This window comes from Argiope bruennichi, chromosome 3 (genome assembly GCF_947563725.1).
Source record: "Argiope bruennichi chromosome 3, qqArgBrue1.1, whole genome shotgun sequence".
Taxonomy (NCBI): domain Eukaryota; kingdom Metazoa; phylum Arthropoda; class Arachnida; order Araneae; family Araneidae; genus Argiope; species Argiope bruennichi.
This window is the reverse complement of record NC_079153.1, coordinates 70,500,241-70,572,329: the sequence shown is the minus strand read 5'-3', so window position 1 is coordinate 70,572,329 and position 72,089 is coordinate 70,500,241. Positions and strand designations below refer to the sequence as shown.

Below are 72,089 nucleotides of genomic sequence, written 5' to 3'. Positions count from 1 at the left end.
GAAATTAGAAGTTGCATAGCACATTAGCTATATTTTTAACCTTACTATGATTTAGTGAATTGGAATCCATCAGGAAATTCATTTAACGCAATTAACAGAGCAAATGTGAGGTTATTAAAATAACGCGCCTTGGGGGTTAAAATTGCGTTGTTCAGATAACAATGAACAGGTAAGTAGAGTATCGTGTCATATTATATTATATTAGTCAATCAACAATATTATACAATATTGAGAATATTATTTTATATCTTACAAAACTGTACAATATACGTGTGCTACTGGGATAAATTTCTCGGCGAATCAGTTGCTAACAAAAAGTGGCTAATGGAGAAGGAAATTTTCAAAACACTTCTAGGGATGCTAGTTTCGTCATATATATTTACAGCAGCGTTTCTCAACCTTTCAGTATTCGTGGTCCAGTTTTCAATCATAATTTTCATCGTCCCCCCCCCCTCTTACAATAAAATGTATACAACAATAATGTATATTGAGTATTTTGGATTCTGTTTTTAAATTATTTTTAATTTACTGCCAAAACAAGAGTAAAAGTGAGCCAACGTTGGCAAGAAACCACATCTTGCATTTTGGACAAGCGGGCGGTGAACAGATGAAGCGAATGAAAGAAGAGAAAATTTAAATATTATATTTGAAATAAAAGCCAAACAGGGAGATAACATTAAAAGAATATGAAAGTAGAAAAAATCGTCAATGAAAGTTAACCTAGACGGAGTGAGCTAAATTTAGAAACTGGGAATACATTTTTTCGAATAATAAAAGAAATAAAACAGAAGCATGAGGAAAAAAAAGTGAAAAAAATAAGAATGTTTGTGGAAAGGAATCCACACGACCGATGTCGTCTCGAGCATGAGTGGAGCAAATGTTTTCTCATAAAAAGAAGGAAAATATTCGATAACGCTAGTTTCAATTCCAGGCAGTCTCATTCGAGTCGATCCTTTTATCGCTATCGAATCTATCGTGAATTTGTATGTTATATATGTTTTCGTGTTAATTGAAATTCACCATATAAAATATTCACGTCGGCAGATTTATGCAGACTCATGAATAAATTTTTAAGCGGAAGTAAGCAAACATTTGACGATAGTCAAGCATCAACAAGTACACAGACGAGCGTGGTTCAGAAAATAAAATCGAGGAAATATTCTCAAAAATACTTAAATTTTGGTTCACCAGTACTGAATTAAATGAAGAAGAAAGGCCCCTGTGTATCATTTGCACAAAAATGTTGGCCGCAGACAGCATAAAACCTAATAAACTTAAACGACATTCGGAAACGCTTCATAGTGAGTACGTCAACAAACCCAGAGAATTCTTCGAATTAAAATTAAAATCATATTACAAGCAAAAATCATTTTTTAAAAAGACTTTGTCTGTGAATAAAAAAAGCTTTAATTGCATCTTACAAAGTTCATATAAAATAGCCAGATGTAAAAACCCTCACACCATTGGTGAAGAGCCTATTTTTCCAGCAGCAATTGAGATTATAGAAACTATGTTTGGAGACAATTTTTCAAAATAATTGCAGTCCATACCTCTTTTAAATGATACTGTTGCCCGTCGAATTGGCTATATAGCTGAAGATGTACAGTGTCAGCTTTTCTCGAAGTTGCGTGACAAATTCTTTTCAATACAGCTCGACGAAGCAACAGATAGTAATAAAGATGCTCATTTAATTGCCTATGTTCGAATTTGTGATAATATGTCAGTAGTAGAAGAACTACTTTTCTGCAAACCAATAGAACTCAAAACAACAGCGCTCGCATTATTTGCTATTTTAAATGATTTTATGAACTAGGGAAACATAGAATGGAAAAATTGCGTCTGAATAAGCACCGATGGTGCTCGTTCAATGTCCGAAAGATTCCATGATATACAAGAACATTTAAAACAAAAATCGCCTCAGTGCTCACGTTGCATGATCCACTGAGAAACTTTGGCTTCGAAAGAAATGAGTCCTGGTTTGAATATTGTGGTAACTACGGTTGTAACCATAGTAAATTACATAAAAATGAGATCCCTGAAATCGAGAATCTTTTCCGCACTTTGTAAAGACATGGGTTCAGTACATTCAGCGTTACTATTTTATTGCGAGGCAAGATGGTCATTACGTGGGAAATTTTTGCAACGTGTTTATGAATTAAGAGAAGAAATCGCCATTTCCTAGAAGAAGAAAACAGACAGGAGGCTGAGAATTTTCGTGATAGTTTATTTGTGATGAAATTGAGGTACTTGGTCGACATATTCTAGAAATTAAATAACTTGAATCTTCAACTCCAAGGAGCAAATACACATATGTTGGATACGAGGGACAAAGTTAATGCTTTTTGTAGAAGGAATTGTGGAGCAGAAATTTAAAGCAAAAAACCTAACAATGTTTGTAAATGTGGATGATTGTACTAAAACTTACAAGGCTGAAGAAGAACATGTAAAAGTTGTTTTTGTAACCATTGAAAATCATTTAGGCATGCTGGTAAAGAATTTTAAAAAGTATTTTCATGCTGACGACAAACTGATAGCGAGTGGATTAGGGATCCATTTCACATGACTCCAGAAGGACTCTCAATTGATGAGGAAGAAAAATTCATAGACTTCATGACAAGTGAAGAAACTAAAAGACAATTTAATAATAAATCACTATTTGAATTTTGGGCAGGAGTAAGGATGATTTTTCTGCACTAAAAACAAGGACATTTCACATTCTATTACCATTCAACATCCTACCTTTGTGAAACTGGATTTTCTGCTGTGGCTTCTTTGAAGACAAAATCTAGAAACAGAACTGAGAGTGGCTATTTCTAATATTAAACCTTCCTTCGAAAAACTTTGCTCTGTAGACAGGCCCAAGGAAGTCACTAATAATTATTAAATTTGTTTTTAATTTAGTATGTTTTGATTAAGTAAGTTGTTTTACTTCAATAAGTTATTAAATATGTCGAAATGTATTTAGTTTTCTATGTGTATTTGTGCTATCCTTTCAGTTAGTTAATAAATTTTTTTAATTAATATTTTCTTTTGGATATTCTCGCGCGCCCCACAGGTTGAGAATCACTGATTTACAGCATTAAGATCTAGATATCATTTTATTCAATTTTTTTACAAATGCTTTTCAAATTTTATGATAATACCTTAAATAACATTTTTGAGACAAATAATTTTAAAATGTGTTCTCTTCTTTGGAAAATATATTGCAGCAAACATAATATAATAGAAGCTTAAGACATTACTTAGCAACACAACTCGTTTTTAAGACTTTTTTTTTATTTTTCCATGCTATATCGTTATATTCTAGAGTATAAAAAATGTTATTTACTTTAACAAATACTTCTAAACACTTTAACATCACTATAATCCTCGAAACATTTATAATCGTTTCGAGGGCTGCAGTCGAGGGTCATTCGTAAATAAATAAAACAGTACCGTTCAAGATAATTATTAAAAAAATAAATAATAATAATAAAAAATATCATAAGTATCTTTTGTTTTTAATAAAATTACAAAACTCTTTCAAAAAAAGTATAGAGTTAAGCAAAAAAAAAAAAAAAAAAAAAAAATAAAAAAAATAAAAAAAAAATACAAAATAAGAGAAATGGAGCGATTAAAACTGCCATGCAACGTTTTCTTCTAGAGTTTCAAGAATTGATTGATTTATTCATTTCAAATGGCTATTTAAAATTGTACAAAGATAGAGGGGGATGGTTAGAGAAAATTTCAGACTTTATCCCTATTAAAAACAGCATTTTCGTTAGACGAATACGATGTAATATGCGACCAGAAGATTGGCAAGAGTGAGAAAATCAATTCATGCTTATATGATATGCGTCAACTGCCCTAAACCAGTTTAATTTTGGAAATGCATTTCGAATTTTGTTGGAGGATGACAGCTCAGCTTAGTATAAAACAGTATGCAATTAGACAACGTGGACAGTTACAATTACTAGCATAAGATACTCCTCTCTTTCTACGATATTCTGAGAGCCATACAGTATCATGTTATGATATCTGCAAGTCATTTGTAGATATTTTGCGATAGTCAGAACATCGAACAACATCGCTGAGATGTCATAAAATTGGTGCGCATTTTGTGCTAATAGGGATATATCGATATGATAATGATGTAATATGGATTGACTGACTTCTTGTTTAGAATATATCTTCGAACTATTTTGAGAACTTATTTCACGATTTTGAACCTTCCTTAAATAACGAGGACGATATCTGAGCCACTTCTCCAAACCATAACATTATATCTAAGGGAAGAATTTTGATCCAAAGTGAATTTAGCGTGTTTCGTATGCCATTAGTATAATATTTAACCTACCGTTAATCTAGAAATGACTTGTTCCATAGGCTAAATTGGACATAAAATAGGAACGATTATTGAGTATTTTAATGTTAAATATTCAATTTAAGTTAAATCATACAAGATTTCACATTGTCATCGATTGTGAAATTTTCAAACTATTTTCTTTCAATAAAGAATTTTTAACACTTATTTAATTACTTTAAAATACTGATTTTCCCTAGAATTTTAAATGAATTCCAAAATTTTTTTATTGTATGATATACTATCAATGATTTATTATCCGTAAACTGTTTTTAAGAAAAAAGAAGAAGGTGCAAATACGTATGCAAAAAACTGCATTGAGAATTTAGATTTTAATGCATAAGTTAGAAAATAGAAGGCTGAACTTTTTTTTCTATTTAATTCAGAAAAAATGTAGATAATTACTGAAAAATCACTTTAACAACAGCTGCCTAGAATAGGCAGTGAATAAAAATAGGGAACAATGAACTGTTAATGAAATCAATATCGTCAAAGATTATTATTGGATAATAGAAATTTTCATATCAAATAAAAATAATAATTTTAAAAAAAATTATTTCAGTATTAATTTTTCATAAATATTAATAAAAAATTTAAAAAATATTTTAAAGTATATTTTTAATGACACTTTTCATGTTTTAATAATTGGATTAATACTTAGATTTGTTTTGGCAATATTACGTACATTGTTTGCGTGCATGATATAACTAGAATATAATTTAGAGTAAATTTTAAAAATAAAATTAATATAACTTAAAACATTATCATGCTATGATGGTTCGGATTAGAGATTTGAGCTCCACACCCCACTTTTAATTCTTTTCTATTTGCTTTAATATTATTCCCTCAAATTATTAACAAAACAAATTGTATATCTATATCAGATATGTAATTATTAAGTTTGAATCCTTTTAAATTTATTGCCATGTCTCCGTTCTTGCTAATATTTGACGCGAAAATTTTTATTTAAAATGTAAACATAGATATTTTCTTCTATCTTTTTATTCATAATTATTTTTAAGAGTGAAACAAATTGCAGTGCGATTTTATTAATCTATTTTTATTGTGCCCTATTTCATTATCAACACACTTGGAAACATTTTACTATCAGTTCAAAATTGTTCTTAATGGCTTGTAGCGTTATCAACAGCTTGTTGCGCAATTAGCGCAAACGATTCCTTGTAGGGAAAAAAGTGTTATTGTTAATGCATTATTAATAATACTAATGAATTCTAAATAATCGATTGAAATGAGGAGCTATTCCTAACTAGATAGTGAATAAATATTGAGGACATGATGGGTTTCGTTAAAATATAATGATTTATATATTACCGGCAAAGTATGGAACCCGGCTTTCTATAGAAGGCCTAGGCATTTTTAAAATGACTAAAACTAGCCGACAATGTATGAAACGATTCGTATTTCACACATTTCCTAGGTATTCTATAGAATGCCAAATGAGAAACCGGCGAAGTATGAAATAGTACATCTCCGATTCGTTTCGAATATCAGGTACCAAGGCACGTGACTTTTAATACTCACCTCAGGCTTAGAATTTATCAGTTGCAGTTAGCGATTTGTTCGAGAGTATCAAAATGCGCAATTGTACTTAAATTTGTTCATAAAAAAATTAGCTTTTTTCTGTGCTGCATGATGCACTGCAAGTTGTAGTAATGAAGAAGGAGTCATGGTCCATAAACATGAAACAACGATTCGACGGTGAACTGTCCAAATTTATAGTTAAAGCTGCAAACAGCAGTTTTTTCTTAACCAAAACTACTTACCAGAAGTTAATAAATGATTTAAAAACAGCTAAAATGCCCTAAGAAGGGACTATTAGTTGATAAATCGATATGATGTGACGATTGTGGAAAACAAAAGTAAACTCATTTATCCAGTTAAAGAAGGCGTCAGTACTATACAGTATTAAGTCACGGGCTCTGGGTTATTTCATGTACTTCATGGAACTCATTTAGCTATTGAGGATGTGATAGAAGGTTTGAGAGAAGCTTGTAAAATAAGAAAATCTGAATAAAGTTTTTAATGGAACTCTCATTATTTTTTCAGAATAATATTTATATTTTTGAGGAATGCACGTCATTTATATAATAGCCTTATGAGGACTTTTTTCATACTTTTCCTAAACAGCATTTGTTATTCTATAGAATGCCTAGGTATTATATACAATGCCTAAGGAAATTATTTAATAATTTTTATATTTCATACTTAGCTGGGAACATATACATTATTACAACTAGGAGAGGGATCTCGTCATATCTTTCTCGTTTACTCTCTAATAAAAGTGTTATACATTTCCAATATAAAACTGCAGTTCTTGGTTAATTAATACTTTCATATGTGATTCAAAAAGTAAAAATTCATGCTTGAAAGACCTAACAAAAACTGATCCTTCTAAATCTTCGTCACCGCAATGAACATGTACGCTCTGTTTTGATGAAATGAAATGTGATGGCAGAATTTCATGCGACCAGGAAAAGGACCGGATCATGGTTCCTCATTCAAATGTTCAAGTGGTAAAATGAATTAAACCGTGGCATTAATTGTAGAATGTTTTAAGAAAAAAATCTGACTTAAAACATTTTGTTGTTGCTAAAAGAGCTTTTAAAAAAATTCATTAATTCCATAACGTAATATGTTGAGAAAGAAGCGTTCTGCCGCATGACGTTATCAATGTATTTGCTCCCTCTGAGCTTAGCCTTACTGCTCTTAAGTAACTTTGAGACAGACTTCTTCTGGAAGGATTTGACAGAAATCTACAAATTTGGTAAAAAGACAGTATATCAAATTTTATCTCTCTGGAGAAAGCATTTTTGAGTTATCTTTGTCACAGGCAGGTTGATAGACAGACAGACATGATGCTCAAAATGTATTTTTTCGAACTAAGTGAGATGTAAAATGAAAACCAGTCAAAATCTCCAATTAGATTTTTTTTCAACAATAAAATATGCACACAAATATGTTTCTTCCTTACTAGTACTGTTAAATATTATCGTTAAATATTTAATGTACTTCCCTATGGTTTACTAGCATTTTTACATCACTAATGAAGAAGCATTTATAGTAATTGCAAGCAGACGTTTTTTTTTTTTTTTTTAACTGCCCAATGATGCCATTGAACTCGGCTTCATTAAGCAAGCTTCTTCTTTAATGAAAGAATCTTGAGTGTAAAGTTATGCATACGAGATTTAATTTAAATTGAATTCAACCAATAATTTCGGTTCCGGTCACTTAGGCGATTAATTGTATTATAAGTGAAGGAATATTCATTTTGACAATAAAAAAGTAACATGCTTATATCTTTATTTTAACTAAATTCTTTAAGTATTCACCTTCCTTTATGAATTTCACACGTGACATAATTTTTAAAATATTCCGTTTGATATTAGCAATGACTTATTATGAACTTCTTCGAGGCTTCAAAAATGCTGAGTATTCTAAGTAAACAATTTCTTCATTTCTGAAAGCCGGAACTGCGTACTAGAGTGGGTTTATTCCATAAAATTGAATATGTGATAAATTATAAGCGTTTGATAAAAATTGATTGTTCAAATTTCAGAGTATCATTTTTTATAGTTTTCACGGTGCAACGGTAAAAGACAAATACGGAAATCAAAAGAACTTAAATCGTTCATTGACTCCGTGGAGGAAGACATATTGTTCCTAGTTTTGAAACAACATAGTTGGCAACCCAGATTAATGACTGGGCGTTGTAAATAGATTTCTTCCTTTTCCTTGCGTGGATCTATGCTACTTTATACGGTTATATATATTTTGACGTTAGTGCTATTCTAAGGAAAATTAAAAAGCGGGATGTTAATGAGCAAATAATGGTCTGAAAAACTTAATTCATCCCTTAATTTAACTCAAACAATTGTTAGATACTATAAAAAATGTTATAATATATTTTAATCTTTCATTTTCTTAAATATTATTCAGTCAATGTAATCTACAGATGATAAATATAAAATGCTTTCGGATAACAAAGAAACTTAATTTTTAAAACATTGAATTGTTATATAAACAGGATTTAAATATTCATTAAAATTAAACGTATTTGATTTAATTTATATCTTATAACTTTAAACGAGCAATTCTTGTGTACATACAAAAATTTATTTCGTGCATCTCGGAAACAGTTCTAACAATTTGCATCAAATTTTATACTTAAATAAGGTTTTGCTTTTCAAGTGTATCTCTGTAGGTGTATTCCCTAAGTGAAAAAGAAAACGCGAATCTACGCACACGCACACATTTTTTTAATAACTATCTATTAGAGCCTTTTACTGTCTTATCTCATACTAACAATGTCATATAAAGACGTCTAAGTAAATTTTTGTAATATTTACATTGTTTCCAGAGAATGAAAACCTTCTGGCACGTCAAAATTTTGTGAGATAGATCTATTTTCGAATTTATTGTCGTGGACTTAAGATTGTCATTTTTTTTTTTTTTTTTGCATGGTATGTTGCATGTAGCATTTTCCAGATTTAAGTGACCAACTGTGTTAAAAGAACTTCTTCCAAATGAAAATCTCCGACATACCCACAGCATAGTATGAATGAAGTATTAGCTTAAGACCAGATTTCATCACGGTAAAACTGAGTGTAAGTTTAAAAATATATGAATGATAGATAAACTGTAAAATGAATACTGTGATGAAGCAGAGTGTTTCGAATAACATGCTAAACTAAGTGCATTCAAGATTTTTTTTTATTCAAATAATCAGTTCATAAGTAGGGTAAGATTGAAAAATATTCATATGCAATCAGTACATAATTTGTATTTAAATATTTTCTCGAAACCCCACTCTACAATTTAAAGAAAAAACACGCCTGTCGAGCAAAATTTGGTCTCCCAGAAACTTTTTTGAGAATGAGAGTTAGTACAGAGCATCTAAAGCTGTCTCGACCATCATAAAGTAATTTCACAAAATCTCAATTAAACTTTGAAAGACAAGAAATGTCTTGTGTTTATGCCGGTGCTTAGGAAATAATCAAGGTTGAAATATTTTTCAGCCTTGTTTATTAACGAATTAGAAAACCTGACTGACTGTTTTAGCAAAACAAATTAATAAAAATTTAAATGAAATCTACGATCGCAAATTTCAAGTTATCATGTGAGAACATTATTATTTTTAATTCATTATTTGTCTTAATTAACTTAAGTCATTAACCAGTTTAAATCGGTTTGAAACAATCACGATATATATATATATATATATATATATATATAGAGAGAGAGAGAGAGAGAGAGAGACTGATAGAGAAGTCTAGTGATTGCTTCAATCCGATTTAAACTGGTTAATGACTGGTTTTATATATATATATATATATATATATATATATATATATATATATATATATATATATATATATATATATATATATATATATATATATATATATATATATATATATATATATATTTCATTTATATATTTTTTTCAAACTTTTCATTAAAACGAAGTTTTGGAGCTCGACCGATTTTGAGATGAAATAATAGCTATGATGTCATAGTTCTGCGACAACCTTTTAAAAGCACATCTGCTTTCAAAGAAGCATGCATAATAATGATGCAATACTGGTAAAAGCAGGTAAAAAATATATGGGATTAAAAGATGATAAAAATTGTCATTTATGCTTTATTCATTGCCTACGCGATTTCGAGCTTCAAAACTCCCTAACCAAAACACCATCATGTTCTCACATGATAAAAATTAATTAATTGTTACGTGCTACCATTTATTTCTTAATAGCTCACTTATATATTTTTCGTTCATGCGCTTATGTTTTAAACTTTGTCGAGTGATGCCACGCGTCGCGTTATAAATATCAAGAGCATTTCGGCATTTCAGAAGGTTTTCAACACATTTATCCAAATCTGAACCATCACTATTTATTTTCTCATAAAAACTTAATAATTTTTTAAAAGTTTTACGAAAAAAAAAAAAAAAAAAACTAAAGATTTTAGAAAATTTAGAAAGAATTTTTAAACAACGCCACAGCATTACGTTGACTCATTTTAATTAAATTATTTTACTTGTTAAGAATTTCAGTTTTGTTTGTAGCACTCAAATCAATTCTTCTTTCATCCATTCTACCTTTTGTAATTCAATTACGCGTAACAATGATTCATGGCTCTTCAGCTTTCAACCCATCCCTGGCAGTGCAGTTCCCCTTTTAATGAAGAACGCTTTAGTTCAAACAAAAGAATATGTACTCCATTCCGAATGATTCCAAGATGTTTCTTTACCAATGTAGGGAGAAATTTTCTGAATGGTAATTATTAACCGCAGTTGAAAATCATAGTTCGGTCAATTCCCTTTTTCAAAAGTAATAACATTAAACGGCATTATGATCTCATTAAACGAAGTTCGAAACAGTGAAGAGACTTGGTATTTTTAATTACGTTTTATTATATTCCGAGTGGCAGGCATGATTATATACAAGAAAACGCAGCGCGGCACACACAGAAGTAAGAAAAGGGAAAAAAAGGGCCAAACAGATGATCACTAGCCTTATATAACATTGGATTTCTGGCCAGGCGCCAATTCAATACACGTGTGATCTTTGACACCTTTTGAAGGGTAAAAGTATCACTTTCATTTAATACGTAGTACTGATGGAGCATTATTTTTACAAAGGGATTAATTAAACCGAAAGTGGAATAGGATCAAAAAATAAGAGAATATTTTAGAATGAAGTTACTATGGGCTAAATTAAGGTAAAGTTTTGGAAATTAATTTGGATTGAATTAAGAGTTTAAAATATCATTACACACACACACACACACACACACACACACACACGCATGCACACACACACACACACACACACACACAGATATATATATATATATATATATATATAAAGCTATATATAAACACTAAACTCGAAATCAAAACAAATTCACTGAATGTTAATGTCCTTCCATGAGTAAACCTTCAGAATATCCGTTTTATTTTTTAATTTTAGTTATTATTTTTTTTTCTTCAGTTACTTCAAAGATGTTAAAAAAAAAAGAGAAGAAAACACTTCAGTCGACCTTTTAAATATTTCCTCATCGAAACCTGCCAAACTACTAAATGTTGACAGTGAAAAAAAAAGTCCCACAGCTATGTGTTCTATTTAGTGATTTGAATCGGAGACGAAGATTTTCAGGGTCAAGCTTATGTACAGAGTCTTATGTATGTAAAGTAGGTTAAAGCTTTATTGTCCCTTGTTCTTGTCTTATTAGTTCAGTTCCGTAATCATTACAAGGTACACAAAGGAGTTTTTCCGTCTTAGCATGGACACCTACGTCTCCTTTACAAGTACTTTGAATTCTCAAACATATTTTTTTCTTTTTTACACTTTTATAAAAATTGTTTTTGTTGCATATTAAGTCATGAATGAATTTAAATTGCAATAGAATCGGTTAAAAAAATCAAATCCTTTTTTAAAGAAAAAAATAATGAGAAAATTTCAAGAAAACATTTCTCGAAATGAGAACGGATATTTAAGAAGTAATTTTTTTTTTACCATTTCGAAAGTGTTGTAAGAAAATTCGAAAAGTAATTTTAATATTTTTATTTATTTCAGGGAGTTAACAGTTTTAAAGATTCGACATAGTTAATGAGATTTTTCATCTGTTAGTTGAAAAAACGTTATTTATAGTTTTTTTTCCTAAAGCGGTGGTATGAGGCGATTGAATTTTGTCAACAAGCAATTTTCTTTTAATTTCTGGTTTTTAAAAATTAATTTGGAATTTCGCCAAAATACTAGAAATAATAATTGTAGCCAATCGATAACATATAAATATTTAAATCCGTAATGACTGTAGAATCGATACTTTGAAAAATTTAAATCAGCAATTAAAATCTTTTTAAGAGCTCTTTATTTGAGTTATTTTCTTCAGGGTAATTAAGTTGTACTACTTAAATTGCCATGATTTAATTTAATATCATGTGGTCTTTCTCTATATTTAGTGTGCGACTCCATTAAAAACATCGTGCATTATTTATTAATAAATATTTTAAATTGCAAATTGACTTATCTACTATTCGAAACAAAATTTAATGGTTATTTACTGACAAACTATTAAAATCCTATTATTTTTCTAGATTTCAAAATTTCCAAGGTTGAAAACTCGAGGCTTGGGGACTGAATTCTTTCACTGTACCATTTTTTAATATTTAGCTATATTTAACGTGTATTATTTCTATAAGAATTTTAAAATATTAAAATGACAGACTACCTGTATCATCCAATTAGTGTATAAACTTTATCATATTGTAATGGTTTCACTATAAAATATTGATATTTTTATAAATACTTAATAATTCTGTCATATTTCAAATTTAATTTGTTTGGATTTCTAGAAAGTGCACCAACATTTGGATTTTAAAATGCTATCTTTAAAAGTGCAAAATGATAGTGAAATGTTATAAAAATTATATTTAAGTAGTTTTTATTTTGTGTTATTAAGTTTAATGTCTTTTGATCTGTTACATAAATAAACATAATATCGATTAAATAAGAATTATTTCCGAAAAAAACCACAAGTTTGAAACAATGGAATAGATTTTTCTCAAGAACTGGATATTGATTATCAGAATGCCATTACATTTTAATGTAAATTTCAGTAATGTTCGTTTACAGTCACGACTGTTCTTCTCTTTTTGACTGGGTGATAGATTTACGGCGTAAATACTTACATCATCTAGAATATTTATTAAATCTGTTGTTAAAATATTCCAATATTTTTTTTTTAATGTACGATCTATTAAATGACTTTCTTAAATCCAAATAGAAATGTATTGTAATGTTTTTGTATCGATAAAATAGTCTTTAAATCTTTCAATGGTCTTGAAATAAATTATCTTTTTTATCTACAGTTTAAAAAATAACTTCCTCTTAATAAAATTGTGCATCTTTTTCCATATTTTTGGATCAATAAAATAGGAATTATTTCAGAAAAAAATTCACATAGTTGCGACATTGGAATGGAGTTTCCTCCAGAAATGGACATTAATCTCCAGAATGCCTTTAATTTTTATGTAAAATTCTGTAAATTTGGTTTCTAGTTACAATGGACTGTTTTTCTGCTTTGTGATTGGGACGTGATAAATTTACGGCGTAAATATTTACATCATCTAGAGCATTAGTTCTGTTGTTAAAATATTTCAATAATTTTTTTATCTATAATCTATCAAAGGATTTCTTTTCATCCAAATAGAAATGTGTGAATAAAATTTTGCATTTTTTCCATACTTTTGTTTCTTTTATTCGATGATGAAGTTATTTTTTTTCAAAAATATGTATATAAAAAAAGAAAGGATACATTTATTTCTTGGATTACTCGTACAAAATACTGAGGTAACAGCGTTAACAAAAAGGAAAACAGTATTGAATTAAATTAAAAGTCAAAAATTACAAAAAAAAGTCGGAGGAGCTCGATGCTCGTCCGGAACATTCACAGAATGCTTTTCCAAACACAAGTTACAAAAAAAAAAATTACAAAAAAAAAATACAAAAAAAGTAATACAAGTGTCACTGACTAAAAACAATTCCATCGTAAAACAAAAATAAAACGCAATCAAAGTTACAGAACTAAAGCAAATGTGTCATAACAAATCCAACAACTTTTACAACTTAATCCATTGAAAAAATTCACTTCAAGATGCATTATTGTGGAGTTTGAACTGAAGGTGATTAATTTCAACAGATAAAGTTCAATGCTTGATAACTATATTATCATTCACAAGTTCAAACATTTAAAAAAAAATTGACTTCAGTATAAATATCTCATTAATCCGAACATTGTTATTCTGAAATCACATACAACTGTAAGAAGTGGAAGCCTTGTGTCCCAGAAGCAAAAATATCTGTATCTGAAAACGAAATTTCATAATATTTAATCTCAGCTATTTAAATACAAAAATTCATGTTTTCATTCCCCCGCTTCATTATCTTTTCCTCGTTATTGATTTGGCACCATAATAGAGATTTCTTTATAAGTACACCATAACTACCGGACAAATTACCATTTTAGAACCACTTAAACAAATTAGTATATTCCTATCAACGCCCACACCATACCTTTATAATTTTGAAGTCAGTTTATCTTATTAAGTAAATTCTTTCAGGAAGACTACTACTTACTGCAATGATTCCCATGACAAGATGCCGGGAAAATAATTTCTTCAGTTCCTTAGCGATCATGGTCCCTAGAACTCAAAACCACATTTCGTTTAAAGGTTTATGCGTTTTAACGTTTTGCTCAGATTGAACAGGATAACTAGAATAATTTTATAATTTTTTTTAATAATTTGGATTTTAACTGGTTAGGAATATGTTGTTAGAAATGTAAAAATCTCGGACGAATTCATAAATGCTCCATCTACATCAAAGAGGGTGTAAATGGTGGGAGGGGGTGAAATTTTCATTTCACTATAACTTTCTTAATACTGAAGATAGAAAAATTAATCCCAATTAGTGCCTCATTAAGACGGAGAACTTTTGTATTTAAAATTTTTAGATAAATGCAATACCTTAAAAGTTAGGGGCCGAAAAATATTTTCAAGACCGAATTTTGACTGTTTCTAACATAAACAATTTATGTTGCCAAAGAGTCATTTAGATGCAAAGGAATCTTGAAAGCAATTTCTTTTTATTCGCTGAACTTATCCTTGAAAAATTAAACTAAGATCTTTTTTCTTGTTGTAATTGCAATATCTATTGTCTACTTTCAAATCCACAATTGATATAAATTATAAGAAGATGCACCAAAGATTTGGTCAAATCGAACCACGAATATGAAGTCAACGTTGAAAAATAATTGAAATATATGTAATCACACACATTCCAAAAATTTTCAATCGTTGCTTTCTTATTATATTCTTGTATTAATGTGACAAATAAAATTTTTAGAATTTGAATATTTATATCATACCCTAGTAACACACGTATGTTGTACAATATTGTATAATATTTAAAAAATTTCACAATATCGTATAATATTGAAAAATATAATATAATATCGCACAATATTGTATAATATTTAAAAAATTTCACAATATCGTATAATATTGAAAAATATAATACAATATCGCACAATATTGTACAATATTGTTTCACAAGCTGTGCTACTTGGGTATCTTACACATTAGTAGTCAATAATGGAGAAAAGGATACCATATAATCTGAATCCAAATTAGCTCGGATTAATGAGATATTTGTTATTCCTCATTCAACAAAAGCACAGTCAATAGTCTCTAACTCATGCTGGCATTCGGCAAAAAAAAGTATAAAAATAAACATAAAACTGCACAGATTGGAATGATTATGGATGTTCATCCATATTACGAAATCACATCAGTTGCATTTAACTTTGGATTGTCCGTTAGTGACAGCATCTCCGTTTGTGTAGCCGTTCTGGTGTCCATTCTCGTTTTCTACTTTTTTTGGTGCACTGCTGGATTTTTCGCACACTTCTGTTTGCTTCTTCTGTGGTGAAAATGAAGTTTTGTAGAAGTTATAGAACATGACGAAAAACAAAGCGGCTGCCACGACATTGATGTACACGCTGGTTTTGGCAGCAGAACATCCTGTTAGCGGCATTACAACGGAGACGAAGAAGATGATCAATATGAATTGGACCTACAAAATATATTTTTTCATTAGTTTAGCTTATAAGAAAATGCGGAACACCAATAAATATAAGTACTTATTGGTTTTAACAGCAACCAAAATGCACCAAGAAAAATTTCGCCAAATTATAAAAATATGATCAAGTGCATATATATATATATATATATATATATATATATATATATATATATATATATATATATATATATATATATATATATATATATATATATATATATATATGTACATAAATATAGATCAAATCACGTGCGAATATATATAGTTTTGTTACATACTAATGTTATATAGTTTGACGATTGAAATCGCCAAGTTGGCGATATAATTTCTTGGTGATTTATTGTCACCGTTACAACGGACAAGTACCTAAACATATACTTTTGCTACTTTATTACGTCAAGAATCTTTCTGAAATCGTTTCTAACCCAAAATTTTTAATTGCTATATGGTACAACTGAAGTAATCTGATTTTAATAATGAACAGATGTCACCATTTGAACTTATATTGCATTTACATATTCTTTGTTGGCATTATAATCTGGATGCTAATTAAGAGTTGATTGAATAATTTTAATTATTTAATCTAAGTAAAATAAAAAAAAATTAAACATTACTTGTTTTTAAATTTCTTTTTTTTTTCAATATTTTATTTTGTTTGGAAATAATAATTTAGGCTGTTGATTTAACCGATAACACTTAAGCAAGACTGTAAAAAGTATTTGAGAAAATTAACTTAAACACAATTTTAAAATAAAAATGATTCTTATAAAAGCACATCACATTTACATCATAATCTTTCTAAATGAATAGCATGGAAATAATACAATATTTCAAGTTAAAAATTAATTTGAATGAATTATAAATAATTATAAATAAAAAATGGTATTTATACAAATGAAATTATCATACGCTCTCCAGATAAATATATGGTCAGAAATCCTATCTATATTTGTTAGCAATTCTTATCAGCCAAAATAATTAAAAATATTCGAAAAAGGATAATATTGGGGCGTGGCTTTATTATGACAATATGACTCATAATTACCTTGAATAATGAGACAGAAAAATAACGATTATCAAATGTATTTCTTTATACAAATTATAAAAGAATAAATATCTGGAAACATTTTCTTGATTGTGAATTTTTTTATATAAAATATAGCTATGATTAACTTTTAAGTAATTTAGTGGTTTTTTTTGTTAAATGATTGAGAAATTCAAAAGATTTTTTTTGTTATGAATATATTTATCAAAAATAAGTATGTAAGAGTTGTTAACTTAATGCATTTAAGAGAAATGGACTTCACTTGACTAGAGTAATATTCAAATAATATGATAGAATCAATCGAATAAATAAATTTAAAAACAGAAATTTCTATAAAGCAATGCATGCGCTAAATAAAACATAAAGCAATCTTATTTCTTGGTTTTTCTTTTTCTGAAACTGGATTTATGCATTTTCAAAATAAAATTTTTTAAAAAATACAAGAATTAAACAAATAGCACATTGATCATTAAACCAGATTTATAGTATATTTTTAGTGGCATTTACGAAATAAATAACTGTATCAGCAAAATAAAATAACTATCCATTTTTGTAATTGTACTCACATTTCTCATTCAAAGGTACATTTAAATCACGTATTACTATTGAAAGTGTCTGTATTATGATTATATTTGGCCTTTATTTCTTCTAAATTATTGTAGAAGCAAAAATCAAATGGAAAAATTCAATTTCTTTCAAATTCAATGACAAAACAGTAAAATTTGCATATACATTTTTTTTCAAATATTTGATTTCTTGGATGGATAAATTTCTGAATTTGCTAGCCAAAGTAAATGGATCATTGAATCATCTATGAAATTCTTTGATGTACAAAGTAGGCCAAAAATAATGACAAACGAATTTTTAAAGATTAAAGCAATATAATAAAACAGGTTGAAACTGGCCATTGAAATGTTAGCTTTTGTTCTTTGATTTTTAAGGAACAACAAATACTTCCTGTAAATTGTTGATGTTAGGAGAATTTTAATCAATTAAAAAATCTAAAGCTTACCATTTGAGCGATTGTAAGATATCTCTTCCACCAGAGGTACTTTCTGACATTTGGACCCATAGCAGCCAAGCCATAATAACTGTACATAACGATGTGAATAACTGAATTTATAATGATGGGGAATGCTTGGAAACCACCTGCAAAGAAAATATTTCAAGGTAAAATATTATACGATTGCTTGAATATAGACTTCTTTCTTCCTAATATTAAATACAATTCATAGGTGGGTATATAACTATAATTTCATAATCATTGATTCTAGACTCGGGACAGCAAAAGGTCGTCTTTCCAAAATAGACACTTTTTCATCAACCATTATAATAACTATCTTAATCGACTTATACTCAATGCTAAAATATCAGACAATCGCTTCAAAAAAGTTTTGTTTGGCGAATGTAAGGTTTTGTCTTGAATACTGTCTTGTCGTCGATTTGAATCATGATATTTATCTTTATAACTTCTGAAAATTTGGTAGATGTCCCTTCTTTGTTTGATGGATTCATTTTAGGCATTTGAAACTAAACTTCACACGATAGACAATTTTTTAACTAAGAAATAAGTATTTTAATTATCTAGAGATAAAATCAATTGATATTAAAAGAAATGATAAAACAATAATTTATTTTAACATCAAGGAAATCTTTGTAAAATTACACATATGAACTATAACATTAATCAGTCTCTTGTGATTGATCGACATTTGAAATATAAATAGTGTAAAAAGAGAGCAAAAAGAAGACGATCTTTGCATTTATTTTAACCGGCGAACGCGAATTCATTGTTAAGTGTAGCAATCAAGGTAAAATTTTAGCCTTTACAGGCTGTTTGAACGCAAACGAAATCCATCTTCTATTCTTTTAAATAAGAATAGTTTTAATTAATTTAAAATGCATCTTTTAGAGAAATATATGGAATTAAAAGTATTACAATAAGTATTATTTGTCATCTAGTCGATTTTTGTATTTTTTTTCTCCTGTTAATCAACAAATTAATCGAAAATTTTTATAATTCAAATAAAACTAATATTAAAAATGTAAGAATAGTCATAAAGCGTCTTGAAAGATTTTCATTTGACTTTTACCAAATGAAAAAATTTTTTAATAATAAAGTAGAAAATCCGAAAAGATTTCAGTCACTTACTTCGTTCTGTTCTGAAAAAAATCCATCCGCAAAGTGGAAGAACGGCATGATGAATGACATGAAGATTTGTAATTAGATTATCTTTTTTTCTCAATAAGAAAAAGATCTGAAAAACAAAATATTGGTAAATTACATTAATTTTAGAATTAGGAAATGCATATCTATATCAGGATTATATATAAAATATCACGTTTGGTTTAACTGAATGCTAGTGGTGAACTCAGTTTAACAACTTGTCATTGGCGAACATGATCAGTACATTGACGTCTTTAACGAATTTTTTGGCGATTAATCATTGGTAGGCAAGCAATGCACAATTACTCAGTTTAAAAGAAAATTAGCCAACATTGGCATAATTTTACTTAATATTAACAAATTATACTTAATACATTTTGTTTGAATGAGGGGGATTAAGGGAGTTTTAGCTACAAAGGATGTCATCCCAAAACTAAATACATAAAATTAGTGTGCTTTTAATCGCCAAGTACTGAAAAATGGCGTTAATCTTTACAAAACTTAATATATATCCGACATCTTAAATGGCTACAAGAGGCAAAAGAAATATTAACAATGGGCTTGTGGAGTTGCAATAAAAATTTTCAGGATTACATTTGTCGAAATATCATTCCAAATTAATTTAACTTTGTTGAACAGACATAAAAGTCGGGTCCAAATGATTTCCTTAAATATATGAGGCATGTATAAAATAAAATAATTAACTTTGAAAGATATCTGCCTGCAGCTATTGTTATATCTTACCGTATCAAGGAACTCGATGTATTTTAACATGTAGATTACCCAGCCACATGATGCCATCTGAAAAGAAAATAATTTAAATGAAGAAATATTTTTCACTATTTTGTTTTTATTTAACAGGAAAATATTTGTTTGATAAATTTAAAGTGGACAGAATGTATTAAATTAAAATAAAATTATTACAGAAAAATTGAACTGCAAAAAAATAATTTTTGTAATTCATATTTGGGGTAGTTGAAAATTTTATAGTATTATAAAAAAGGATTTCATCTAAGAACGCAAAAATAATATTTAAAACCAAATTAAAGCATAATTGCATCTTATCTTTTAACGAAACATAAATTAAAAATAGAACATTCATTTATTTTTTAGAAAATGATAAGAAAATTTATTTATTCAGTTTCTCATTTCTAAGAAAATATTAAATCTTTGTAGAATATTAGATAATGACGTTTTTGTTTCAATTTTTAATTTCATAAATTAAATAATATCATGAAGTAAGAAAGAATCAAGGAAATATGATAAAACAAACATTCTCAAACAAAAAACAGGAAACACATAAAACAAAAACACATATGATAAAACAAACAAAATAATTTTTGTTTCAATTTTTAATTTCATGAATTAAATAATATCATGAAGTAAGAAAGAATCAAGGAAATATGATAAAACAAACATTCTCAAACAAAAAACAGGAAACACATAAAACAAAAACACATATGATAAAACAAACAAAATAATTTTTTAATATGAGCTCATTTTCATGTTTTCTGTTCATGATTTAGACGATTGCTGTTTTTAAGACGGGTGATTCTCTACTTAAATTGATAAATTTGTTATCTGAAACTTAAATTAGGCTTTCATCATTATGGAAACCTGTTTGCAATGAATAAAAAACTAATTCCTAAATCGGCGAAAAACAGTAATCATACTGTATGTCTTTTTTCTTGGTTAAGTAAACTTTCTGAATATTTGTAAACAAACTAATACAGCCATCAAAGCTTATTAACCAAAACAAGTATTTAATTCCTTAAACAGTGTTAATTCTACAAATCCAGGTTACTTCCTTTAACGTTGTTAATAATCTCGTATATTTTCCTTATTACTATTTTCTTTTAACTGTCAGAAACGTACATTTGAGATTAATGTTTCTAAAACTACTATCATAAGAACTATATGTGCAAAAAAAAAAAAAAAAAAAAAAAAGATTTGCTTTGTGTTTGCATTTTTACTTTACCACTTCCTTTACAAATACGATAGCATTATTGATACCAGTATAATTATCTAATTTTCTTTTAAATGAATGTTCTGTGTATTTCTAAAATCAAAACTTATATTTCATTTATGAACATTTCTTTTTTTTTTTGGAGGGTAGATTAATATTTAAAAATATATATTAAGTAGTTATAATATTCATATTTTTAATATAAAAACAATTCTTTCAATATGATCTAAAATAATAATATAATGAAATTTTACAAAAAAAAAATTATATTTATTAAATTAATATTATTGAGGGGACATAAATATCTGCAGCAATTTTAATTAACTATTTTTTATTTGATTTTTATAATAAAGAACTATTAATTTGAACAATTGTTATAATATGTAAAAAATAATTAAGAAAATATACATATTTAAAATAAATGGGCATTTATACTTACAATATATGTTATATCGTTTTTTCTGACCATCGTGTTTTTGCACAAGTCCATTGGATCAGTTTTAGTCATTCCGTAAAGTACCTAAAAATATGATTTTATGAATAATATACAATACAAATAAATATAATATAATACACGGCATAAAAATATTTAGTGCAAAATGTCATTCAGTAATTCTATTTTTATAAATCTATCAAACTTTCCAATACTTTCTAATAACACATTCTGTAAAATATTAAATAAACTTTACTTATCTTTCCAAAAGTTATAAAATATTTGCAGTCTATAAAAATAAACTGTAAAAAGAATTGTTTATTAGAACAGAGAGGTAAAATCGATTCATAATTGATATTTTAAAAATTTTCTGTTGTCTAAAGAAGCAAATTAAAAAATCGTCCAATTTAAAACGTTTCTTCTTTCTACTTTTTATATGTCATTCAATAAAACGATTTTTTTCGTTAATTGCTCATAATAATTTCTCATTATCTTCATCAACATATTATTATCTAAATCTATCAATAATCCATCTTAATCTAAATCTATAAAAATTCAATGTTATTTATTTTCATTTGCAATTTTATTTTTATGCTGTATTTATTTGTTATTCTGAATTTCCGATATAATACCTCAAACAATAGCATGATATTGGGCTTATGTAACACAGGGAAATCAAGTGCTAAAATATAATTTTCAATACTCGGTAAATAGGTCAACTATAGAATTGTTATTACTTCTTATGCTTTTGACTGTCTTAAAATTCTAGATAGAACAAAACTTATATACTCCAACATTTTATTTTATTAATGTCTTGAATCTACTATAAATCTTCGCACTGTTGATCAAAAGGATACAAACGCTTCTGATATTTGCAATATTTTTATTTATTGTGTTATATTGATGCTTGTAATATAATCCTACATCAAATATTCGAAACTGAAGTAGTTTTTCCTGTTTTCCTTTTAATCCTTTACTTAATATATTTAACATTGATTTGTATTTTCATTGGAGGCATTCGCCTATGTTAGCACTATTAAATGAAATATAATTTTTTTAAAAAAATTATTAGTTCTTTCTAAATTGATAAAATATCTTGTAAGTTTTACTAAAATTGTTATATTACTATAAACTTTTTTTACAAATAGCCCAATAAATATATATGAAAGTGCCAGAGCTAAATTTGTTCATTTAAAAAATATGTATATTAAAGTTAAAAATTTTAGGCTTACATCAAAGCCTATAATGTAGGCATTACAATATATTTTCAAAACTTCATAAAACATACTTTTAATTATTCTGAATTAGACAAAAAAAAAGATTTTTATTAGGACGGTAGTTTTTCTATGCAACACTCTAACAAACAGAAATCAAATACTAACGCATTTTTTTAATAAAATATTTTGTAAATGATATAAGAGTAAAGTGCCCACGTACTCTTTTATACCGGCTCATATTTATGTAATTATACAGATAATATCTGTAGTTTGTCATATGGCTGCGGCGACAAATTCTTATTTATTCTAATTGTGTTGTAATCCTAATATGTAAACAAATTGATTCATAGAAAATTAACAAATTCTTACTATAGAGACACATGTAAAGTAGGTTGCTACTAAGAAGAGATTGTAGACAATCATCGTATTTCTGAGTTCGAAAGGTTTCCTGTCTCTCATGAAGGAGGGTCCTATAATCTTGATGGTCATGAGGTACATGCCACAGAGAAATATCGGCCAAAAGTTGCTTTTCACCAAAAACCATTCTCTCACTACGGGATCTGAAATATGAACAAGAATAAGCCACATCAGTTTTAGATGTAAAAGAACATATTCATAGAACGAAAACTTCATTAGCGTTTTTCTTTTAACAGGCATATTTCTTTATTTCTCTTAAATTTTCTAGTCAGTGATGAAGGACTTACTGATTTTTTTTAAAAATATCAACAGCAGAAAAATAATGGTATTAAAGCTACAAATTAATCTTTTAATACATCTAAGCCATTTCAATGAAAATTTCGAAGAAGGCAACTACAATAATAATAAGTGTTTGTATTTTGTATACTTTATCATTTTTTATTTACTGATTGTTAAAACATAGAAAATAATAATAAAAAAAAACAATTGCCATGAAAGTCAAAAAAAAAAAAAAATAATAATTATTTAACATTCGTGAAAAATTTTGTGAAAGTTTAAATCGCTGCTACTAATTTTTGGGTAGAGTTTAGTGTCTGTATTTTATATGTTTAAAAATGTATGCTGAGTGTAAGCAAAACCAAAAAAAAAAAAAAAACCCAAAAAAAACCTTATGTTTGTTATAAATTATTCTACGTATTCTAATACTCATCAAATTGATCTGGCTAATTAATTGTTGATTGATAAAATGTATATTATAATATAATGTATATAATATAATGTATATATAATATAATGTATATTATAATATAATGTATATAATATAATGTATATTATAATATAATGTATATTATAGTATAATATATGTAATAAATGTATATTATATATATAGTGCATGGTTGAATAGAGAAGACACTTTTAAAAATTTTAAAACTTCGTTTCATTCCATCCTGTGAGGCATAATTTATGTACAAGAAGATATGATGAAACTCGTTCACAAGCGATACAAGGACAGAAGAGAAAATTTTTTCCCTTCGATTACTTTACTATGAGATTTTGATAGGGATTTCTTTGATACGTGTCGATTTAGGCAAGGGAATTTAGATATCTTTAAAAGAATGTTGCAAAGCATTAAAAATATTTATCCCTACACTCGGAGCATGGGAACTTTCTTATTAAAACACCTTACAAAGCTCGTGTAGCATTAATTAATTAATTTAAAAAAGTGGAATTGGGTCAGGAAATAAGAGAACATTTTAAAATGAAGTTAACATGGGATTAAATTAAGATAATAATTAGGAAACTAATTAAATTTAAATTAGTTTAAGAGATATCATTACACACACACGCACGCACACACACACACACACACACACACACACACTCACATATATATATATACAGGGTGTTTATAAAGTCCCGGACCCATTTTGATGTTTAATAACTCGTAAAATAATAAAGATATAAACAAACTTATGGCATTTATTGATGAAATAACTCATATATTTTCCTTTTCAGGTTTGAATATTTTTACTTCTGTAAATATCGTTTGCACATGTGGTTAATTTCAGATAATTTCATTTTCCAGTCTAAATATCTGTACTTTTCTAAATATTGTCTGCTTATTAATTGCATTTTTTTCTCTTTTGTTTTTGGCAACTATTGCAATATTATGTTTACTTTGGATGTGTTTGTTCTATGTAGTACTTTTGTATGTGATGTTTTATTCGAGCGGATATTAAGGAGAATGCATACACCACAAGAGAAAACACAGATTTTATGGTGGTTCATAGAAATGAAATCGATAGTGCAAGCACAGAGAAATTTCAGAAGAATTTACCAAAAAGATCCTCCATCCAAAAACAGTATCTTGCGGTGGAAAAAGAATTTTCTAGAAATTGAAAGTATCGAAGATAAGAAACGTTCCAGACGTTCTTGCACAAGTGATTTTGATGTTGAGCGTGTCAAAGAGACATTTTTACACAATCCTAGAATATCTGTGAGATCAGCGGCAACAGAATTGGATATGCCAATTTCGACGGTGTATAAGGTTATTAAGAAAAAATTAAGACTGCATGCATACAAAGTTCAAACTGTTCAAGTTTTGGAACCGAACGATAGGCCTAGGAGGATGGCCTTTGCAACAGATATGCTAAGGAGGATAGAAGATGTTGCTGATTTTCTGAAGAGCATAATGTTCTCCGATGAAGCATCCTTTCATGTTTCTGGCATTGTCAATCGCCATAATGTGCGCAAATGGCTCTGTGGATGCCGACATGCTTGTCGCTACCTGGCGTGAAATTGACTATCGACTTGATATTCTCCGTGCGACGAAGTGGGCACACGTGGAAGTTCATTGACAAGGGTCATGAAACTTTTTGAGTCTATTTAACCATTTATGTTATTAATTTAAATCTATCTTTATTATTTTATGAGTTATTAAACATCAAAATGGGTCCGGGACTTTATAAACACCCTGTATATTAACGTCAAAAATATCATCACATAAGACCACACGCAATGGTCAACAATTATATAATAAGCGCAATCAGGTTGATGATGTCTACGGTCAACCTCCATAATCGTAAATATGATACTAAATAATTATGTCAGATGTCTACGGTCATATTTTAAGCCATTGAGCAGATTTGATTTTTTTTATTTATAAATTATCGCTTATTTTTTGTAATAGAAATTACAAACCAAAAGCCCTTCAGGAAGAGGCATAATAATTTTTTTATTTATATATATATTGTGGATGGTTTTTCAACATTTGAATACGTAATGCATTTTCAAAAGTCGAATCTTACTTCCGCGTTCCAAGCAGTTGCAAGTCTAAAAGGATAATTACGTACTTAGCAGTACAGTTGTTTGCTAGATAAGGAAATAAAATAACAAAAAAAAAGTAAAATCAGCTTTAAATATGTTTTCAAAGTTCCTTCAATAAAATTTTTGGAATCATTTTGCTGAAGAGAGTTAATTATACTTTGGTGGAAACATAGCCTTATTCGTGTTTACCTTCAAATCGTTAAAGAAAATTTCTCGTTACTTTAAAATATTATGAATTTCTTAAATCAAACGTCTATTTTCCCAAAAGCAAATTTGAATTCTGAAATGTACATTTATTGAATTAAGCAATAAATGTACATTTCATAATACAAAACTTTTTTTAATAAATACGCTTTTGAATTTGAAATGTTATATATCCCGCTTATTTTGATTAAAAAACATTCTGCGTGATTTAGTGAAGTTAAAATGCACAGTATATTTTTTGAAAAAGTTTTTAGTATAGTTTAAGTTTAAATTTTTGATTATTTAACAAGACAATAATAATTTATAAAAGAAAATTAAAATTATAAGGGGCATAAATTATTCTTTTTCTCAATCGCATGATAATATTTTTTCCTTAGTTCCATACAAAAGATAGATTACTATATTAAATGCGTGTATAATGTCTTATCGAAGAATGTCCTGTTATTGCTTTCTTATTATCTGTGGTGAAAGAGTTTTAAATAAAGACTGTATAAATAAAAGGAATATTTTTCAAAATATATTCATTTTACTTTTAAATGGCAAATTTGAAAAGCATCAGAAAGATTATCCAGTGTTAAATGGGAAATAATTTCTTGAATACATCTATAACCTTCATTAAAGCATCATATAAAATTTTCTCTAGTTTATAATTTTTTACCTTGAGCTATTTTCAAAGGCTTTTTACATAACATTGCAAAATAAATTTTACGATTTTAAAATAATGAACACAGTGAAAAAGTGTTCAATTTTGGCTCAAAGAATTGGCATTGTTTTAGAAGTTAGAAGTTTAGTATAATTTTATATCAAAAATTTTAATTACTATCACTATTATTAGTTAATGACTGCTATTAAATTATTATTAAAAATAACTATTAACTGATTGATTTTGACCTTCTTTTCAAAGAACATTTATATTTCAGTCCTTTTCAGCAGAATTATTTCTTCGGTTTAGAATTTCATTGGCTGCTGGCAACTGTCTTTCACCTTTCGTTTAATTTCATGTCACTTTCGACATTTCAACCTTGAAATATCATGTTGATAACACTATCTGTCTATCAGATGACTATCATTTATAAATATCTCCGAAATGATTTCTCTAACAATTGGAAAATTCCCAAACCTGTTAGACCTACATTTGCCCAGCAGCAACCAATAAATCAAGAAGCCAATTAAAAAGAAATGCATTCTTTCAATTTCGTACTGCGATAAAATATACAAGCCATTGTGCATTGTTCTAAACCCTCTAATAAATTTTTCTTCGTTACAGATGTAATAACTGATGAATAAAGTAAATTCGCAAGAATAGCTTAGAATTTCTTTCGCTCATAAAAGGACATCAATATCTGAAGATGGTTCTTACTTCTTTCTGCAATTTAAAACGTGAAACATCTGAGACTTAAATAGTTGATAAGGCAGAAAGGGATCACTACGGTGATTGTCAAACATTTCTTGTGCAACGTTGCCGTTTGAGGTGCTACTTGACTGGACTGAGCTCAACTTATTAGTGGGAACATTGATTTGTTGAACCAGATTTTCGAATTAGCCGAACTAATTAACAGCAAACCTCAATCATCGGAATTAATTTGAATTTCTACTCAACATTCTATAGATTGAGTTTTTATGCATCGATTTTCGAATCTTATGTGTTCTATATAAATAATAATTGTAAAGCGAAAACTAAGATTGCCAAAATTAAGCGTCAACTATTCGAATCATTAGCTGTTGCCATTTTATAAATAATTGACCTACTTATATTTCAGAATTTCAATGAAAACTCGACAGTTCCGATCGAATTATTCTACCATGCATGGCAATACAAGGAAAAATTAGTCATGTTTTATATCAGATGTTAACGAATTCTACAGATATAGTTTATAATTCTGAATTCGCGTGTCGTCTGGCTCAAACGAATGACAACCACAACGATTTCTAGAAATAAACATCCCAGCTCGATATAAATATTTATACATTTAGAAAATTTTCATTTATTAAATTTTAGATGCACTTCTTTTAGATTTCATATCCAGTGTAGAGGCAATAGTTAAATATTTACCGAAACAAAACTTTGATTTAAGTTTATATAATGGTATTATTGTTGGTTGTATTTCCAAGCATAAATTTTGCGCAATTTAGAATTTCAAATAAATTTATGTGTTAGAAATAGGAATCATTGAAAATTTTTAACATTCCAAAGTTACAACCTTTTAGATTAATTAATGTATTAGATTAATTAATGTATTAGAACCTTTAGATTAATTAATTTGACAATAATTATTCTTTCCAATACCTTCATCTTCTTTATCGGTGACAACCATTTTCATATATTTAATTTTAATATTGCCTTGACGAGCTAATAATATTTCTAAATAATACATGAAAAAATATATTCTTTCATTGCAAAAATTCCATATTTTTAATTAGTAAATAAAAACACAAAAAAAAATCATATCTTCACGTTAAGTTTTTAAGAATAAAATATGTCACTTTTTAAAAATAAATTCCAAGAATGATATAAAAATTGTGAACGAAACAAGGTTTAATAAGGAATAAAAATGATTTTGTATGCAGTAATTCGTGTGATTCGTAAGATATTATGAGTACGATAATTATTATTTTCATGGATTTTCTATATTTTTTTATTAAAAAAATATTTTTTAATATCTTTATTTATTGAGAAATAACTCACCTCCAGTGTTCAAATAGTCTTCAAGACCATCGAACATCCCCATGATGTTGAAGGGTTTTCTTTCTACAAAATTAGCCATGACTAATTTATTTGTGCGTCTGGAAATAGAGTTATAGCGTCCTAAGAAGAAAAGAAGTGGTAAAAAAAAGATAAACATCATGTTGAAGAATATAATCAATGTTTAATAGAATGTGATTATCTAAGTCAAAACTTCTGAAAATGTGGGTCAAACCTCTAAGAAAGGCTGCTAAGAAATACATTAGTACTGTTAAATTTTTAAGATGATTTTTTACTTTTTAATTTATCATATTTAGTTTAGAATAAATTTAGTAAAAATATATTTTATTTTACTTACTTGTATTTGAGATTCTTCAGTAAGTTTTCCTTCAGTAAACCTGGAAAAAAATTTTATAATTTACTTTCAATCTATCCTTAAATTATTATTAGTAGTTTAAAAATATGAAAAATAAATTATTGAAAATAATAATTCAATTTTAAGTAATAATATAGAATTTTCGACCTTTTAACTGAAAATAAACCGATACTTTTACAATGAATCAGAATACTAATATATTTAGACATAAAATACTCATAGGGCAATCATAAAGGAATGCATGCTGCCAAACCAAAGTATTAGAATATTTTTTATATACGAATATTTTCATAACTTAAATAATTTGTTGATTTTCAATGAAATTATTCACTGGGACTCTCACGTGAAAAATGTATGTCAAAGATACAAAAAAATAACGTGATTATAATCATGTTCTACAAAAAATAAATAAAAAAGGATTTTAAAATTAAATAATTCAGGTCACATATTATAACGAAATCGGACATTGATTTCTAAATATGCAAAACATAAAGGCAAGGTTACAGTGAAATCTAATCCACTTCCTCTAACTGGGCACTTCAAGAATTTGCTTTTTGCATATGACCTTCTGCACTTTCACTTCTCGGACAAATCGGAGATGCATGAGAGTTTTACTAATGAAAATAAACATTCGATATAGTTTCAGAGCAGTGTTTATTAATTTATAAAGATAATTTTTAAATTGACTTTAAATGTTTCAGGCAAAAATTGTTTTTCACCAAAAAAATTACTTTAAAAAGATTTCTGCTAGGATATACTATTAACAATATCAATTCGAAATCTATATGAATGTATTTCACCCTCTCTTTGTTTATATAATCTTATGCATAATATAAAAAAAGTCATTATGCTGAATCAAATTTCATTTAAGATTAGATTTTCAAATGATATATTTTTCACTGTCATGAGTGCTATCAACAGTCAAAAAACAACAGTCGATAAATTGAAGGGCATTTAAAGAAATGAAGAAAAATTACGAAGTATTTTTGAAACATCTGGATTAAAATTGCATTTTTTTTTCATGCATGATGAAATTCGTTATTTTTCATTTTATTCTTACCACTTTTGAAATAAATAATGAAATATAATTTTCATAAAAATAAATGAAACTAACACTGTAAGAATTAAGAAACTAGCAATATGAAATAACGATAAAGAGTACACAACATTTCATTCGGAATTAAGAAAAATTAATTTTTTAAAATGAAGATTTCTCAAGAAGGGAAAAGAAAAATTTTCATAAATGGAACATATTTTATTCCGAAATTTGCATTCATTGTTATTGTGGCAATGCAGTAATTTTATCAAAATATATAAGTAATTTAGAATTTTCCTTTGTCTTAAATTCTCTTAGCCACTAAAGACTATATTTATGATAATTTGTAAAACTGGTTTAATTTTTCGTATTTTTTATATATATATATAAATACCAAATATTTTAATTTATATATATATATAGATATATAAATATCAACGCGAAAAATGGAATCCATTAAATAGTCCATGAACATTATTAATGTTCATTATATAATTTTTTAATTGCTATATGTAAAATATTTTTGAAAACTAAAAAATAAATATATTTACTATTTACGATTTCAAATCAGATTTTTAAAAAAACCGTAGTTTTTAGTTTCACTTGTTTGGACTTTATTCCGAAACAATACAAATATCACTTTTCGCAAATAAATATCTGCTATATTTTTTTTTCTTAAATTTGTGAAATTTTTATATTTATTAAGTAGTTTAATCTTCGGGGCAAAAAAAATAAAAGATCTAACTTTGGAGCAATACATTTTTGTTTAAAGCAATGGTTTGTTTTATTTTAATACGCTAATAGTTTAAAACAGAAACTTAATTTATATTACAAATTTATTTCAGACTTTAACGTTGCTAAAATGATAATGAGGCTTTTGGATGTTCCACAATCGTTCTCGTGTTCTTTTTATCTTTAAAAGTAAATTCAAATAGTATGTAATTGAGGATGTTTTATTAATAGACGGAACTCTCAGACTGAATTAATTCAAAACAAGTAAAAAAAAAGGAGACTACGCGTCCTACTTTTCTTCCTCAAAGGTACATGTGAGGTTCATGGAACTTTAAACTTCCATAAACCTCTGGTTATTTCTATACGCTCGAACGAATATATGACGGAAGAAGAACTCGAACAGAGAAAATTTTAATTGATAAAAGAGATCTTTACACTTGTTACTTTTTTATTGACGCTTCTTTAGAGCTCAGAGCTTTCATGTTTAACACGCATCTCACGGCAACTCTAGCGGAATAGATGAATGTCAAATTATTTTAAACAGGAATTCTGTGTCAGACAAGAGTTACGCTACTACTAGCCATTCTTAAATAAGATAAGGCTGAGTTTAAAATGCAAATTGTTGAAGAATGTACTTGATTTTTAATATTTAAAAACACTTTAGGAATTCAAAAAAAAACTTTGCATAAATGGTAGCCACACGCTGAACTACTTCATAAATTGATTCGTTGAATTTAAAAATCGTTTGCTAGATTCTTGCGAAAGAAAGAATTTTATTCGTTTGACAAAAGATTTAATTAAATTTATGATATTTATATTAAAATTAGTTTTATAGTAAAACGGATACTTAAATCAAATTAAAAATATTTTTATGGAAAATAAAAAGAATGAAGTAACATCGGGGAAATTAAGGAAAGTAATTAAGGAAATCATGGAAAGGTATGAGCAATCAAGGAACGTCATCAAGGAAATTTTGGAAATTTATTTAAAAACAAGGAATTTAATTTAGGAACTTTAAAAAATTCATAGAAATCAAAGAATCTAAAGACATGCAAAAAGTGATATTGGAAATTTTATCAAGTTGCTGAAAAATCAAAAGATAATATTTTGAAAATAATAAATGATTTATCTTTGAAGATCTTTCAACTTAATACAATACTTTAAAGAATTGAAAAATAAAGCCCAATATGCTGATATAATGAGACTTATTTCTAAAAATTATTTTTAGACAAATATCAGGGAATTTTGTTGAACTAAATAAACTTGTAAATAATTCAAATTAAAATAAATATATTTCAGGCTGATTTAAAAAAATATATATATTATTCCAACTAGATTACAAAAATGTGCTATTTCTTAAACAATCCTTAAAAAATCATGATAAAAAGACTTAATAATTATGATATTTAGTGATCATGATAAAAAGAGCGACCGAAAATGCTTAAAATGAAAAAGAAGAGGAGAGCTAAAGATTTACATCCTCAAGAACAAAGAGAAAAGAAGTTAAAGGACTACCTGCGAAGCTTTCTTTAGGATTGTCTTCCCGGTATTTTTCAGAACATGTGTTCAGTACAGATCATGTGTGTATCATGCTCGTTCTTAATTTCAAGTAATACACATTTTCTGAACATTCCAACGTCATGCTCCTTTTGGACTCATACCTGGCCTTGTTGAAAACTGGTTGCCAGAATAAAATACTAAGAGAAAGAAGAAAGTTGCAACTTTTGCAGCCTTCGAACAGTTGACCTTAAAAGTCTTGCCTGCAATGTATGTTGACGACCTCTAAGTTGACACATTCTGTGCAGTTATACAGATGCTCTAAACAGTTCTCGACTGCGTACTAGAAGCTAAAATGAAGAAGCTCCAGGGCAAAACGGATCTTTGTTTTATTGCACTGGTTGGTGAAACTACAGGATATTTGGCATTGAGATGCGAGTAAAGATTCATCCATCTTCTATGAGATAAAGGTTTTTCTATGATCCTTTTTAAACTACTGGTCTCAAGAACAAATTTATCGCTATTGATGTCGCACTTAATAATCGCTTCGTGATTCTGTGAAGGATTTTGAAGCGATAACCGGTATTATATTTATTAATACTATTAGACAAAAGTAGGACAATTTCTGTTAGAAGGACAAATGTTAATTAATATAATTTTTGCTTACTTTTCTAGTTAATATTTTCTTTCTTTACTTCATATGCATAACCATAACATCATTTATTCAAGACATTTTTACTTTCTCGTTTACGAAGTATGCAACGGGAAAATACTGTAATCGTCAAAAAATTCGAACTCGAGAATTTGATAAATCTTTATGAATTTACAAATTCCATGGTTTCAAGGAATGGTTTTTACTTATAAGGTTAAAACTCGCTGTTAAAAAAAATGAAATAAAACATAATATTCTGAAACTAATTCGACAGTAAAAAAGTAGAGTAATAGAAAATAAATAAATAAATCCAATCATAGTTTAAATGCAAAAATGATCTACAAGTTGTAAAATGATATACAAAAATGTAAAAAAAATATATATTAGTTAATTTTCTACAAAGCATATTCATCATTGAAATTCAAGAATGATGGTCTTTTATTATTGTTATTAACCATTATTGTTGTAAATTCCAGCATTATTGTTAAAAAATTTATCTGTTTTTTTTTAATTTGTCTACATTTTTTAGGCTATTAATTAAATTTTTTATGGTAAGAATATTATTATCAACACCTTAATAGGAAATTCGTTTTTAAAATAACTTTGTTTGACTTTGTGAGAAGTAATATGATTTTTGAAGTTTGTTTTCATATATATGCATAATATTTTTATTCGTTCTTTGTTCGTATAAGAAGGCCTAATTTTGTAAAGGTAAAAAAAAAAAAAAAACGTTTACATTTATAGCAATGGTAATGATAAAGTATATTTGACAATAATAATTTTAAATTATTTCTCTTTCATTCAAATACGTAAACTAACATTTTATTTTATCGAGACAAGCAGTTAAAAGTATTTAAAAATCAAGAATTAAATTAAAAAAATACCCGGATACTATTCTGAAAATCTATTTATTTAACCGGAATACAATCTTGAATTTTCCTTTCCATTGCGACATAAAATTTCGCATTAAAACTAAGTGAATTATTATACATTATTCTGTTTTGATTTTCTAATTATGCTTATTTATTATTTTCAAAACAAGGATATTCATTGAGCTCGTTTAATTGCTTAGAGCACAAAATCTTATTTGTACCCTAAACACGAAAACAAACAAAATTGTATTATTTCCCCCAAAATCGCACATCTTCAGTTATTTATTCCTTATTTTTGTTTCATTAACATTGGTCACTGACTTTGTACAGTAACCTTGGTACAATTAGACCCGAAGTCATGGACGCTCGTGATTCAGGCGATAAAAACCAAAAATGAGTTCGTGGTTGGATTCTTAATGCGCTTCTGTCCTTCTAGAGTAAACCGGTAAAAAAATTCCTCCTGCGGGGAAAAATGAAGCTTAAATTCTTTTTTCTTTGGAACTTTGCTTCAAATGTTTAATGTTTCTAAAAAATAATTGATGGTAAAATCGTTAATATTCATTGTTCTTGACACTTTTAACCTATAACAATGTTGTGTTTTGTCGCTTAAACTTTTAAATTTTGATTGTGACTATTGTTGTTGACTATAAATTAGAAGTTGTTAATTATCACCAGGAAAACGTAGCAGATGGAAAGAAATAAAATAGTTGTTTCTGTATGTTTTGCACCAATACTTTCACAAATATAGAACGTGTGAAAAATATCAACTATTTTACACATGAAATCTACTGAATTGTGTCCTGTTATTCTATATAACCACGCAAATCATTTGCTGCAAAAACAAGCTCTTAATTCTTGTCATTATTTAATGTAACCCCATGTCCAGTATTTTAATTTAAAAATTAAACCTTTTAGCATTATTCATTATAATTATTATTGGGAAAAGAAAGCACTTTAAATTTAAAAAAAAATACATTTGACACCAAAATGTAAATACTTTTTACTAACAGCATTTGGCAACGAATTGGATAGCTGAGACATTAATGATCATTAAAATATTTAAATAAATATTTGGTGTACTTTGATATTAATAGCTTATACAGCTAAATAATTTTAAGCTTCAATAATTCATATAGCAAACATTTTTTATATAGCAATAATTCATATAGCAAACATTTTTTATATAGCAATAATTCATATAGCAAACATTTAATATTCAAGCGAAAAAATATTTTGAAGCTTCACTTCAATTATATCATTGTCTACGTTTTTTATGCATTTCCCTTATTTTCTATTAAAATTTCTAAAAAAAAAAAAAAAGAGAGAATACACTTTACTGTTTCTAAACTTTTAGCAATTTAACCTAATTTCTAAACTAAAACAATACAAAACTTGGCATTTCTGTTCATGCGAATCTTATTTTAAATATAAATTTGAATCTTTCAAAGATTTTTCTTAGAATTTAGTAAATATATTGTTTGCTTTTCGGAAATCTGCTTTGTCAATAAGTATTTGTAGTAAGGATAGAAATTTATTCTGCATGTTTCATATTATTTTTATATTAATGGTAATAATAATTTATTTTTTAAAACAAAAACGAAAAAGTATTGCCACATTTAATTGTGACAATTGTCAATAAATTTAAAACTTTTAAAATTCGCATGTTTTTGTTTCGCTTGTTCGCATGAATAATCTCATTGTTCAAATTTTATTTGATTATTGTTTTTATAAGCGGAGAGATTTTTATTTTCTTCCAAATCAGGCAATAAAATAACAGCTGCAAACGATATTAAGAATATCGCTCGTTGGGAAATGTATTTATATTTGATGAAGCTTTTATGATGAAATAATGAATATTAGCGATAATTGGATGCGAAATATAATGAAGTACGAAAGTATGTATTTTATCTGAAAGGAAATTTATTTTTATACAGAAATTCATATTATTCATATCATTTATTTTCATGCGGAAGAATTAGGATTATCAAGTTAACAGGTAAAAAAAAATTATTTAAAATTTTGCATATTTCAAACTAGCAACAATAAATATTTGCATTTTCATATTTTGAGTGTAAATGAACAATGTGATTTATTAAAATTTTGGAAATGGATTGGAAGAATTTTGAAATTTTTTTTTTATACTTTTGATTTTCAACAGTATTATAACATGATTAAACATTAACATTAAACATTATTAACAGTAAGTATTAACTTAAATGATTAATTAAAAAATATATCCGCAGTTCGAGAGAAATACATAAATAAAGATTTTAATAAACAAATTTTTAATTAAATGTTACATTTTTTTTTTACTAGACTATAATTTTTGAAGTTAATATTTAAAATATTACTATTATTTATTAATAAATGTTTAGAATATTTTTTGAAAAAGAATTAAGTTTATTTTTATTTTAGACTAACTTCGTTCCATAGATGAAATGAGCTCATCAGATGTCATATCAGATTTTTTAAGATATAGATATGGTGAGCCAAAAAAAAAAAAAATGAAATTGTTATTTATGGAAAATAAAACTTTATATTTAAATCATGGTCTAAAGACACTAAAATCATGAGTTACAGAATTTACTGATACTAAATATTTTTAAGTTCATTATATTGCGTTCACTATTCACAGGTAAGCATTACAGCTTAAAATATAAATTGTGAATAATGTGATTTAATCTTGCTTGAAAAGTATACAAAAAATTTATCATTAAATCTATTTTTTAAAAATTGTTATTTATATTGTTCATATTAATATATATCCATGAAATTGGAAATCTTTTCTTTTTAAAATAATTTTAAAAATTTCATTTTTTTAAAGATTTTTTACTTTCTTATAAACGAAGTATAAAACAAAAATATTATAACTGTCACCCATTTTTGTCCGATAACACATTTATATCTTTTTGTCTGCCTCTGCGTCTGTGACCACGAACTTTGACATTACAGGGGTTAACGCTTTGAGGGATAAAAATTGGTATGATGTCCTAGCAATAAACTTTTAGATTTCTAACCAATTTCGAGTGGAATGCGGCTTTTTATTCTATGTGCATCAGAATATCTGCGAACACCAAAATTAGAGAACACAAAATATTAGATAAATAAGATTTGCTACATAGTTTTATCATCCAAAATGCAGAGGCATATTAAATTTGAATCAAATACAATAAGTCATGATAATTAATTTACTGTATATTCCCATGTATGTGACTTGGAGCAACAGATCTGTATATTAACGTTAATATCTGTTAATCTGTTTATTCAACTGTATGTAATAGCTCAATAGCGCAAAGGCGCAAAGTGTGGTATTTTGTGTCACTGCATGGGAAAGACGAGTGCAGAAAGATTAGAGCTTGCGGATTTTACAATGACCTTCGAAGACTTACAACCTTTCTTCCGACCATACAACCGGAAATATATTCAGGAGATTCGCTCTTTTACAATGAGAATCGAAAAGAAAGTAATATATACAAGAATGCTTACGAAATAAAGATCAACTCATGCTAGCGAAAGACTTTTAGACTTTCAAGTCTAATTTTGTGTAACATTCAAACTCACGTTTTTTATGTGACGTAAATTTGTTAGAAATCAACTAAATGGATTATTTTTTAAAGAAAGCTAATAAATAAATTTAATAAGTTCAGATCAACATATATATGTATATATATATATATATATATATATATATATATATATATATATATATATATATATATATATATATATATATATATATATGCTTGTGTATTAATCAACTGGAATCGTTGCAAAAGCACGAAAATTTGTTTGTCAAAAACGAAGCAGTTTAGAACCTCCTCTGAACCGCGAGAATTTCCGGCACCTCTAAATAAAAGTCTGTCGGAGTGGAACGAAGCAGTAAAATGTTGACAAGTAAGTCAATTAACGCCTGCTGTTTGTTGTATAGCTCGTATTATAAGGATGAGCACATGTCCTAGAGAAGTATGTGCTGCTTATGAACATGGTTCAATGAACGCAGAGATTGTTGCAACGCAAAATTCAAATTTCTGCATTATTTTAAAACTTAAATCCAACTAAAATGCTAAAAGAAAAATATACATAGTTAAAATGAAAAGACTATTTTTTGCAACAATGTAATTTTTCTGTTTTCTTAAAAATTAATCAAGTTCCTTTCAATCTGAATCGAAGAATATGACTAAATTTTCAAATAAAATAGTTTGATTGTGTTAAAAATTGCTATACAATATTTTCATGTATACAAGTGTAATAAAATACAAATGATTAATTGACATGAACAAAAATTAGGATAAATTTAATTATAGCTTTTTATTTTACATTTAAAAAAGGCGTTTATCTTATAACATTAAAAAGCAATATTTATTTATTTTGTATATATTTTGGATCAGATTTTATATTTAGATAAGGTTTAGCTTTTTAAGTTTATCTATATAAGTGTCTTTCCTGAAAAAAAAAAGCAACCCTTGATTTTACCCTTTAAAAAAAAACATTTTTTATAACTAACTATTAGAGCCTTTTTCTATCAGTTCTCATGCTGACAATGTCATATAGCGCAATTTCGTACATTTTTGTGGCGCTTGCATTGTTGTCACAGAATAATAAATCTATTGTACTTCAAAATTTTGTACGCTATATGACTTTATCGGAATGCTAATACGTTCGACTCACATCCAATAGCAACAATGCAATTAATATATTAACCAGTTCAAATAACATGTTAAACTAAGTGCATTCATGATTTTTTTTGTCTAAATGACTAGTTCTTATGTAGGGAAGATTGAGAAATATTGATATATAATAATTATATAAATCATATCAAATATTTTCTCGAAAAAACAAGACTTTATATTATATAAAAAAAATCTGCCGAGCAAAGTTCACTCTCCCTTGTATGTTTTTATTGGAAAACTATTAATATTCTGAGCTTTGTTAAAAGTAGACTCATAAAGGATAAGTAAAACCTCTTTAAAATGCGGGAACATATATTAACATTTCTTGTCATGTTAAACTAGTTTTATAAACAAAAAGAAAAAAGAAAGAGAAAAGGAAAAACCCTTCGAGTATTTCATGATCCCAACCATTTACTAACACGCTGCCCTAAAGGGGAAACAAAGAAATGGAAAACTTTCATCTCACAAACGAAGATTACTGGGCAGTTAATGTACTACCGGTGAAAGTGTTTGAGCACTTAATTGATAGTTCGAAATCTCAACTTTCCATTTCAGAGGAAAAAAAAAACGTAAATGATTACGACTGAAGACAGTCATGTGCATAATGAACTATTAGCAATTTATTTTTGCTTCAGTCCAGTTCAAACTTTCTGTAATAACTATGTATACTACCTCCCGGCATTTTCCATTTTTTTCATTACATTCAAAGTCCTTGACTGGTATGTCAAAGCCAAAATGTTCATCTTCTTAGATTCGTCTTTTATATCATGTCAAATAACGATTCACATATATATTACTGATTTAATATCTAAAAAGAGTTATTAGATAAACGTTCATAAGAAATTACGAAAAAGGCATTTATTTATATGAAATTACATTTTTTTATATAAATTTATTTTAAATTATAAGATTAAAAAAAACTCTTATATTGGTGAATTTTACACTATTTTAGATTAATTTTTGCTCAATTCTTAGTTTTCTTATACATGGTAATAAATGTATGATGAAATTATCTTAGAATAACTATTAAAAAATATACTTTTCAAAATCTTAAAAAATATGAAGCAATTTTTTATTAAAAATCTATACAGTAATGAAAAAAAATTCCAAATGGCATGAGGTGCAGATATAGTATATAATTCTCTATGTAAATTGAAAATGTAATCATATTCATTTATATATTTAATTTTTTATTCAAAATTTCTACAATGATTTTTTTTAGAATTTATTTCTTATATTAGTATGCTTAATCTTTTCCGATCATAGTTGTCAGCAACTCACTGTTTTACGATATTATTTTATCTGTAAATTTTGATGAAATTTATAATTATTTATACAATGATAGAAGCGATTTTTTTAAAATTTTATATTTATTATTTTGTTGTTTATAAATTGTTTGTTAATTTTTCGTAATTCAATATTACAATTAACATTAAATCTTGCAATTTTTACTGTACAAGTCCTTAATTTATTTATTAAATATGATAGATTTAATTTCTAAAAATAGATATTCCAATTAATGAATGTTAAATATTTAGTTAGTATTAGAAATATTCTTATTTTGTAAATGCTATTTTAATTCTTACAGCTTTATGATATTCTTAACTTTAAGAATATTATAACAATCTAATGAATAAGAATTTCATTAAAATTGGTTCTAACTTTTTTTTTTCTAATTTCATATTTATTATAATGTTTTTATCTTAAAAATATCATTCGCTTAAGAGTAGGTAAAATTTGAGTCTCTGTGAATTGTTTTTTTTTTTTTTTAATTTTTTTTGCTTTTTTAGAACAGATTATTGTCGATTTTGAAAATAAAATGTAAACGGTTCATACGTTATTGATTAAAAGAAGAACTTTTAAGTAATTAAAAAATTTATTAGTAGTAAAATTCTCAAAATATGAATATATATATATTTTAGGACTTTGGTTTATCAAGGATTTAATTAAAGAAAGATCACAGTATTCTGGTTTTACAAACATGAAAACATTTTAAAACAGAATACGTCTCAGCTTCTTTTAGATTTTTTTTTTGATAAATTAGAAATTTTCAGAATCAAAAACTCTATTAATTTGTAAATTACATTTAAGTTATGGATTTATATGAACAAATGCTTCTGATTAAGACTTTATACTGCATTGCCTAGACAGATCTGTGAAATAAACATTCATAACATATAAAATCTTCAAAATAAAAATATTTAATTTACTATTACTACTTTTTAGAAATAATAAACATAATATAATTAAAGGCAAACACAAATTACACCACAATTATGAGCACGTACGTAAAAGTGATGAGTACACTCTTGTAATTAAAGCTCTGTTTCGAAGACAAAAAAATTATTAGTTCAAACAAAGAATGACCCTGACATACCTAGGTTTGTAGAGCCGATTGGTTTTCCATTGTTAAAAAAAAAGTAACCTTAAAAGTATCTCAGCGGTCTTCATAAAAAAGCGTCCTTGACCATAAGTTGGCAATGCTTTGAAATATTTCCGTGTGAACTTGGGGGAAGAAGGTACTCGAATCTTTCGCCAAAATAAATCAATTGGTTTTCATTGAAGGGTATTACCCTAACAGGTTTCAGGATATCCCTGGGGTTTATTTTTATGGGAAAGAATGAGCAAAATTTTTTAATGAAAGATGAGATTTTCTTTTATATTTTCTACGTGCTTTGTTTAGTAATTTGTTTCTGTAATAAACGTGTAACAAACATAAAATTCAAAGATTGAATTAAAACTTTCGTTATTAAAATTAAAGCATCATTAGATGTCTAAATGTTTGTCAATTACTGTAGGATATACGCATACTGGAAGTAAAAGAATTACGATAATTTAGTTATTTGTCAGAAAATTGTATATATAAAAGAATTTGATACACAGATAATTTTAAAATGTTAATTTCTGACTGATCAAAGATTCAAATATTTATTAAGATGAATTACTTTTTAATAAAACTAAATTGCAGTCTTACAGACAGTATATACAAGTTGACATAAAAATTTTTAAGATCATACCGCCTTTTTTTTTAAAACGCAGTCTTTTAATAAATATCTAAGGTCTAAGGTCTATCTATCTAATTGCAAATAATAATAATAATAAGCTAAAATTTATTTTAATAAGAAATATTTCTAGGTTTTATTTTTTTTATTTTTAATGCAATAAGTTATCCGATTAATGTGTGACGATGACTACAACATTTATAGAAATAAATATTTTTTAAATAATACTGCTATTTACATAGTATTGTTATTATAAACTGCAACCTGCTTATTATTTAAAAACTTTAGATAGAAAAGTTAATCAAATCATTTATTTGCCAGTTCCTTTTCTAAGCATTTAACAATTTTATTTATGTTAAAATTATTTTTAAATATTATGTTATTTAACAAATTTATGTTTGTTTATTCAATATATAAATGCAACTTATGGTATTATTTGATATATCTACAGACTTTTTTTGCCTCTTAGTTTTTCAAATCTCTTTCGTACCGTGAAGGAAAGATTTGATTCATGTTATGAATTCCCAATTTTTAAACTATTCACATATCATGCACACAGTTTAGCAATCCTAAAATTTCATATGATGAATAAGACCAATTTGTCTATAGTCCAAAAACTTGTGAGTATTTTTTACTCATCCAAAGTCCAAATTTTTGGTGACAAAGAGACATGAATCTGCCATGTTAAAACCATAAAGTCGAGACTCTACCACCTGGTTTCCACGGTTTCCATGTTGAATCCATTTAACTCTTAATATTCATCAATGAATAAAACATGTTTATTTTTATTAATAAAAAGAATAGAACTTTATTTGAAATGGAAGGAAACTGGACGATGAATCGAATTGAACTGAATTGACGAGACATCAAAATTAAATCATTATAGACAATTAAATAGGATTTAACTATTCTATTTTTTTGAATAAGACAATTTCTTTTGAAAGATGAGTTTAAATTTTTTATCATACATAAATCCAATAATAATTTTACACATTTATTACATGCATTACACATTTTATTAGATGCATAATAGCACAGTTATATATTAAAAAGAAATTTAATAAAAAGAAGGCAAAAAAAATTATTTTGAAAACGAAATTCCTAAAGAAAATGCTCACCAAAGAAACCTCGTAATTAAAAAAAAAATGGCATAATATATATACACTTCAAATATTTATTTTTAATATGAAACTTTTGCATTGTACAGAAGAGCAAACGAGTTCGAAAATTTCGACGTTGATTGATTGTTCAATACATAACAATTCCTCTTCAACGACTGCAAAAGCCATTCAAAAACCACTATCCTTTCAATTTTGTATATAAAAAAAGAACAAGGCGATTGTGAGAGACGTTAATTTTAAGTCACGAATTATTCAGTCTAATTAGAATCATTTAAAAAAAGAAGGCAGTTTAATCCCTAAGATTTTTCTGACCTTGACAGCCGAATTCGAGATTTGACATAACATTATTATGACGTAAACTCGTTAAATTTTATTTTCGGCGGGAATCATTCATTTTCTTCAAATCCACAGGTGTCGAAATAAGGCGCATCACGCATGTAACACGTATGTGTGAGGCGCAAATACGGAAGGAAGAATTCTTTAGGCATCTGATCAATCCTTTCCAAGTTCGTGACCTCATTGAGTTCATCCCAATTGCGGTCATGGGATGGTACAGAAAAATGGGGAACATTTTATTTATTTATTTTTTCTAGGTGCTCTTAACTTTAGCTTTATTCTTCGTAATTATCTGCTTCCTAAAGCATGAAATTAAATTTGTAGAAAGGAAAAAAATAGAAACAAAACTTTTCGTCTGCCTGTCTATTATAAATGATAAATACAATGACATGGTTTAAACACATTATAAGATGGCTAAAATAGCACCCATGACATTTCCGCAAGTACAAATATCCCATTGTCAAATGATGAGCGCTTTATCAATTGTTGTGAAGAGCTGTCAATAAGACCAAATAAATATTTCATTTATCTATATATTTTTGCTTATAGTTAAAATATAGTATTCTGCGTGTACATAAGATTTTAATTTGTATATAAGATTAAGAGACTATTTTAACGAATATCATTTTTAAGTCTGTAGGAGTTCAAATATTTTTAAATTGATATTGTATTTATTAGCATGAAACTGATCTAATTAAGTATTGATACTATATTGAATTTAATATTAAAGCAAAAATTTGTATGACGGTTACAATGTACGAAAATGCTTTCATTATAGAATTCTCAATTTTGCTTTCCTATGGAAGAAATTTGTTTCTAGATGCAGATAATATGACAAATACGTTTATATTATCTTTTATATAACTAGATGATTAACATGTTTAAAATTTATAAAAATTCTAAGTACAAAATAAATAATTCTAACACCTTTTCTTTCTAGTTAAAAAATAAAAAATTCATTTCTTAATGAGTAAATTTTTTATATCAATCGGAAGCAAAATATTTGAAGATTAATCTTACTATTTTAATCTCAATTTAATTGTCTTAAATTTTAACCTTTTATATTAAACAAATCTCTCAAATTTAATCAATTTTGTTAACTTGATTAAGTTTAATTAATCAAAAACTGTCAATTGAATGTGAAAGCATTTAAAAAAATCAAAACATTTTGTGAATTGGCAATGATAAAGTATTATCAAAATAAAGCTTTTGGTATCAAAAAATTTTAATATATAATTTTATAAAATAAATTTCTATTATTTTTTTACTGTTAAATAATTTTAAAATTTTAGCAGAACACTTTTAAAAATTATTCTAAAATGCAATAATTAAAGATCTAGCCAATTCTATTAATTTTAGTTATTATAAGGATGAATATGTATTTGTGCGTGTGTGGGCGGTATACCGGCAAAACCATTTGGTTTACGGTACCAGATTTGGTACATATACGCTTTCAAAAGTGGGAACGAGGAGCTGTTTAAAAAAGTTTAGTTAGAATTTCAATTAAAAATTAAATAATATTTCGGCGTTTTCTTGCTATAACTTCTGAAAATAAAACAGTACAAAATAATATTTACATTACTTAAATATAAAAAAAAGATTTTTTCAATGACATGTATGCTACATACATATTTTTCTATACTTCATAAATTTCTAAATGTATTTTAAGCATAATTTCCAACAGGAATCGGAAGAATTCAGAACGAATATTAAACAATCACAAACAATAATACAAAAAAAAAACCCTTTTGAAAAAATATTTAAATTGTTGATAAAATTAAATATTCTTCTTTTTTAATAGATTTTTAAAATAGATGGTATTTTTTTATTAATTTTTAGAATTACTATTTTCTTCTTAAAACAAATAATTCGTGGCAAAACAGATTATCAGGAAAGCAAGCAATATATTTACTGTGAAATCTAAGACGAATCTGTAAAGGATTTAAATTTATATTTAAAATATTATTAACATGAAAAATTATAATTTAACCATGTTTTAGGTTATAAATTAGATTACGTTGTTGTGTATTCAGGCTTTACGAATTTTAGGGGAGAGGCTAACAAAAAATAAAAGAAATGCACAGTGAAATGAACAAAATAGCACAAGCCTTTTTCAATTCTTAAATTTTTGATACAATTATACATCTATCAAAATTTGAAACTTAAAATTATCTTGCTGAAGCTGCCATTAAGATCAAGTTACATAAAATATTTAATTTAAGCAATTATTAATCTAGGCGAACTATCTAGTACATTTTATGAGATATTTTACCATAACAAAGCCCATTCAAAAATCAAAATTGTAATTAAAATATTCCATGTTACATTAAGTCAAAGACAAAGCAAAGTTGTTAGAGAATATTTCAATTGACTTTAACCATTCAAAATTTTGTTTAAGTTTCACATACCGTATGTTTTAAAGCAAACCAGGCATCGATGTTCCTGAAAACACCTTGTGTAAATAAAGTTGCCACCACGAGAACAAATCCATTTGAATAGCCGAGTATTCTTTGCATTTACTTTTCAACCATTAACTTTAGTGACGTCATTACTTCACTACTCCTTGTTTAACAAGGACAGACACTCAGACAGTTCTCATATCTTTTCTCATTGGTTAATGGCTGAGTGAATATAAATGCCGCCTCTTTTGAAGCATGATGACGTAAAGTGTAAACAACACTCATATATTCCAATATCATATTTTGGAAACGAGATTGACAGTCAGATTTGTAAGATTCTTTTGCACGAAATATCGCATGATTCCCAAAATAGAGAGATATATTTATAAAAAGGTCAGTTACTGGTGAATGTTTTTCGATCTGTGAGATTCTATTTGCTTCGTTTATTTTTCTCATATTTTTTACCTACTTCTTCATAATTGATTGTTTTTACTGTTACAGGTAATTTGAATTTATTATCAAAATAACATGGAACCACAAAAACAAATTTTATGTAAATCAACAATTTGTCTTACAAGCATTATCTTTCAATTTAAGTTTGCCATTGGAATCCTGCGAGGAATTAAAAATAATAATTTAAACCCTCTACCCTTCTCAAAAAAAAAAAAAAAGGAATGAAAAAGAAAGTGGAATTTAATTATAAAATCTGCTTATCCTATTTCCATTTATGGAAATATGCAAATATTTTTTGACATGATAACATTGCAAGATTTTAATTGACATGATAACATTGCAAGATTTTAATTGACATGATAACATTGCAAGATTTTGCTGAGACTCAAATTGATGATGGGTTTATGCCTCAAATATTTAATTAATGTTACTCCCCAATAAGATTACTAAATTAAGGAAATTTTTCACGAAACATCAAGCATACAAAAATTACTATTCGTATTATGGCACTAAATATAAGTATCCCTTTATTTTTCTGTCAACTTATTAGCTGAAACAAGGATAACTAGTTAAAATGTATTTGAATAAATTTATTCAATTAATATTAGAATATTTATTTATTTTTCCAAGGTGGCGATTTTAAAAATATCTTCCCTGAAATATTTTTTATTTTCAAATTCCAAGTATAAGGTTATTTTACCCGGGTGTGTAGACCGGTAGGAAAAGAAAATAATTTTTAAAATTTTATTCGTCAATATACCTTTTCCAATAAGTTACAATTATTTAATAAAGATGATTATAGAGATATTACAGCGATCTCTGATCTCAAATAATTATAAAAGAGAATAAATGCGTGCTTTGGCGCTGCATAGGGAAGATCATTTGACTTAGATCCCTCAAATACGGTACACACATACTTTGGAACATAAAAGTTTAAAAATTTTTAGATTTCCTATTAATTAAAAATTAAGCGATATTTTGGTGTTTTTGAAAATAAAATAGCAAAAAAATAAAAAAAGGGTTTTTTTTTTTTTTTTTTTTTTTTTTTTTTGTAAAATATAAGAAATGTCTCTTTAATGATGTCAAATTAGTTGACATACAGAATTTCCTTGACTTTTGACAGTTTAATTATTTTTATTTTCCATAATTCTTATCAATAAATTTTATTGTTGCAACGAAATTAAAACCGTTTTCATTTTTCCATCAGAAACTTGATTTCTGTTGTTGAAAGTTAAGAAAAAAAATGTCTACTCGTTATCCGCACTTGAAGAATTAGAAAATGAAGTTGATATAGCAAAAGAAAACGAGCAATTTGAAAGAGATTAGTTATATGCTATAATTTTCAATAACACTATGGCGTTATTAGACTTGGCTACATTAAAAATATTCGTACATAACTAAACAAAATAAGTACAAGCAGTTAAAATAACAAGTTATGATGTCTGTCATCATTTGATGTTTTAAAATACTTTGTTTAAGAAATCATGAGCATCACATTTTACATAAGAGATTTAACTGAAATTTGCTATAACAGAATTTCACGAAGACAGCTGATAGCCAAGCCCCCCCCCCGGATGAAATATTATTTAATTGTAAGCTGGAAATGATTCTGAGATATGTCATTTTCCTTTTAATGATCTAAACCATGTGTGAACAATTTAGCATTTACTTATCATGATTTTTTCATATTGCATAATCTGATCCACAGATGAAATATTATTTTTAACAAGTTGTAGAGACCAACAAGTTTCCTTTGCAAGACTTTACTCGATTTTTTTCAATGCATCCCAAATATAATTTAGTCTTTATATGAGTTTTTGAGAATCTTCAAAACAGAGAACGCATTGAATTTTATCACAATGATGCAATGAAATACGGTCAAAGAAGAAATGATATACACAAAATCATTTTGTTCTTCCCAATGATTCACAAGAATGAAGGCATACTATCTTCTTCAATTTCAATGAAATAAGTGCTTTAAATTATAAAAAGTTTTGCTATTTTTTTAAAAAAATTTCATTAAATAAAAGGAAACTATAATGGTGAAGTCAAAGCGAATGATATTATTTTTCAATAACATATATCTTATTCTAAGCATTTAGAAACTTGTAACGAAAAAAAAATGCTTTATTTTGGGAACTAGAACAATTAAAGCATCCAATATGAAATTTCCTGTAAAATGTGCGAAAGAAGTTGTGCGGATTGATTTCAAAAATTAATATCACATACATTTTATAAAATTTGATAACTTTCAATTTCTTTTTCAATTAATTCGAATATTGCTACATCATTAAATAATCTTGAATTTCAGCAAGTGTAAATAGATTTCACATACTTATGCTAAAAATAAAAATAAAATTTAAAAAAGTTTTGAAACTGTTATGAATTAAATAGTCTATCAAAATTATTTTACCATGCAATAAAACAATTATAATGAGATTATCAAAAATATTTTCTTACATTTAAAAATTTTCTAAAATCGTTTCGAATGTATAAAATATATTATATTGTATATATATATGAAGTCTGGTAAAAAGATATATACATTCTTTTAGCGAAGACTACCTCAGACAAAATTGTGTGATTGTATTTGTGTGTGTGTATGATAAAGAAAGAAAGAGGAAAATCAATATTTTATCAAGATAAAACAAAAAAGTCACGCACACATAATTTAACAATGGGTATAACGGTAACATGAGTGGGCCATTTCACGGATAGTTACTTTTTAAAAAAGAAGCATGCATTTCTGTATGAGATATGGTGGAAAACTTTCTCTGCTCTAGAATCTTGATGAGATAGTATTCTCAAGCATGAAAGATAAATGATTATTTTGATTGTTTTTCCCTTCTGCCTTTCCGCTTCACTGGAATTGAAAAGTATTTTACATGAGGTATCGTTAAAACGTTTACATGAGGTATCATGTAAACGTTTGGTCACTTAAAGTGTAAAAAACAATGTAATTTCACTTTACGTTTGTTGTCAGTTGTATAATTATTTGATTAACTACATGATGCCATTTATTTGTGAGATATTTCATTTATTATTATTTTTTTAAAGTCTTTTGAATAGATAACTGAACTATTTGAATATATTTTGTTTATAATTTTACTTTGCAGTATAAAAATATACTCTCTTAATGAAAGCTTTAAGGTATCTATTTGACCGAACACTCACCTTCAATTTAATTAATACTTTTAAATTTTTAATAAAATGTTAATACCTCATAAAATGCTTCATTTCAGTTTGCCTATCGAACGTTACTTAAAGAAAAATTACTCATAAATAAGAGTCTAGAAGCAGTTATCATGATAAAAAATATATTAATATTTAGTCTCATTTGCACATTTGAAAAGAATCATAAAAACTTTTCAATTCAAAATTCAATTTAAATGAGACCGAGACTAAAAACTGACAATTTGATCATTTTATCGAATTAAAAAAATAAATTATATATGATTGAGAAGAATATTTAAAGCAAGTTATAACATAAAAATTCTTTAATATAATTAATCAAATGAAATTTTAGCCAAAATTATTTTGGAAGTTTAACATGCAGAAGAAATAATTGCTAAATAAATTAATAAATTTATCAAAATATTTGTAATAGCATTTAGAAAAATCCGTAAGTGTAAAAAAAGAGAAAAGAGAATAGAAAAAAAAATTTGTTATCTAAAAAATGTAAAAAGATTCTCCATATGTATAACTGCACTGAAAATGAATTTCTTAGAAAAATTAACATATTTCTCAAGAGTTTCTTTTACTACCGTGTCTTACGAAGCGTTACTAAAATGTGGTATAATCTCCATTTAGCCGATAAAAGATGTTCAGAAATCTTAAAAAGCACTAACAGGTGTGAAATCATCTTTGAGCACCTTGTCGATAGTTAAAAGTTGACTGTTAAGCTAAAAAAAATTTTTTTTATCATAATATGCACTATTTACCTAAAATTTTATTTAAAGTATTTTTCTTTTTTCATATGTGCATTAGATTTATTATAAACATTATACTAGTTGAAATTTATTACTTTTAAATTGTTTTTAAAACATCTTAATCATATTTGCATGCTATGAAAAAATATTTCTTGAAACAACATTTTCGCTTACATAAAAATAATTCGACAAGATGTATCTCAATATAACAAAAAGAAAAGCCTGCATTAAGTAAAAATTCACAATAAGACTCTTGCTTAGGTTTAAATTGGTTTCTTATCCCATTAAAAAAATATTCACATTATTTTGCATTTATATATTATTAATTGTGCGCTAAGCAAACAAATACAAAACATCATTTTTAATTGACACATCTTATTTCCAAACTATTGAAAGCAAATTTGTTAATATCTAACAGAGAGCCTTACGAGCTTAGTTATATAGGTGAAATTAATGAGCTGAATATATTTATTGACACTATGAAAAAAATTATATCCGATTAATCATAATGGAAATTCTAGGATGTTGAACAGTTTAATGCAAACGCCAATGTTTTGCAAGTTTATTCTCTAACAAATTATAAGAAAATTACAAAATTTTCAGATTAGTTTCGAACTTGATTTGCTTCAACTGCATAGCAAAATTTAAAAAAATAATAATATAAGAATAATATAAACATTTCTTGGAAAAATCTTTCTGGGAATGCATCAATCTTTTGCTAATAGCTTAAAGTATTATAAGTAATAATAATTAATTAATTTAAGTTAATGTAAAAGAAAAATATTGGGAGAAATTTAATTGGGGAGATTTAACATATAAAGAAGAAAATAAGAATAAAAACATCTTTAATCTAAGAATCATTTATTCGATTTATTCGTATTTTTAAGAAAATATTGTTCAAAATACTTTGTTTGATGATACTTTGTATTTGATCTATCCTTTAATAATATTATTTAAATTATTTGCAGATTCGTGAAATTTAATCAGCTGATAATTATATGTATATAATTCTTATATATCCAAATATACATTCAAGTAAATACAGATGATTTTTAGAAAATATGTAATAAAAAGTTTTTAGAATATAAAGAATATAATATCGCGTTGTTTACATAAAAAAAAAATGTCAAACGCTGTTGACTTATATACCTTATAATAAATGCAAGTTTCATAAAATTTCAAATACCTTTTGATCAAATCTTAAAAGCACTTCTGCGGGGCTGATTAGGAAAATAAAGTTTGACACGATGGTACACTATTAGTAAACTTCAGGCATTTGCCGCTACGCCCGCCAGGCCCACACATCAACAATGGTCAATACACTTACCAGTCCGCTTATATGAGGTAGAATGAAGACCGTGACATTCTACGAAGACACTGTCCGGTTGAGTGGTAGCAGCTTACGTTGTGAAAAATATAGCCTAGTTCCGCATTCGGATCTTCTGACCGGCTGCTCGGGTACTGAGGATCGACCCGCGAATTCTGCTTCTTCTATATGGAAAGAGGAAGGAACGGCAGTAACAAAAATATCAAAACAGAACATCCGAAAAACTTGTTCCTGAAAAGTGTTCCATACTCGTGGAGGAAACGAACGAAGCCTTCAGGGTTCAACTTGAACTTGATTCGGATTTCGTCGCTTTAGTGGATAGGTGTTGCTGCTGTTATTATTTTTTTCCCCCTCCGTTTCATTCTTTGGGGAGAAAGGTCAGAGAAGGAAAAATTCTTTTCTGTTTATAGTAGAGCTATGAAAATAGGTCGTCAAGATCGTATTTGTCTTAAACAGAGGTCAGTCCTAATGAAGGAGTAGCTCTGTGGTGAATTTGAATGTGTTTTCGAATATCACTTTCGGAATCGAAGTGAAATTAGAAACTCTCCAGAGAAATCGAACGTTTAAGACGTACGTGGTGCGGATTTTTTAGCATTCTCAAGTTTATTTTGTTTTATGAACCTGTTTACGAGTAATTAAAGTATCTATTTTATAAATCGATTTAAATAATTTAGGTCAAATATAGTCTGTTAGGCATTTACGTCTTTTATGGTCTTTTAAAATAATTGATTGTGAAATTAAAAAGCAAAATATTAAAGAAAGGTGAAAGAATGCTAGAAAACAGCTCATATTATCTTTCATGCCACTTTTAATACAGAAAGGATTTTTAAAAAGTTCGATTATTTTAGTTATGTGCTTTATAAATTTACTATCAGTTATTTCAAAGTGGCATTATTAATTCCTTAAGTCAAAAAACCGTTCCATATTAAATTTAGAATTCGACATTAGGAAAAGATTCTTTTTGAAAAGAATGAGATTGAAATTAAAGTATTTGTGTATAAGGGTTTGGAAAGAAAGGAAATTTTAAAAAATTATAGGTTGGAGCAAAATTAAACATTACCAAGCGATTATTAGTAGCATTTATGCAGTTATATATTCTCTAAGGCGAATCAAAATCAAAGTATCTCAATGTGGATATATGTTTTTTATGTGGGTTTTATTAATTTAAATAGCGGCAATTTAAAATTGCACAGAACATTCTAGAGATTACTCTTCGTTACTCATAATTTGGTATTGATAACTCATAATTCGGTAACTGATACATTCGGCACTTTATATTACCACCGTGTCTGGGCAAACTACGCCTAGCTGCGGAGAAGCATGCAGTAATATGTTAAGCACCGTATAACAGATACGCGTATAAATATTTCAGTTAAAGCAAGAGAAGTCTGTTGTTGTTATGACTTATGGCACTTTGCAAGCCCGCTGGCAGATTTAAGCCGAGTAAGCACCTCTTGTTTTTTCAGTAGCGCCAACTAGAGCCAAGAGTACGACTTAGCTACTTCATGCTTCACATTCGCTTGTAAAACCCCTTTTTACAGGGGGACATATTCACACACCTCACAGATAGAAAACAGAAGAAGAACAACCATGCCCGAACCGGGACTCGCACCCGGGACGCCCAGATCAAGGGGAAGACGCGCTACCCCTATGCCAGGACGTCGGCAGGGAAGACTGTATAGATTAGATAACCTTGCCGGGCGGTATATGAGGCGTCCTGAATGAGGTATACATCATACCAGATATACATTTCCGTATCTTATAGAAGAACCTACATTAACGGCGTTAACATAAAGTTAAGAATTTTTTTTCAGAATTTTTATGTAATGACAACCTTTAGATGTTCAGGCATTAAGTGAGGGCTCATTTCGGGGTATTACTTAAAAGTAATATACTAATACTAAAACTGACATTTTGTTGAAAATTTTCGTGTTGTTCTCCAGTATTTTCAACCGCTTGAATGTAGAACTTCTTTATCAAGAATATGAAATTTAAGTGCTTTTATTTTTTAAAAAAATGTAATTTAATTACAGCGCTTATTCGCCATTTTGCCGATATTATTAAAACTGCCTACTCAGTTTAATTTTATAAACTTAACCTGCTGGTCCATATGCTGTCATGAATGAAGTGAGATTATATCATTAATATTGTTAAATGAATCTTTTACATTTCTAATTTATCATTTAGTCTGAAACGATGAAATTATTCCAGCGTATTTAAATAAACCCAATTATTCTAAGCTTTTTTTTTTTTTTTTAATTCTGTCACTTTCTGAAAGCCATTTAAACTCTTCTTGAAGTAACTATCAGCATCTTTACAACTTCAAATTTGTGAATTTACTGTATATATTATATAGCAGCTTGTTTATTTTCTTCCGCTTAAACAAGCTCAAACTTACAGCGATCAAACTGCCACTATCACACAATCCGAAACAAATATCAAACGGTCCTCGTATTTTCTATTAGTGGCATCTGGAATACAACAAAAATATATTGTTTGACAATGGATTTTGAAACCCTCCGCGCTTTTGCGCATGCGTTAGTATAGGTTTAATTAGTCAAAAAAGGAGTGAGAGAAAAGATGAAAGGAGAGGATGTTTACATTTAACAATGAAATAAACTTGGCTTACTCTCTGACTGAATTAAAATAATGCGTCCAGAAAAGAAACTATATTCACATACATGAGAAAAAAAATCGAACAAAAAGTATCTTATAGGGCGAAAATCTAAGTCAAAGAATGACGGAGAATTCCGGAAATGCGCTCATCCTTCCCCGTCTCTCCCCTAAATGAGATAGAATCGTCGGAAAGTAGTCACCTCAGAATACTGAAACGAAAAGTATGTGTGTAGTTCAACCTTCAGCTAAGTACACGACGGTTAAAAAAACCTAAGTAGGTAAAGAAAAGAAATTTGAAAAAGAAATAGATATTTCACTATAAAGATTTATTTTACCACTGAATTTAAAACTGTTATCCCATTTCCATCCGTCAGCTTTGTTCAATCTTTGTTCATCAGAAAAGTACAATTTAATTAAAGGAAAAATAACTCTTAGAATAGTCAATCAGAGTAAAAATAATATTCCTTAAAAGAAATCATTTTTTTTTCAATATAAGCTTGTACTTTTTATGGAAGAAAGTGACATCCGACAGTGTAGTGAAGACAAAATAAGAAAGAAAGAAATTAAAGAGATAGTTTGCAAATTGCAGTTTTGCATTACTATTATTTTATTATCTAAATAATAATAAAATAATAATAATACAAAATCTACAATCTATTATTTAGTTAACTTTTTCAGACATTTTATGATTAAGAACAAAATATATCGATATAAATTAAAGTAATTAATAAAGTGGAAATATAGTTGTATATCGCAATATACTGCAAAATAATTCTGCAAATTCAATCATTTTTAATTTATTGCTTCAGGCAAAAAGAGAAGCGCTATTAACTTGTCAGTCCAAAAAAGTTAACTAAATAATCTACTAATAATATATAAAACTAAAATTTTGAAGATTTCCCTAGTAATAAAAGAGCAAATTATTCCACAATAATATTATTATATAATCTTAAAATTCAAAATTTAATCTTTTTAATTATTCAATAATTCAAACTGATAATATAAAGTGATTCAATAATATAAAGTGATTTTCCATTTAATCTTCATTTTTTTTCTTCCAAATTTTCATTATAATTCAATAGATGCACATGATTTTGAAATAAAAAAAAATTTACAGATACTTCGTAGATAGACAACGATGAGACAAGAGATTTTCTAATTTTGATTTCTGATACTTCAGTCTTATTTTTCAGAATTTTATATGGTATTGTTTATTTATTTCATCAAAATTATTTCTCCCATTTTAATAAACTTTTAACTTTGTTCTATATGCAATTTACAACAATATTCGTAACTAATGAAGAACAAAATACATATTAAATTTTTTTTTCCAGAACATATTAGCAGAATTCTGAAAGAATATTGAAGTTTAAAAACCGAGGATTTGCAATTTAATGCAGGAACAATTATTGAATTTATTTATTTTTCTTTTATTAATAAAAAAGTAGCCGTTTGAATAATTGTCTCAAAACATTTATTCAATCTTATCATATAAAAAAAATTATGAACAAAATTTGGAGTACTTCTGTAAGAAAAGTTATTAATTTATGAAGAACATTACATATCAGCGCTTTGTAAAATTATTCTGATTCAATTTATATTCTCATTCTAATTATGAAAGTTTGGATGATAAGAAGATTTTATGCATTATTATTTATATACAAAAGTATACTTTCTTTTATTCAATGGAAGATTTTTAATATCAAGCAATGCTGGATTTATCAGTTAATGATACACGAATACGATTTTTTTATGTTCAAAAGTACATGTTTAGCTTCGGCGAAGAAAGCTTAGTTAATAATATTATTTACATCGTCATCTTTAATTCTTGCTCAGAATTCCTTTCCTTCATATCAATTCTTGTCTAACTGCAGCTTTAAAAGTCCAAATACTTGTTGCTGTTAATTATTTTTGTAACAATAAAACAGCATTTTTTTTTTTTAGGAAAGGCTGAATCAAATAGAAAATGGTTAAACCTGCTAAATTAGCTGGATTTCTTAAAAAAGATAGTTCCAGTCTACTTCTTTCTTCTTACAGTTGGCGTCTTTCCTTTAAATGAAATTTTTCTTTCAGAATTCTGGTAACTTTCTTTAAATTTGTTTACATATGTTAATAACACTTTAAAATTTCAGAATGTGATTTTATTTTATTTAATTAAAATTCTAAATAGTAAATTCAATTAAGTTCCCAATTTGATTTTTTTTCAGCGTGAAAGTTATTTTAATGTGATAATATTTTTAGCCTGAGTATACTTTCTGCAAATTTTTAATGTAAAAATCGTTCAACACGCTCTATAATTAAAACCATTGTTCCTAAAATAATCAAATTTGTTATGTAGATAATCTTTGAGTAGAAAATACTCACTAAAAATGAGAATTTAAAATTTCAATTAGAATTTTTATAATGTTAAAAAATAATTAAAGTTTTAATATATCTCTACAATAGCTTGTATTATATTAGTTAAAGTCAAAAGTTATTTTTACCCAACTTTAAAACTCAGAAATTTGGTTCTCACATATAATACTTTTTTACATGGAATTGTTCTTTAATTTGTTTCAAAATTGATCATAAGCAAAAATTTTTACAATGTTTTTTATTTTTATAATGAAGCTCAAATCATTTGCCTTGTTTCAGCGAATCTTTCACTAGCATAGTTTTCCTAATACTAAATTTAAGATAAAACAAATGCTTCTTTTGGACATTAAAATAGAAATTTTACTTTATAAATGACCATACCATTTTTGCCTGCATTCTTTCTGTAATTGCGTGTGAAAATTTTATGTAAGGAGAGCAGTATCTAATACAATCAAGCAAGAAGAAGAAAGCAAAATAAACAAAAAATGCCCGACACATTTTCATGTTCAAATGTTTCAGACTCCACGATCTGAAACATAAATCGTTTTGCACTCGGGCTTAAATAACAGGCTCATCATCTTCTAATTCATCAATACATCTAGTTTTTTATTTGCGAAATCAATGCATCATTTCTACATCCTTTAATAAATATAATAAGAGAAATTAAAAAGTTTATTGAAGATTTGATACATGCATTTGTAACATTTTGATTCATGCATTTGTAACTTTTTACTGACAACATTCATGAGGCTGATAATCTTATATTATGTTGCAGAGCAACATAAAAATATCGAATTTTGTTAAACGAAAAACATTGTACTAAATTTAGTCTTATCATAAAAATATTATGGTTCCCATTGATTTCACTTTAAGCACCTTAAATTTCTTTAATATCATTTATAATAGGACTAACGGCATTTATTTTGTAATTTTTTAACGATTCCATTTTCCTAAGAGTTATTTGGTGTCCCTCTAGCAACAGTGCTTAAAGCGACAGTTTTAGCGACTATTATTATTTTTTTTATATCTATTATGTATGCATTAGCTAATATCCAAAATAACATTCTCCAGCAGATCTTGTCAAACACACGAATCCTGTTTCAAAATGTTTCAGCTGGTTTTGACATTTAAATTATAAAATTGTTTTATTGACCATAAATATTTGAGAAAGAAATACATGAAAATATTTTAACCTATATTTGTAAGCTATTTCAGAAAAATGAATGATCATAAGATAATAACTTTTAACATAATAATATAGTATTATACCAAGCGATTTTAAAAATACTTACCATTCAAAACTTTATTTTTGTTTTAAAAAGGCATTTAATTTCCTTCATGAATTTATTCAATAATAAAGGAGGAACATATAAACCAGTTGTAGAAAAAGAGAAAAAGTTTTCTGATTCGAGAAAATTTAATTAAATCTATTCTTTAAACACACATTTCCCTTTTTGTTCCTTTATTTGATTTTCGTCTATTTTCTTTTTTAATGAAAATTTTGTCTTTATATTTTTTAAGGCATTGAGGATATATTAGTAATGATATGTGAATTAAACAAAATGTTTAATTCACATATCATTACTAATAATAACCGCTAACATAAAAATACTTCTGTGTAATTTTTTAATGTGAACGTGTTTTTTGAACTATTTATCTCTTTATATTGTTACTGATTCGAATGATTAACTGTACATAAACTTGCAATATATACGAATAGAAAATAGAAAGGAAAGAATAGAAAATATTTAATATTTATCAAATTATCTTTTGTTTTCACCTTGATGTAATTTGAAATGAAAAAAATATATAGGATGAAGTAGGTTTCTTCAAATAAATGAATTTATTTAATTAAATGTATTTTATGTATATTTAGTTTCACTTATAAATTTCAATTTTGTTAAAAGTGCAGTTCATTTACATGTTTAATAAATATGTGAAAGAAAATATACAAAATTCTAGATATTAAAAAGAAAATAAATGAAAGAAAGTTGGTTTCAAGAAAGTCACTTATAAAGGAGTACATATTTAATAAATATGTAAAAGGAAATACGCAAAAATTCTTGATATTAAAAAGAAAATAAATAAAAGGAAAGTTGGTTTTAAGAAAGTTACTTATAAGGGAAATATGTTGAAATATTAAAATTACTTTAAAAAAAACCTTGTTAATGTAACTGTCATGCTTTAATTAAAAACATATTTTTAAAATTGGTCTTTCATTAGTTTTGATATTTAGAAATTTTGTATAGTTTCATTAACATGCAAAGTAAATTCCATATACTAATATCCTTTACAACATTACTTATTTTTTGCTAAAAAGCACCATGTCTTTGAAAGACAAAAAAAAACAATTTAGCTTCAATTTTAGCCATTCTTTAAACTTTCTTCTAATCTTTTATTTAAAATATATAAATTTAGCTAATAATTAGTCTGATTATCTGCAACTAAGAAACAATTATGTCCTTAACTGTTATTAAATTAAGAATGTAACTCTTCTTATTTCGTCCTTTTTTTCCCTCCAAAAATACACTTATTTAAGATAAGAAGATATTTATAAATCATGAATATGACTTCTTTACAAAAGTAGTTTGTTTACCTTACTGATAATATAATGTTTCCTATATAATTTTCGAACATTTAAAGAATGCAAAACATTTCTGTACTTAAAAAACAAATTTATTTTTTACGAAAAATTATGAATGAAGAATTTAATAAAGCTGTGCTGTTAGTCTCAAAGACGTATACATGGAGACTACTAATTTAGTACTAGCCGCAAGTTTATACGGTCAGGTCAAAATTTTACAAAAATAAGATATTAAAGGATTGATTATATCATTTTCTCATTTAATTCTTTTCCTAAGTAACAATGAAACTTCAGAAGATGAATGTGTTCCGTTCCTTTACATCACTTAAAATTTGATTTGATATTTTTACAAATAAATAGAATTGCAATAAAGAGGATCTATCAACAACACGATTTTTTTTTTTTTTTTGCTGAATTTCTGAGGCTTTTTTCGCAGGACTAAGTTGTTTAATGCAACCGACAATAATGATACTACAGGTAATAGCTCACCACCCCGCCCAAATGTTATAGAAATAGAATGCTTTATAGCTATTCAAATAAATTAATGGAACTGAAATATATTATCTTCTTAATGGGTTCTAGAAGATGAAACTATTCATTTTTTTCCCACTTCAATCCACCTATTCGAGTTTTCTTTTTTATTAACATCTAAACCAGTTTCATTTAAATGAACCCAGAATTTTATTTTCTATTTATTGTATTATTACAATTCTTACAGTATCATATAATTTTAATAATGAGTCAATTTCTTTGAACTTTTTGTGCATTAATACAAAAATTAATAAATTGGAAATAAAAATATATTATGGTAAATACAGATTTTTTCCCTCGAAATGTTGAGCATTACGTATTTTTGATGTGCTCTTGTAACTAAAAGGAATCTGGTAATTTGTTATAAAACACAGGAAAACAATTTATTTGACAATTATTAATACATCGGTATGAAAATAAAAGTCATTCGACTGCATTGTATTTCTTTCAACATGTTTTCCAATCCTTTCCCTAAAATAGTTTTCATACAATTCGTCGTATTTCAACTACTGTACTGAGACAATATTAAAAATGATAACCACGAATAATTAATTTCAATCATGTAAATAACAAAAAGTCCTACGGTGCCATATCTGTAGAATATGGAGAATAAATAATATATTTTGAAATTTTGGCAAAATTGACAAATAATGATGGCGATGTGAGAAAGTGCATAATAAGAATTGCTACAATACACATCATTTTCGATATATTGAATTTTTTCATAATATCTCCAATTGTTACACTGCACCGTATCTCTCATCTGATCCGTACTTTCATGATATGATGAGACGAAGTAGATAGACTACCGAAACTTCATTAATCTCTTTCATGTTCTATCTTTTGAATGTTATCAATTTTTATAGGCATTCATTTTTAAATTCCTTGTGATATTTCAAATCATTTTATAGAAAAAATTTATATTGTGGAAACACATTTAAATATAAATTATGTGTGCAATTAGATTTTCTGTTTTGAATATCAACAGATTCTTATCCTTGTAAAAACAAATTACAAATTTAGTTTTACAAAACCAAATACTGAATTATACTCTACATTTATATAACTCGTGAAAATATTTTATAAAAAAGTTTGCAACCGATTTTTGTTTTGTATTGTATCTTAAACTAAGAATCTTCGATATATTTTTATCAACGTGTTAAAAATACGCCTTACAACATTTTTAATTATTTTTTAAATTAGAATTTTTAAAAGCATTTAAATCATGGGTATTAAGTTATTTAATTACATTTATTACTGCTTGTTTAAATACTATGAGCTTTGAAAAATAAAAAAAAAATTTCAAATTTTCAACATTTCATGCATGAAAGAATGTGATTAAAAATAAATCAAAATAGATTGACAGAGTAAATGGTGATAGATTTTATTTTTATTTATTTATTATTATTTATTTATTTGATAAAAGCATTAAAATTCATGATACATCTAAAGCTTTATCCCAAAATAAAAATTTTCAGGCAACTTTGAAACATATACACGTGATATGTATAAAAACATAAGCTGAAATTATTCATGGATGAGTTAGTTTCTAAAGAGATCTTGCAGTCAATTTCAAATTATGTGCGTAATTTTTTTAAAAATTTATACTTTCACTATCTTTTAAACGTTTTGTGAGAAAAATACAGATAGACTATCGCTCTTTTATTTATCAAAAATTTTGTTTCATTTCTACAATTTTTTTTTCCTTTAATTGAGGGTATTTTATCAACAAACTACAAAAATTCATTAATTTAGTTATTAATTTTTTTTAAGTAAAAGCCAAGTTTCTGGACTAGAAATTACTGGTTTGGATTGTAATAATATATATATATATATATATATATATATATATATATATATATATATATTTAACTCTCTTGCTTCCTTAAACATGATTTGAATAAAATAAATATTAGCAATTCGCACACTGATAGTAAAATAATAAAATATTTTTTATTCACAAAATGGTAATTAGTTAAATGATGTTTAAAGATGTAGACGCAGATGAGCTTTATAAAAACTATAAATTTGAGGAAAGGAGCATTAGACGGTATTTTTACAATTATTTGCTAATTATTGGTGTTTTTATTTAATTTTAAAAAATTAATTAATTAATTTCCAAAAATAGAATGCTTTGAGCAACTATTTATGCATCAAATAAAGACTTTGACCTTCTGAGCCACTTTAGCGAGCTTTTCGAAATTCATTCATTTTTCTATAACAAAAAATGACGGTACGATTGAAATAAGACACAAACTTTCACCTATCCTTTCAAGGCCACACACCGTCGCATCTCACAATAATTACGGATTGCCTTTCCCAATGTCAGGGTCCGAAATGAGCCAAATTATGCAACTTGCAGGATCGAACAGAAACTACAGCAACACGAAAAAAAAAAAAGATTCAAAATATCTTTCTGTCGATAAATAATGGTAAACAGCCAACAATGTTTAGTATCATCCCGGCAAAGAGGTCAGGTTAATGACCCGTATCTGCCAAACTCACGCTCAGTTGTATTTAATGTCCACGTGAGTGCCAGTTCACGTGAATTTGGTTGAAACCCCACCATTTGAGAAACCAGCGTCCATCCACAAGCTACCTGTTTCTTTCGGCCTGGCTCGATTGTTCCAGCAAGATGATATCCTTTTAATACAGGGGAACGTTTGAGCAACGTTTGTAACAGGGCATTGCTTAAATGCTTGGAAAAGCTTGCAGAAATGGTGATGAGGATATATCATTTCGGATCTGTCATTATAAGAGTAGATACTAAGCTGGAATAAATCTTTTTATTTTCTATGTATGTACAAACTTCATATTTATCGATTCTTGATCAAGTATTAAAAAAGATTAAAATTTGTTTTTTATTCTTAAACAAAATTTTATACAATATGATCTTAATAGTTTAGCTTAGTAACTAGTTGGAATTACTAATCCAAATTGTTTCTTTGATTTAACAGGGAAGAATTTTTTTTGTAAGGAAATAATGAAATTCTTGAAAAAAAAACTACTTTTTATTATTATAAACAATGTTTTTCACAGAATTTAATATTATTCATCATGATCATACTTTTTCATATCATCATCATGATCATATCATTTATCAAGTTTTTAAAAATTATGAAGCGAATTTAAAAAAATATTTATTGCATGTTTTATAAGATAAATATTAGAAAATATTAAATTCTATATATCACAATTAATCTTTGAAAAAACGAGATTTTAAAATTGGATATAAATAAACAATTTGTTTGTATTAATATTGTCAATTTATTTATATAGATGTGGGCAAAAAAAACTTAATTGCTTCGCTTTCAGAATATATTGCATCTTTTCTTCACATAGAATTAAAAAAAAAAAGTTTTTCCGAATATATTTATCTTTTGCTCGCAAAAAATTTAAAAATAATAATAATAATAATAAAATAATCGGAATATTTCCTTCGCAAAGAATAAAAAATAAAATATCCAAAAAGCATAAAAATATATTAGCTTTTTCACATTCTTCAAGATTCAAAAATGCTTTATCAACTGCGCGCATATTTTTTAGTAAATGTTTTTGGATTTGACCCTTGATAATTCTGCCATGAATAAAATTTGATATTTATTTAACATATTTTGTTTATAATATTTGAAATATCACGTTCTATTTTAAGAAGGCTTACAGTGTTGTCCAAAATTGTAGACATTTTTAAAAATCGCTATGATTTCTGACTTTGTGCGCCTTTTCTATAGAAAATGTTTCATTTCACAAAATACTAACTATTACATATCATTTTAAAGAGAATTCAGTGCTGATTTCAGTACAAAGATCAAAATACAAATATTTGCAATACAAAAATATTTTTTCTTATTTTATCTGATCAATAACTACATTGATGAAGTGGATTATAATTAACTTTCTTGATAAATCACTGTTCTTGTTCTGGAACCAATAAAATGTTAATAACTACTAGCAGAAGCTGACGTCATATTGAAAGTTGGAACACTCATTATTGTTCTTTTCTCAGTAGAAAGAAGATTATTTTTTATGTAATCAAATTGCAAGTTTAAAATTTTGATAAACTTTTTAATATATAGTTGGAATTTTTATAAATATTTCTTATATTTAGTCAAGAAACAATGACATCAGATAAAAGAATAGATTGGGCATCTAGAAAGAGATTATTGTGTTACATGAATATGGTCTTTCCAATGCTGAAATTGCAAAACATGTGGGTGGTTCAGTGACTACATCTGGAATCCGAAAGTTTTGTTTACAATATCAAGAGACAAATCCAATAAAAAACTAAGTGGAAAATGGCTCAAAAAGGTTAACCACATCTATTGATGACAGAAGAATAAAAAGACAATGTCTCCAAGATAGAAGAATGTCATCAGCGGCCATTAGAAGTCAGCTGAATGATGCTGGCATTTATGTCGGTTCAAGAACAATTAGGAGAAAATTATTAGATGGTAGACTAAGAGGTAAAATTCAACGAAAAAATCCTTATCTCAATATACAGCAGCGTATGAAAAGATAACAGTGGCCAAGGGAACACTTTAATTGGACAGATGATCAGTGGTCACAAATTATACGGAGTGATGAAACAAAGATATTGTTATTAGGTAATGATGGCGAAAATATCTAAGACATAGAATAAACGAAGAGCTAAGTCCTGACTGCATTCAGGCAGCTATGAAGAACTCAGTTAGTGTTATGATTTGGTCTTGTATATCAACAGACGGTATTGGTCTCTTTCATGCTATTGAGGGGACATTAAATACTAAAAAATAATTGTCACTATTCTAGAGTCAAAATTTACACCTTTCATCAGTGATTTCTTACTCAACAATACATCATTTATTTTTCAGAATTCCGCTCCTTGCTACACAGCAGAAATATCGAATGAGTGGTTTGGTACAAAGAACATTGAATTGTTATCATGGCCAGAAAGCAGTCCTGACCTCAAAATTGTTGAGAATTTATGGCGCCGTTTGAAAACTCTTGTAGATATGAAACGTTCATCAAATAAAAAAGAATTGATTGAGACTATAATTGTTTCCTGGCATCGTGCAATAAACTCTCGCCAGCTCAATGAAATACCAGCGTGAGCTGTAATAAAAAATAAAGGCTTCCCTACTAAATACTGACAACTCATTTCAGTCATCAGCATCTAATATATCTCGATAGTTATTGCCGCTCAACATTTTATTGTATTGCAAATATTTGAATTTTGTTTTTTGTATTGAAATCAGCATTAAAATTGTATTAAAAGCAGCATTCTCTTTAAAATGATATGTAAGAGTATATATATATATATATATATATATATATATATATATCCTAGAAGAAAAACAAGATGTAATTGAAAGAAACACGATCAATATTTAAGGACGGCTAATATATGAAAAGAGTAAGAAAAAGTTTCTATTTTGCAAAAGTTATGTTTAAATACAAAATTTATGTTTTGGGGGTCATGTATTTAGGCTGCTTAAAATAGAATAATTATATTACCATAAATTGGTACGGACTATGGTTTTTATGATGTTGTTTTGATAACGACTAAATTGATTGGATGAATATAATTTATACATCTTTTACAAGGAAGCAATCTTCGATAATATGTTTAAAAAAATTGATAAATATAAACGGTCATTCTCAGAATATTTTTTTATGTTATTAATTATTACAGAAATATTCTACGAGTTCTTAGATCCGGTTCACATTTTAATGAAAAAGTTGAACGGTCATATAAGTATTTCAGGCAGTTTAAAAGTCATTCTATAAAAAAAAAAAGATTCGTAGGAACTTTTTGGTTTTAGAAGACAGCATTTCAATATAATTTATGAATCCTAATTAACGTTTTTGCATTTTGAAGAAACATTTTCGGCTTGTTTTTTTTTTTTTCGTTATTTCTATTTCGTTATTTAGTTAAGTGGCTATCTTGCTTTTTCTTTTTTTAATAAATTTCTTCTTCTTTAGCTTTCTTTTTCAGTTGGCATTTAACCAATGAAATGTTTAAATGTTTTTAAATTGTCAAATTTGCGTATGATCCTGTTATATATCCTGTATTCATCATTCACTTTAAAAGTTGTGAAATAACTAGCAGAATGTGCAATACTTTTAATACTAACATTAAATAAGCAAAATAAACATCATTTTCAAAATTGAATAAGATCTCTTCTGCTAATAATGAAGATTATTGTTTGTATGTGACGGTACTGGCGCACCATAAGCCTGCTTATTTCGCCTAGAACTGTCGAATTCTATAGAGCTTCAAGAACATTCTTTACTTGTTCAATAGAATTAAAATAAGAAAAATGAGCAGTCACTCTATTCAATTTTTGCCTTCGATTTCAAGAAATCTTCAACATTCATTGCGTTGTATATTTAGTCTTATAATTTCTGATGATAAAACCATAAAAATTGGTTACATAAGACAATATAATATTTTGATGTTTGATTTGTGTATTCATTGTGTAAAACCTAACGTTTTGTATAATAGTTTAACAATATGTCTGTCTATATCTGAACACTATCAGCTCTGAAATGGTAAAGTGGAAATAAATAGACCAGTCAAATTATATTTTGATGTGGAAAAAATATCTAACAGTAATTTTATTGTTTTAAGTTGCTAAGTTGGTTAATCGAAATATGCTTCTAAGTTCGCAACTGGATTACAGTATAAGAGGAAGACTTGACACACCGGCGTTCCCTGTTTAAATAAAAAGGTACTAATAAGATAGAAATAAATTAAATTAAAGATCTTTAAGTATTAAAATAAATTTTAAAACATGTTGTAAAATGTTATGATTGCTTAATTAGAAGAGAAGTAAAATTAAAAAAAGTTAAAATTTGATTTTTTTTTCTATTCTTAAAATTTGAGCGACACTTTTGGAATTCCATTTAAGCACGTGTTGCATAGAAAAGAATAACTTGAAAACACTTCAGATAAACATCGACGTGTTTTAAAAAATTCGATTCTTGAAAAAAAAAAAAAAAAAAAAAACGGAAAAAAAAACACACACAGACTTGTAACTACTTTCCTATCAGAATTCACGGACTGCAAAAAAAAATCTTATTTCAGATATTTTATCCCACGGTTTTATATGGTGTCATAAGAGTCAATTTTTTGGAAAAGAATCGGAGAAAATCAAATTTGAAAAGATAAAAAAAGAGCTGTATTTTGTATTAAGTGGCTGTTGAAAAACATTAAATATTAGTGAACGTAGCAACAATCGGTAAATAAATTCAGATTAATAATTGGGCTAAATGCTAACTTCAAATTTAACCTCCCTCTCTTTTTTTAAATCTATTGTTATGATATGAAATAGAAAAGTAGCATTTTTTTAATTAGATTTTTTTGGTCAGCAGAATTTAACTGATAAGAAAGTACTTATAGGCATTTTTTGATGATGCTGTTTTTCTTAAACAGGGTGGAATCTTCCAAAAAATAAACGCAGATATTGATCTGAATTTTTTTTCCTTCTAGATAATGATTACTTAATTAGATTTCTAAAAAATATCCCTCTAATTAAAAAAATTAAAAATACTTTCCAAATATTCATACATAATATTTGTATTACTCTTCGCTTAATTAAGTTATTATAAACTTTGATATTTTATGTTTTAGATCTTTTTAAAACCTACAACTTTTTAAAGTAAAATTTTTCTCTCAGAATAACAGATCTGTGTTTAAATATTTAATAACCGATGTTTCAAATTCCACCTTCCATCTAATCCGATAATATATCCTGGTGGAAATTTAGAGGCCAGTTGTTGATAGCAAATTCAATAATTTAAATTAATAAAGTGGCTGTGTTGTATTTTTCCTATATTTTGATTCTTTTCAAGACAATTCGACTGGATTAATAGAAAGTTGTGGATTAAATTCAAATATGCTGGGAATTTGAAGCAGATGACAAACGAAATGAGGGTACATATTAAATATCATTCATCAGTTTACTTAAAGTCTTTACAGAATCACTATTTGTTCTTTGTCGGGAGTGTTCAACGAGGAGAACATTTTGTTAACGAGCAAATGAATCAACTAGATTTAGTCAATTCACCTGCCAATGCTTCTCTATAACTCTTCTGCCAATTTTATAGCTAAAAGTTAAGTTTTTTTAACGTGATAACTACATGATGATCCTCATTTGTGGAAATTTTAACTCATCAAGAAAAAATAACATCTAATAACTACTCCAATTTCAAAAAATATTTTTCTGAACTGTAAAGTAAAACATATGATAATTCTTAACTCATAAGCAACATCTGTGAATGAACAGGCATCTTGTAATTTACCTATATTATTTCCAAAGATAAAATTGCGCATGAGAATCTATCTATCTATAAAGATATTTAGATAGATATGCATGTCTATATCTATTTGTATCATTTACATACATAACATCTTAAGTCATATAATCCTACTTCCAATTATCCCCTTATGTTACTTACATAATTGGCACATAATTCAAATATTTACTTATTTAGCAACTATTTAGTGAAACATATTTTTTTTGTCTGACATCTATGACAACTCCCTTTGGTCATTCACAATTTACTTTTTTGAGCGATAAATAAATTATAGGCACTAATGTATGTCAGTTTCTGCTTTTGCATATAATGGAAAATTGAAAATAAAAAGACGACAAACTGTAAACTATTTACTTGAATTATTTTAGAAGTCATACGCCATTTTGTTCATTTTACTATGCAATTCAATTATTTTCTGTCCATTCCCCTAAAATTCATTAAAAAATTGGATACATTATGCTATTTCTAGCTTTTTAACAATGTATTCTTATTTCTAACCTATAACAATAAAAAATTATACAAAGTTTTCTTCATTTTAATGGTATTTTAAAAATATTTTTTTTTAAATAAAAATCTTTTTACAGATTCTTTTTAGAATATACCGATTGCTTTCTTATAATTCATTTAATCAATTATGATTTGTACTTGGGACAGAAGTTTAATTAGGGCATTTTTAGAGATTAAATTTTATTTTACGAGAATAAAAATGTCAAGAAAATGAAATATAGGAGCTCTTTGGTGTTAAATAATAGGCTATGATTTAATATTTGATGTAATTGCCCATTTACAAGCCTTAATGTAAACTATTACTAGAAAGAGAATTGCAACAATTAAAAATTCAATTAATGTTTAAGTAGAGGAGACGGGAGTTAATTGTAACATTTTTAAAAAAATTCTTTATATTTATATTTTTATTGTTTTCTTTTATTATATTATGTAAATTATTTGCGATTTCATGATTATAATTACTTATTTTTTATCATACCTATTTATTCATAATATACGTAAAAACTCTCACAATTTGGTTTATATTAGTGCCAGACATATTTTACGAAACTTGTCGGTTGTAACAACTTCCTAGATATGCGGAAAATTGTAAAAAACGCGGGGCAAGTTTCAACAATAAAACAAAAATATTTTCTCTTTTCCATTAGTGTAGAAGACAATTGGTAATTATTATCATTTAGCTAAATAATAATAAATGATATCATATGGTTTACATTGAAATAAAGACAAAATTATTAAGCCAATCAATATGAAAGTTAATCTACATTTGAATTCTAGTTAATCCATGCGAAATGTAAACTGCTTCCTATCGTATTAATTTTGCATTCACATTTTTCAAATTAAGCATTGAACCTATTATCCTTCACTAGGATTGTTTGCAATGTCTTTTCTTCGGGTGTGAGGCATTCCAGGTTAGAAACCTGATTCGGCCAAAAGATCTGCTAAGTAAGCTTGTCTATCGAGATTCGATATACTCCTACTACTTTGTTTATCGGGATTCGACTTCATTGCAGTACTACTACTTCCCCCACTACACTGAAGAAGAAAAGGGATTGGTATCCCAAGACGCTATCCTCGTCATCTGAACATTGTCTTGAAATACGGATATCGCTTCATAACATGATGCTTTATAGTATATTATAATATATCATCAAGTTACTGTGAGCATCTCCGTAAATTAGAGCGAAATCGTTTTTCTTTTACAGAATCTGCATGTTTGTTTAAAGTCCTCTTATTCTACCTTTATTTCCCTTGTTTTCTCTTAAAAGTTTTCCTCTTAAAATTGTCTCTTTCCCTTACCGTTACATATTAATTATGCCGTCATATTCCTTTTCCATTGTTTCTTTTTAAAGTGGTTGTGTCAGGATTTCTATTATCTGAACAAATGTTAGATTTTTTAGTAGTGTAAACTAAGGGAGAGATCTGATCTTTGAGTATATAAATTAATATTTAAAATAGAAAACTTAATTACATGAATCAAACACAAATCACGATAAATCTCCTAGTAGGTTGTAATGTATTACAAGTAGTTTTAAGAAATATTTAAAAAAAATCCCTTTTAATGAGTAAAAATATTTTTTTAAGGAAATAAATTTATCTTAAATTAGAACTTACGACCCCCCCCCCATCATATGTGAGCCAAAACAAAGCACATATTCACAATTTCTCACTGTTTGGTTCAGTCAGGCACTGATTATGCTGACATAATGGGACTTGTCAATTGAATCATGTTTAGAGTAAAAACTCCTTTTAACCTGTGTTTTATAGCTTATCTAGGTTTAAATAACCTTTGGCTCTTCTAAATAATATTTATGAAAAAAAATGGAACGAAGAAGACATTAAAGAATGCAAATATGTATATAAATAATCATTCATTTAGAAAATAATTTTAATCATGTTTATTTATTTTTTAAGAAAACATTCTCGCTTTGGTTCTACTTCTATGTTCTACTTTTATGTTCTGCGTTTATATTGGCTCTACTTCAAAAAATTTTTAAATGTATAATCAAATATTCAAAACCTAATACTCAGATTTTGAATCTGATTTTATGATAATAAAGGTAAAAGAAGTAAAAAACAATCTCTTATTTTTAATAATATATTTTTCATAATAGAAGGACGACTTTTCTTGTTTTCTGTATTAATAATTAGGTTCAGAATCTATTTTATTCTTTACTCATATTAGCATGTTTGCTTTTTATGTTGATTAAAAATCTTTCGAATTAGCTAAATAAAATTTTATAGCTTTAAATACATTATATGTAAAAAAATATTATTGTATTAATAATTAAATTCAAAATCTGTTTTATTCTTTATTTATATTATCACGCTTGTTTTATATGTTAATTAAAAATCACACCAATTAGCTAAATAAAATTTCATTGCTTTAAATATATTGTAAGATTATTATCATCATTTAAGGAATATAGTGAGAAACATCATACTCCAAAGTTCTTCAAAAATTAATTTAGCAAAATTGTATTAATATAAAAGTCTTCATTTCTAAAAATCAATCAGATTTTGCCTGACTGATCCTTTGATTGTTACCTTTACATACTCTAAATAAAAATTACTTCCTTTAAATTACTCCTTAGTTATTTTCAATACTGGATTCTAATAGGCATTTTGGCATAGCGAGATAAAGAAATCAGGATTTTATCCTTCGATGTAACAACACTGTATGAAAGCAAGAATGACCTTAGGGAGAGACCATCAGGGAATACAACTCTAATTAAAGCGATTTTTTCTGTGGTCACTCAACCGTAAAGTATAATTGCTTTCTATTGTGTAAAGAGCTTTAATTTATCACTTGGCATTTTTCGTTAATTAAAACAATTCAATGTCACCCTTGGTATTAAAATTAGTTAAAGGTCCCTAAGGTATCTGTATGTAACGCATACTCTACACGTGCCAGCAAATTAAAATCTTGAACTATATTTTAGCACGCTTATATAGGTCGAATTCATAGAGAGTACTTTATCAGATATTCTAGAAAAAAAATTTAAATTTCCTGTCTGTTTTTTTTTACCTTGAAGCTTGACTTTTTGTACATATTTTCTATGAACTATAATTATATTATTATGTTTGTTGCCAATGCTATTAAAACCTTGGACCTAGAAGATTCATAACTTGAAAACAACTTTGATGGAGATAACTATTTAGAAACCTTAATAAGATTATTGTCTTCGAAAAAATTCTAGAAACTGATTATTAGATAATTATTGTAAGAGATTTTGTATCAGGTATAGAAAATAAATCTACATGGGACCCACTTTTTATTTCAGAAACTAAAACCGTTTGAGTTTTTTCGCATCAAATTTTGGGATGACATGCAGAGGAAATTACTTAACTTTTATTAAGCGATATATAGAAGCATTATACGGCTTCGAGCTAAAACAAAAGAGTACAACTCTAGAACAAAATAAAAATCAACAACGGACGAAACAACAAAGTGAATCAGGGAGATGGTCTCCCTAAATCAGTATCGTAGACTCTTATATATGTATAATCTCCCTCTGCATAAAATAGTAGACATGGGTAAAGCTACGAATGCTTTGCGAGGAATAGTTATGAAATACTGATCCTTGGCATGAATGTAGTACGTTTACTGAATCTATCGTGTGATTCTTGGTAACGTTTGGGGCCATCAATTATCTCTTTCATGTATTAATAGTACTGCAGAAATGAATTTTTATTTTATAAGCGTTTTTCCCAAACGATTGTAAGGAAAATTTAACCCAATTGAGATAGTAAATTTCAATATATATACTACATTTTATATATTTAAGTCATTCGGTTTTAGAGTGCATTTAATGTTTTTAATGTTG

General features: G+C 27.0%; 1 protein-coding gene across 4 annotated transcripts; it reads right to left on the bottom strand.

Annotated features, from left to right (window-relative positions):
* Positions 1-13,666: 13,666 nt before the first annotated feature.
* On the bottom strand, positions 13,667-51,532 carry LOC129963912 (elongation of very long chain fatty acids protein 7-like). Of its 4 annotated transcripts, none has more exons than XM_056078501.1 (9): positions 51,372-51,532; positions 29,328-29,367; positions 28,973-29,092; positions 23,209-23,399; positions 21,629-21,709; positions 19,968-20,024; positions 19,209-19,314; positions 18,069-18,205; positions 13,667-16,002 (listed from the first exon to the last, which is right to left on the bottom strand). In XM_056078501.1, the coding sequence occupies exons 3-9, from the start codon at positions 29,049-29,051 to the stop codon at positions 15,718-15,720; spliced, it is 936 nt and encodes a 311-aa protein (XP_055934476.1). In that variant the 5' UTR covers positions 29,052-29,092; positions 29,328-29,367; positions 51,372-51,532; the 3' UTR covers positions 13,667-15,717. The 4 variants fall into 4 exon arrangements, with proteins under 4 accessions (XP_055934476.1, XP_055934478.1, XP_055934480.1 ...); XM_056078503.1 differs by lacking the exon at positions 51,372-51,532 and adding an exon at positions 51,231-51,365; XM_056078505.1 differs by lacking the exon at positions 51,372-51,532 and adding an exon at positions 45,672-45,743.
* Between the last annotated feature and the right edge of the window lie 20,557 nt (positions 51,533-72,089).

What these genes read in the sequence shown, in the direction of transcription:
- LOC129963912 (XM_056078501.1), bottom strand. Translation starts at nt 29,051, where the DNA reads ATGGCTAATTTTGTAGAAAGAAAACCCTTCAACATCATGGGGATGTTC. An exon ending in ACTTTACATGTGTCTCTATA is followed by an intron (nt 21,710 to 23,208) that starts GTAAGAATTTGT and finishes TCATATTTTTAG; the next exon opens with GTACTTTACGGAATGACTAA. An exon ending in AAAACGATATAACATATATT is followed by an intron (nt 20,025 to 21,628) that starts GTAAGTATAAAT and finishes TTTTCTTTTCAG; the next exon opens with ATGGCATCATGTGGCTGGGT.